This window comes from Rattus norvegicus, chromosome 2, assembly GCF_021556685.1.
Source record: "Rattus norvegicus strain SHRSP/BbbUtx chromosome 2, alternate assembly SHRSP_T2T, whole genome shotgun sequence".
In the NCBI taxonomy this organism is placed as follows: domain Eukaryota; kingdom Metazoa; phylum Chordata; class Mammalia; order Rodentia; family Muridae; genus Rattus; species Rattus norvegicus.
In genome coordinates this window covers 34,865,798-34,937,886 of record NC_141535.1, presented here as the reverse complement: position 1 = coordinate 34,937,886, position 72,089 = coordinate 34,865,798, and the positions used below count along the sequence as shown (strand labels likewise).

At 42.3% G+C, this 72,089-nt stretch overlaps 2 long non-coding RNA genes across 2 annotated transcripts in view; both read left to right on the top strand.

Moving 5' to 3' along the window:
• LOC147996034 (uncharacterized) overlaps positions 1-4,019 on the top strand; it is a 5,045-nt gene extending 1,026 nt beyond the window's left edge. Inside the window, exons 2-3 of the long non-coding RNA XR_015677732.1 lie at positions 213-309; positions 2,187-4,019. This is a non-coding gene — a long non-coding RNA (uncharacterized LOC147996034). The remainder of the gene's footprint in view (positions 1-212; positions 310-2,186) is intronic.
• Positions 4,020-16,763: 12,744 nt separating this feature from the next.
• On the top strand, positions 16,764-61,519 carry LOC147996032 (uncharacterized). Its single transcript, XR_015677720.1, has 3 exons — positions 16,764-16,883; positions 26,938-27,113; positions 60,739-61,519. It is a non-coding gene; the product is annotated as an uncharacterized LOC147996032 (long non-coding RNA).
• Positions 61,520-72,089: the final 10,570 nt, after the last annotated feature.

Sequence of the window (72,089 nt, the reverse complement as noted above, 5' to 3'; positions counted from 1 at the left end):
GAAAACAAACACATACTCCAGTCTTGGAAATGGAAAGAAAATGTAGAAAGCTTAAGCTAAAACCTTAGTATTTAGTGAAAGAAGAACGTCCTAATGAAGGAGACATGATTTGTTGAGATGAATAGTTAGCGCTTGTAGAAGGAAGAAGGGCTGGTATTAAAGGGCTAGGTCGCCTGACTCTCAGCTGCACTGCATTCCACTGTGTCCCTCAGACTGTGCAGCTCCAAGAACAATGAAGGAGCGAGTGCAAGAAAACCTGAGCCGATAGGCTTTGTGCTGCAGCGCACAGGGGATGCTGAGAAGGAGCGGGTCAGTAAGAAAGCGGTGCACACCGTGGAAGAAGTTCTCCAGCGAAGATTCATGGAAGAGCAAGAGTTGTATGGTGTGTGTGTGTGTGTGTGTGTGTGTGTGTGTGTGTGTGTGTGTGTCTGACTGACTCTGTGTGTGTATGTGTGTGTGTGTCTGACTGACTCTGTGTGTGTATGTGTGTGTGTATCTGCCTGTCTGTCTGTCTGACTAACTGACTGTGTGTGTGTGTGTGTGTGTGTGTGTGTGTGTGTGTGTGTGTGTGTGTGCATTGTGTGTATAGAAAGACTAGGAAAAGGGAGGGAAGAAGGGAGACTGAGGCAAGAACACAAAGTAAACCAAGTCACTTTAGCATCCAATCAGAAGACCCAAAACACAAACTAAACTTGAGTGCTTCATGAGAACAGAGGCTAAATCACACAGAACAAGCTGTGACGTTCACTGCACACAACTGAACACCTCTTATATACCAGCACTGGAGACAGAGCAGGCTGATGAACAAGGAACAGTGCCCTACGATCATGGCTTCCCACTCTGTCACTAGACTCAGGATTCTAAAAACTAGACAGGTAGCAACAGAAATACAAACCGTGAGGAACTTTATCTGTTCTTTATGGGAGATGACTGGAGAACATGATGAGCACATGAGTGATTTAAAACAAATAGATATTTCTTCATCTATACCAAGGGATGGAGATGTCTGAATGGCGTTCACTGAACCTGAGGATGAGTAATGGTTCCTCCGCACCTACAGTCCTCGGCTCATGGCTTGTTGCTGAAATGAACATGTTTCCTGCTCATTTTTTTTCTATTTTTAGTTCCATTAAATATCCACAAAAGGAATGATCTAGAAGATCAAACTCATTGTGGTGGTTTGAATAAGAATGGTCCCCATGTATTGGAACATTTGGTTCCCAGTTGCTGGAACTGCTTAGGAAGGATTAGGAAATATGGTCTTGCTCAAAGAGGTTCCAAAAGCCTATGCCGGGCCAGTCTTGTGCCCTCTGCCTGCTGTTTACAGATCAGGATGTGAGCTCTGAGTGACTGCTCCAGTGCCATGCCTGCCTGCCAGTCTGTTACCAAGCTCTCTGCCAAGATGCTCATGAATTCGCCCCTAGTTCTGTAAGCAAGTCTCTAGTTAAATGTTCTCTATAAGGTGACTCAGTTACTGTGTCTCTTCACAGCCATAGGAAAGTATCTAAGACACTCACATACTCATATATTTCATTTTTATGTCAGCCTATTTCCTACTTTATGATGACAGAGTAGTCTACTATAAAATTTTCATGTATGGGGCTTGTTTTTTCTTTCAAAAGGTGTGCCCAAAATATTTTACAGACAAGGACATTACCTCAGAATATATTTGGATACACTTTTATTATGCAGTCAATATGCATTCTTAGGAATAGCATCAAGGATTATGAAATTAATACTTCTTTCTTCCACACACAGAACACATGGCCTTACATGGAAGTGACAATAGGCCCAGATAGTGCACTTTTTTCTGATATATCCTCAGATGTGTAGAAGACCTGAGACAGTGGGCCACAAATCAGATATTTACTCCCATTTCCAAAAGAAAGATGTTTGGAAAAACAAGCACCATCCTTGCTAATATATATAACTTTTTAAACCTAAGCTTACATAGCATTTATATTGAACAAATATACATGTATGTGTGTGCATGTGTGTGTGTATGTGTGTATGTACATATATATGTGTGTACCTATTTTATTAGCATAAAAATACGGGAACTGAAGATTTTGGTACCTCTGATCTTCTTTCTAGCCCTAATATTTTATAAGCTATGGAACTATAAATTTCTTACACCAAACACCATATCCAATATATTATTTTTATTATGCCTTTCTTTATTGCAGGAACATTTCTTATGTGTTATGTCATTATGTAAGTCTTTAACACAATCATCAACATTTATTGAAGACCTCTGCTTGATCAGATGTCACCACATTCTACCAGGAGGGGACGTGAGGAAGTCCACATTGTGCAGATTCCGTTCGTGACTATGTGGCAATCTCAGATCACACACAGACTCTCAGTGTCTAATCATGACTTGGCCTTCTGCCACCCGGTCCACAAGGAGTTGTCTTGCTCTCTGGGGGCTGGAAGCCTATTCAGTTGGCTGGAGGGAGCCTTGTGGCACTCACAGGCATAGGCATGAGGGGAGATTCCTTTTAGGAAAGTGATAGCGCTGTGCACCATGGTGTTCAGGCCCTGACATGCCACAGATTAGCAGGCAATGCCTCTGGAACAAGGCATGTGATGAGCCTTTTAGTCTGTGTCCTGAAGCCCTGAAATCCTGTCTCATGCTGTACGAACCATTTTAACCTGAGAGCCTCACTTTAAAAAAAAAGTTTCAAGTATAACAAGTGAGAATATTTAGTGGGGGGTCTATGATTTAGTTACTTTTGAATTTCCTTTTTCTGTTATCTACAGCTTAGGGGAAAAGTTTAAGAAGATTGGAAGCTGTAATCCATGAGTGAGTCCACCACGGAGGATTCTAGAATACAGTGGATTGTTTTAGAGTGGTCTTTGATATAATATAGATATGCCTTTAGTTCTCACATCCATCATTCACTGATCGTTTGACCCATGGCATGAGAGTTAACTAAATTACCACATGTAAATTACCCAAAGAACATTTAGTACCTGTGAGCTTGACATATCTAAAAATCTGTTGTTATCACGGTGATATTTTTTAGAATTGTAAATCCAAAGAGGTCCCCCCTCCACAAATCTGCCAGTGGCAAATGTGTCTTTAAAAACTGTTGACATAATTGAGCTACAAAGCAAACACTTGAGTGCCAGGTGCCTATGGCTTGTTCTGTTCACTTCTGAGAGGCCATATTACTTACTGCCAAGTAGGCCATTGAGATGATAAACTCAAGGTACAGGTGTCGCACAGTACACCTGAGGTATGACACAATTGGCACCACACATCACAACATGTCTCCTTCCTACTAAAGACCTCACCTAGATTCCCCATAGAATCATTGTAGAATGTTCTGGACTCAGAGTTCAATTACATGTGCAGACTTGAAAATGCGATCATGGAAACTTTTTGAGAATGTCTCTATTTTATCTGTGACCTAGATTCTCTCAGGAGTCAATAACTCATGTCAAAAACATTTTTTCCTTTCTGCCTCTGTTTAGATCAAATAACATTTTAATTAGAAAGAGCTAAGGATAGGGAGCTGGGGGTAGTGGCACATGCTTTTAATTTTGGCACCCAGGAGACAGAGGCAAGCGGATCTCTGAGGCCAGCCTGATCGCCATAGTGAGTTCCAAGAGAGCCAGGGCTGTGTAGAGAGACCCTGTCTGCATTTAAAAGAAAAGAAAAAGCAGAGGAAGGAAGGAAGGAAGGAAGGAAGGAAGGAAGGAAGGAAGGAAGGAAGGAAGGAAAGAAGGAAGGAAGAAAGGAAGAAAGGAAGGAAGGAAGGAAGGTTAAGAATTGGCTGGTAAGATGACTCAGTAGGTAAACATGTTGCTGTCAAGCCTGATGACCTGAATTCGATTCCTATTACCCACAAGAGAAAACTAACTCCTGCAAGTTGTCCTCTGACCTCCATAACATGAACCAGGACATATACGTACCCAGCCGCCCCCCCCCCCAATAAATAAAGAAATGTAATGATGTTTTTAAAGAAATGTTCTGTTTTGTTTTAAGGAAAATTATTGCATGCCTTGACTAGAAAAGTTATCTGTCATTCTTTGTTCATTATTCCTCTGCCAACCTCATCTTATCAGAGATCATGTGATGAGAAAACTTGATCACAGCGTAGTGGGGAACCTACGTCATCACAGTGCTAGAACCATTTTGTGGAAGAAGGAAGGAGTCCAAAGTTGTTTGGTTTATGTGACTCATACATATCTGAGAAAAGTTATTTCCAGAGTGAGGGTTTAATGTTATCCCACCAAACTTCTCCTTGGGGGGAAAAAAGAGACAAAGATACTAAAGGGAAATGAGTCAAGAAGCAAATTGCATCATTTCTACCACTTTCTAATAAAAGCTTCTGGAAGTCATTTTGTCAACAGAATTTATAGAGGATACAGCAAATGGCCAAACTATGTGGCATATAGACCTATGTAAGAATAAGGCTGTTGGAGGTTCTCTGGGCTTCTAAGTCTTCTAAGCCTTGATGGCAACATAAACAATTAAGTGCTTAAGACTGGGTACTCTTACCACGTCTCAGAAGTACCTCAGATGACACAGACGGGAATGTTGATTGTTACATCAATATACTCCGGATCTATATATAGCCCCAGAAGTGAAGAGCTGTGTTTGGGGGAGGCACATCAACATACATAAGCAGCCAAAGCCCAGAAGCCTGGCACATCTTCAAAGATACCCAACCTTAAGCATACGTCAACAACACATGGGTCAGGTGTGTGGATTTGTCAGTTAGGATACCAGCAACCTTTAAGATCTTACACAAATGCAAATTCCCTAACCTTCCTAGTTGTTGAATTCCCCCTCACTGTATAGGCATTGGCTGCTTGGGAAATGCAAAGAAAACTTCAGTGGTATGAGCACAGTAGTTACCACAGCATCTGAAGTAGTCCATAAAGTTCCGCTTTGACATGCTGAACTCCGCCGTTGCATAGGACTTAGCAGAGGCTGGAGTTGGAGACCAGCAAAACCATAACCAGTGACCCTGCCCTTATCCCCTGCCATAGAATTAAGACACAGTGCCGTCACTGCCAGGTCCTTGCAGGGCTCCAGGGACTTAGCCCTGACTAAAGGATACAAGGGAACGAAGTTAAGACAGACACACAGACACAAGGAAATAGCTGGGGTCAGGCTTGGACTTCCTGATGAGGAGATAGCGTCAGAGGTGTAAGGTTATTGGATGCAGACAGACCAGGAGGTGGAGTTTATGGCACATTGCTGCATCAGTGAGGCCGGCTTAGCTAACTGCAGTAAAAGCAGTCTTTAGGCTGTAATAATATCAGCCTAATAAGAGAGAGAACATGATAGTGAATATTTTCTGCACAGGATGTCAGCAATTTCTCTCAGGCCAAAAGCTTCGCCATGCCTCTGAGCCTAGCCTGAGGAAAGCTTTGACCCTTTCCTATGGGTCTGAGGTTTTGGAGTTATCAACATGGCTGCGCCCATGTCAACATTTGCTCAGGACTTCCTACCCTCAGGACTTCCTCCACAAGCTAAAGTTTCTCTGTAGGGTGCGACTCTATTACCCTGTTCTATGACGTCCCATTCTACGCTTGGAAACATGAACTATCCTAAAGGACAAGAATAAATCATTCATATTTGCCCAAACTCCTGAAAACTAGTTCAAAACCAAAGCCACACAGGTTGTGGGCCTTAAAGTCCTGGGTCTCTGCACCGGAGGCGTTCGTGTCCAGAGCGGGCTCTGCCGTCTGACTTGTAGCTCTCTGTGGCTCCTCACTGGTTTAAACTGATGCTCTCTCTCCATCAATCCCTCTGCCTTCATTGACTTTAAATCCTGGAGCTAGTCACTGCTTCAAGGCCCCACTGTGGCTTCCAGTCAGAACACTTGGCAGTTCTGAGTGTCCTACCTGAGGACTGGGTTAGAACAGGCTGTGACCCAATTTCTGCCTCACGAGTGAAAAGTAGACAAACTGGTTTGTTTTTTTTTTTCATTTCCTGGTCTCTCTCTGTCCCAGTGGTGTTTGAATCTGTTCTTTGAACATTCAGTCTCCTTCTACGGAAGCACATTGACGACTCCCATTTCCTTCAAATTTGCGCACAACCACATCAGTACAGCTTGGTCACCTGTTTTTCTAGTCAAAGCCATTGAGCAGGCCAGGTGGAGTGTTCTCACCTCTCACAGCAGAAATGTCAAAGAAGACATTTAGTTGGTAGGAAGCGTGTGGTATCAGGTTTGACCAAGTTCGAGGATTCAGAATCTTCACATCTGGTTACTTATTTAAACCAAATTAAGTCCTAGTCTTTATTTCCTTCCAGATTGAGCAGAAACTCAAGAATAAATACTATTAACAATTCCATCTACCCTGCCATTCCCTCTCCCTCAAAGAATCATTTTATGTACAGAAAAATACTTGTAGTCTTTAATCCACTCCATGAACTTTGGAAATGGGAATTCGTTCCATCTGACCCAGGTTCCTATAACCAGGGTAGGCCAAGGATGTCCGCCTGCAGGCTCAGGTTGAGCAAGTATTTATGCCCACATCCCCTTCCCATCCAACAGCAACATTCAAGAGGAAAGCACAGGTCTCCTGTCTCAGGGCCTTCCTTATACTGCTGTTTGTATCTTCATAGTCTCCTTATTGCCTTGACTACCTCAGTGTGAATTCGCTTTCCGAGGAGGACGATTCTTGGGCACTACTTCCATTTCCTAATGTACATCATGTAGCTTCCTGAAAGTGAAAAGGCCAGCCTACTCCTTAATCATTCTCTTTCAATGACTCATAACACATAGGGAAGATAAGACAAGTGATCTTAGACAGGTTGCTGTCATTTCATGTAAACCCAGTGTACACTGTGTTCCGACCTTATGCTACTGTAAGTAGTAGTAATGGACATCCTACTGTGTATATCCATTTTGCCGTTTGTGATCAAAGTTTTAGGGTAAGTTCTTAGATGTGGAATGATCATGGCAGAAGATATCCACAACTAACTTATTTAATAAATAGAAATAAAAACAATCAGACATGATTGCCTAGGTTCCTGCCTCCCTATCAAACAGAATTTGACAATATTTTTAAACTTCCTCACATTTACAGGCAGCCTTGCTTTTATTTTCATTGTTTTGACTTCTAACAATTTATCCTCATAGATTAGCTATTTTGCCTAAATCTCTTTCTGATTATAACATTTTTAGTGTACTGAGGCTCATGGCCAAGTACAAATCCCTATGGAATCAATGTGTCCTCTAAAGCCACGTAAAATTAGGCAAAGTTTTATACTCTGCTGGCAGGAGAAAGTCAAAGTATTAAAGCCTCCCACCATAAAATGGTGGAAAGACAGTGCAGTGTATTAGGGTGCTTGCCACAAAGTCTGACAACCTGGCTGGCATCAATCCCCAGGACCTATTGGTGGAAGAAGAAAACTAACCCCATAGTCATTCTTGGCCTGAAACATGCACACATAATGTCACACCAGCACTCATTGATGAAGAGAACTAGGGACAAGACCCTACAAACTCAAGGGACACCGTCGGTTGTAGAGGAGTCCATTCCTGGCATCCTTTTCACTGCCCAGGGCTGGAAGAGAGAAAGATCTGAGTCATATGTGCTGACCCAAACCTTCTACAATCAGCCAAATGAGACTGGTGACTGGGGTAAGGATTCTTTCTCTGACAATTGTGTTTCCTGTGTACATAACCTTTGGACAATGTTTTTATAATACAGAAGCCTGAGGCCGGCTTTTGAACCCACAGACACACTTTCAGATAACGGTGTAAAATGGACAAAACAGAAAGGTGCATAAAAGAATCCAACTGTAATGCACTTCTCAAAATGTCTTAAAATAAAAGCAATATAAATGTCCATATAAAAATATTTATTATTTTACTTTATCTGTATGGGTGTATGCTTAGGTGTATATCACCTCCATGCAGGAGACTGCGGAAGCCAGAAGGGGGAGTTTAGGTCTTCAGAGACTGGGATTTTTGTCAGTTGTGAGCCTCCATGTGGATGCTGGGAATCAAACCTGCGCTCTCTGAAAAAGCAGCAAGTGATTAAAATGGGTGGGCCATCTCTCCAGACACAAATATTCTTATTATTTTTAAACATACCAACTAATAAGGCTAGCATGAGACTCAAATTTAAGCACAATCAGGTGTACTCAGCCCATCTACAAGGTTCATAAATGTAGAACTAGCACTGAAGGTAAATGACGTCAGCACTAACTGTGCGATGACAACACAGGAAACACTAATACCGATGTCTTTCATTGTCAAAATTCATCATTGGCAAGGGTGCTAAGTTTCAGTATAAAGTGTGAGAGCTCGAAGAAAGTAAGTCATAATTTTTCCTGTTTCAGTTGTGGATATTCAGAATTCTTAGAGTCTATTAAAGAACTTCTGCATGAGAGATGGGACTACTGGCATTAACTGAGGGAAAATGGTGATTCAAACCCTCCCTTTAGAAGCCCCAGAACACACACACACACACACACACACACACACACACACACACACACACGTACATGTACATGCACACATGCACATGTGAATACAAGATTGCTATAAAGAAGTCTGACAATAAAGAATTATTTTTTAAAAATTTAATTTTTTTTAATTATTCACTTTATATCCTGCTCATTGCCCTGTCCTTGTCACCCCCTTCCACAATCCTTCCCCCATCCTCCTTCCCCTTCTCCTCTGAGTGGGTGGAGTGCCCTTGGGTATCCCATCATCCTGGTGCATCAAGTCTCTGTGAGGCTAGACACTTCCTCTCCCACTGAGGCCAGACAAGGCAGCCCAGTTAAAAGACCATATCCCACTGACAGGCAACAGCTTTTGGGAGAGCCCTTGTTCTACTTGTTCAGAACTCACGTGAAGACCAAGCTGCACATTTGCTACATATATGCAGGGAGGCTTAGGTCCAGCCCATGTATTTTCTTTGGTTAGTGGTTCTGAGAGCCGAAAAGGTGCAAGTTAGTTGACTCTGTTGGTTTTCCTGTGGAATTGTTCTCCCCTTTGGGCTCCACAATCCTTCCTTCTATTTTCCTGTAAGACTCCCCAAACTCCATCCACTGTTTGGCTATGGGTATCTCCATCTTTCTGAGTCAGCTGCTGGGCGAAACCTCTGAGAGGACAAGGTGCTCCTGTTGTATGATTCAGGAGATTAGAAGTCTTATTTTTTATAGAGTCCTGTTTTAGCTATTGTTTTGAATTCCCCTGCTGCCTGAAATGCTAATACTTTCTTGGTAGACAGACATTTACTCCAAGAACAGTAGGAGAGATGGGATAGACACCAATCAGCTACTTGCTTGTCCACAAAGTCAACTGAGGCTTTGGAGCCTACAAGCCTGTGGTAAGTACAAGGACTGTGGAACAGGAGAGTCAAGCAAGACTGGAAAATGTATAAATGGGTCCTGGTTCTTAGTGGGTTCTTTCCCAAAAAAGAACTATACAACTATTTGCCCATGAATCCTTCCAGAATTTTAGAAGATAAAATATACTTGAATTCTTCTTCTATTTGCAATTTATTTGGCTCGAAAGAATGAGAAATCTCAATTATTTTGCCAATAAATGATACTTGCTGGTGTTGTCCTTGTTAATATGAAATTTCACTCTTCTGCTAAATCCTTACACAGTATTTGTTTCTGCATTCCCTCTTCAGTTTGATAACTTATTTACTCCACAAAGTCTAGTTACTTGATTTTATAAATCATACAAAATTTGCTTCCTCTGACTACATGGGAATAGAACAATCACTTTTGACAATACTAGGGAAAAGAGGGAAGCAGTGCGTACCCCTGTGATAGGACATCCTTTTGCATTTGTGCAACTCAACATCTTCAAAGACTTTGTCCTTCTACATTGGCTGGAATCCCTTCTGACTTCCTTGAACTACCTCTTCAACCCCTTACCTTTTATTTCTTACCTTTCATGCTTTGATTATCCTAAGACAACTGGTTCTAAACCTTATGACTGTGCAACTAGTTTTCTAAGTAAAATATGGTCTAGTTATGATCATATAAAAGCAAGTATATATTGTATCTAATACTTCTAAGGAGATTTTATTGGCACATGCTTTTCATGAACTCAATGTAGTTAGAATAATGGTAATCTCTACCTCGCATTTCTGAAAGTATTCACAACCCCAGACCCTTTCTGCCACCTCTGCCATCATTTTACTATTTCTAATGTCACCTTAAATGCCACTTAGTGAGTACATAGATATGAGCTTATAAGTGCTCCTCGTGCATAATAATTCTAATTATATGAATTGCTTTTTAATTATCTTGATGATATCTCTCTCCATAATCTAGGTTCCACGATCACAGTGTTCGTGTTTGCTTCAATATCCTCAGTTCCTAATTCAGAACCTAAACCCAACACATAATATGATTTCTGTTAATTTCATAACACCAATTCTTATTATCTACAAGAGTGGGATAGCATTGCAACAAGTTATAATCTTGTTTTGAGGTCAGCATGCTTGGGTACAAATCTGTCTGTACCTTTTATTAGCTATCAGATCTTAGGCATATTACTAATCCTGTCAGCACCTCATTTTCCGTGTCTGTCAAGTAAGGACAGCAGCCTGTGTGGGGAAAGGCGTTCTGAAGACAAAGCATGTGGCAGAGCCGAGTCAGCTACTCTCATCATGCTCACTCTGGGGGAGGAGTCTGTTTGGAGGAAAATAAAGATTAGGCATGGAAAACTTTAAAATATCTCACTTCACATCAAATCCTTTCCTAGGGTTTTTTTTTTCAACTGAGTATAATACAAAGAAATCCTCCCCCAAAAGAAAGATTACTTCAAATGAGTCATGATTGGTACAGATTGCTACAAGTGTAAACTCTCCAGTAGATAATAAAAGCTAGGCGTACATTCTTCCTTTTGAAGCATACAAGCTCATTCTTTTAGAGAAGAGGAAGAGGAGGAGGAAGAGGAGGAGGAGGAGGAAGAGGAGAACAAAGATGACAACAAGGAGGAGGACCAGGAGGATGAGGACGATGAGGAGGACAAAGAAGGAGAAGGAAGGGAGGAGGAGGAGGGGGGAGGAGGGGATTTTTAAAAAAAAAATTGGGTAGAGGAGTTTGAATCTAGTAACATAGCTACTCTGTTCACATCCAAAGACCATCTAGGTTTTGATAATCTGGCTAAAATGCAGATATGGCATACACCTTTAATCCCTCTGGCTGAAATACGGACGGACACATGTTTAGTACACACCTTTAATCCCAAACAATGATGTCTAATTAAAAGATAGACAAAGTGATGAATCAGAGAAAGATTTGACAGGATAGGATTACACCCTATTCTCACAAGAACAGCACAAGAAAGAAAAGCCATTTAATAGCAGCACAGAGTAAATCAGTTCAGTTCTGTGCAGAGCAATTTAGTCAGTTGGGAGTCAGTGCAAGGAGTGAGTTCACTTTATTGCAATTTGGTGCGGTTCAGTTGAATGCAGTTGATTGAGTTCAGTTAAGTTTATGCAGTTCTGTTCAGTTCCTATAGTCAGTAAAGTCAGTAAAGTTCAGCTTGTGGAATTCAGAGGAAGTTTTTCCAAGCAGAGCAATTCAGTGAGAAGCCAAGAGAAGTCAGATTAAATCAGTCAGCTTGGAGAGGGGTTTGAGTTAGGCCAGCTATGTTGAACCAGCCAACCAGAGCTCAGAAAGAACTAGAAAGGGTGAACTTATTCAGCAGTAAGCCCCCAAGACAATAATTACATCAGGCAAATAAAAGTAACTTTTATAAGTTGCCTGGCCACAAAAGAATTTCTAACAGTGCCTGAAATTTTTCTGACATAGAAGGTCATCTCTGGCAGTATCCTAATTAAGATGCTGGAGAGTGTAGGGAATGATGGTTGTAATTTGCATTTGCATCCAAATCATTGACCTGCAATGTCAATCAACTCTGAAATCCATGCCAACTGGTAAGTACTGAAATCATCTTTATCTCCAAGGGCACATCTTTATTACTTATATTTAATCACAATGAAGCACTTGCTGTTTAACTTCATGAAGGGTTTAATATTTCTTGGCCTATGAATATATTTGTGGGCCTAGCCCAGCAACATTTTATAAGAAATAAAAAATAGATACATCAACTCTTCAATGCTAAAGGGGGAAAAAAAAACTTCAGCAACTTATGACCATGAGAATAAATTATTCATGAAAATGAGCCTATAAGTTTAATTCAAATAAGTTCCTTATTTTGCACCTTTCCTTTATATCAATATCTTTCAAAAAACACAAGTTTAAAACCCCACACTTTATGTTAAAGAGGTTCCCTTCTCTATAATAAAATGGTGACACAGGTCCAATCTCATGCAGGTCTTGTAAAGATAACCTCAGCAACAGTGAGTTTATGAGTGCCGTGATTATGTCATGCCCAGAAGATGTCTTCTTGTTCCTCATCCTTGTGTATTCTTTCTGCTCCTTTTTCATGGCATTTCCTGTGGTTGTTATCATTTAATATTTGAATGCTTAATCACCGAAAAATGGAATTGTTTGAAAGGATTAAAATGATGATTAGGAGGTGGGTCCTTGTTGGAGAAAGTGTGTCACTGGGAATGGGCATTGATGTTTCAAATACCCACAACAGGCCTAGATTCATATTCTCTCTCTCTCTCTCTCTCTCTCTCTCTCTCTCTCTCTCTCTCTCTCTCCACACACACACACACACACACTGGTCAAACACATGCCTGCATTCTGAAGTGTTCCCTGCCAGATGATAATGGTCTAAGTCTTTGAAAATATAAGCAAGTTTCCAGTTAAACGCTTTTTTTTTATAAGCATTGCCTTGGTCATAATGTCCCTTCTCAGCAATAAAACAGTGACTAGGACAATTCCTGAGTCTTGAATGAGGCAATAAATACAGTTGGTCCATTTAAGGTAGAGCAATCTACTATCACTTATTTAACACATTGGCCAGTAAATAGCTTTCTGCATTAACTGCCCAAGCTGTAGCAAGAAGTTTCTTGAATGAAGGCGAGGCATAAATCAATGTATGGGTGTAAAAATGTAGAAGGCATGTGACAACATGACCATATAGCAAAACAATAATAGTAGGTTCCCCATAGGGCATAAGACCTCACTACCTCCGGACTCTTTACTAGGTTTACAGAATCAGCCATGAGTTCCCTCCTGTGGGAGTGGACCTCAGGTCTAAGCAGAAAGTAGTTGGTTACCTCATCAAGCATTATCCTCCCCACCAATGGCCTGCCACTTCTGAAGATACAAAATCAGAACCCCTCTTAAGGTTACATCTCACTTATTTGGTGGGAAAGAAAGCTTAACAGAAGGAAATGAGATGCAGGAGCATGACTTCCTTATTATGGGAATGTTTGAATGGCTAGCCGGTATCCATGATGCCCTCCAACTGCTTCATTGTGGAAAGTGCAAGTTTGTTTTTCTTTAATTTTATCTGAGCAACTTGGAAGTCTAATGATTTCTTCCTAAACCTATTTCTACATTTGGCATTGACTTTATGTAGGAGTGATAACAGCTTTGAATGAGTGGGGTTTACATTTTTCCCTTTTTCATTATGACACAGTATTGCTAGCAATAAACAGACTCTTTTCTATTTCAATGGACTAGTGTTCATGTCTAAAGCTGGATGTGAAGCCTCAAGCTTATAATCCCAGAATTCAAAAGACTAGAGCAGAAGAGTCTCAAGTTTAAAGCCACCCTGGTCTACGTAGCAAGACCCTGTCTCAGACTTAGAAACTAACACAGTCAAACAGAGGAAGAAACTTAAATGCAAAACCTTAAAAAATAAAGGAGAGTGGTGGAAAAGAACAGAGGAAGAAATAGTAGAAGAGAAGGTAGTAGGCAAAAGAGACCAAGGAAGACCAGGAAGGGAAGGGGCATGTTTGAGAGGAAAGCGACGAGGACAAATGAAGAACAAATGTTGTTGAGAAGAGGTTGGATCTCCCAGGTGAAACAGGACCAAGAGACAATTAAAGGACAAAGCATGTGTTGGTGTGGATTTATTCCTGGAGGCCACAAGCATTACAACGAGCATACCTCTGGTTCTCTTGGCAGAAGAGTTGTTATAAGCCAGAGCTTGGTGTTCGGGAAAGAGAGAGAGAGAGAGACATAGACAGAGACAGAGAAGAAAGTACTCACTCTCCCAAGCCAGACCCAAGCATAACAGGACCAGTCAAGATGGTGACATCTAGCAAAGAAGAATCACTTGCTACCCCCGCTCCCCATCACTCACTAAATGCTTAAGAATCTAGATACTGGAATCACTAAAAATATCTAGCTGTTTCTCTTCAAATTTGGGCTGAGTCTCCTTTCGCAATACGAACTATGATCCTGCCAATTTCAAAGTTTACAGCTCCAGCTGTTGGGGAGTTATGTAAGAGCAAAAGTGATCAAAGGGCCTCAAGAATGCTCTTGGTCCCCTCCCCCTTGCTTGCATAACTGCTCAAATGGAATGGAAAGGCAGAAATGCAATAGAAGCATCCTCTGCCCAGCCTCTGCCTCTTACAGCCTCCTCTCTAAGGAGACAGGGGTACAGGGTACGAATAACTTTGGTGGGAAATTTTAAATGAGAAATTGTACTGGATTCAAACATAGTGCAAACATTCTCTCTCTCTCTCTCTCTCTCTCTCTCTCTCTCTCTCTCAGATAGATAGGTAGGTAGATAGATAGATAGATAGATAGATAGATAGATAGATAGATAGACAGACAGACAAAATATATATTTGCAAAAAGGGGAACAAAAGGATTTAAAGATCCAAAAGAATGGGGAGTTAGTTAACGTTAGTTATTAATGTTTAATATACACATTAAAGTGAATAGGGAAAGCCCACCCGTCCTAAACCCTACAAAACGACAGACAGTTAACTAAGAAATGCTGAGAGTGAGAAAAGTTGTCTTCTCCAGGGAAGAGCACACCAATTAATTGTCCAATCTCAAATGGTCAGCCCTGAAAGCAAACATCCAAGTAACATTGAACAGACTGAGCAGGTAGTATTTATGTATTCAGGAATGTACATGCATATACATATGCAATTGTGTGTGACAATTAATGAAAAAAGAGGTTAAAAGTTTGAAAGGGAACAAGAGTGGGTTTGTGGGAGGGTTGGGAGGGAGGAAAGGGAAAGGGAAACAATGTAAGCATATTGTAATCTCAAAAATAAAAGAAGTAATTAAAAATAAAAAGAAGTTAGAGCGAGTGAGATTTGACTTGCTACTTTAGATCGGCCCTCCTAACCTTACAGAAGATGCTCTGAGTTACTATATGCAGCCTCGTCTTCTTCTGTTCACTTCATCAGGTGTATTTGGACTTCCATTTTTCTGGTCTTTATCATTTAGCAAACTGAGGAAAGGAGAATTAATATAATGGGAAGACGTCTCCACACGCTGGATATCCCAGCTTTCTCACTGGCCTCCATGCACACCTTTCCTCCTACAGCCTTTCCAATTCTGTAGAAACGTCAGGCTGTTTTCACTCTCTTACAGACCCACTCCAAGCTTAACATATAAAAGTCAATCTAGCCTGGCTTTCTTGTTGCTTCTGTGGTCTAGTACTTCCACTTTTCTCTTATCTGCCCCCTTTCCTGGAAACAGCATCCCCTTCTGAATCATGGCCATCTTTTCATACCTACGTCTAGTACCTACTTTTCCTAGGACATAGCATTGTCTCAGTTCTCTGAAATCTTTGTATTACGTGGTTTAAAAGGAGGCATGCATGCACTCTGCTTTCTAGTTCTTTCTTGAACCATTGGTCAGCTGCTGGTTTGTAATCTTACAGCATCTTCTTGAAGAACTTGGATCCCAGTGGCTCTAAGAAGACTGACGTAAGTGAGATCCCACATGTCAGCATTTAGCTGCTTCCTGGCTCTATGGTTAGGAAAGGGATTTTCCGTCGTGTAGAGAAATGGTAGATACACTCTGAAGCAACAGGAACCAGGCATGTGGAACTTTGGGCTGTTTTAACTATGTGCTCAGTATCACAATTCTATGACTTAGAAGAACAGACGGTTTGATCACACATAGAGGAAAGGTTTGGCTGACTCTTAGATATGTTTTGCCCTATGTAATTAACTCTATTGACAAGAACTGTTTTTTTTATTAGATATAAAAGGTTTGCTTCTAATAGAGGATCAGTAGGTCAGAATGTCTGGAAGACATGAAATTTCTGTAGTATTTTTTAAAGTTAAGAAATTTTAGGGTTGGGGATTTAGCTCAGTGGTAGAGTGCTTGCCTAGGAAGCGCAAGGCCCTGGGTTTGGTCCCCAGGTCCGAAAAAAAAAGAAAAAAGAAAAAAAAAAACAAAGAAAAAAGAAAATTTAAAAGGACAACTTACAACATCTTAAATATTATCTATAGCAATATGGAAGAAAAAAATAGCCATGAAGTGTAGAACTTAAATGAGCATCAAATTTAAATGTGGCCTCATCTGTAGTATTTCACATATGTAACCTATGAGTAATAAGATGTTCTTAACATATGAAGTTAATGTGTAACAGAAAAAATAGACAATTTAAACTAAGTTTATTTCAACAGAAACCAAATTTGACATAGGAAACAGCAGTGAGAAATAAAAACCTGATATGGGAGCCCTTTGAAAGGGTCACTGGTATCCTGCCTATCTATCATATATTACACTTTGATTCATAACAGTAGCAAAATTACAGGCATGAAGTAGCAACAGAAATAATTTTATGGTTGGGGTCACCACAACATGAACTTCATTAAAAGGTCTCTGCATTTCGAAGGTTGAGATGGCTTCTTTAGAGCCTGGAGTGCACACGGTGAGAAAGGCGGTCTGGGCACTGGCAGCCGTGCGTCCTTTCACTGCTGTCTGCTCTTGACTGTGGATGGAGTATGAGTAGTTCTCTCAAGCTCCCCCGTTCTGTGACTTCCTTACCATGAGGAACTGAAACCTGGGACCGTGATCCGAATAAACCCTCCTCCCTGTAAGTGGCTTTTATCTGAGTTTGTTTTTTTTTTTTTAAATCACAGTAGCAAGAAAAAACTAACAGGGAGGGATTAGTGGCAAAGACTGTATGGCGGCCACCTTTCCAGGGTCTCGGGTGGGAGGAGGCAGCAGTGAGGTGCTTGGCTAGCAGCTGAATTTGACTAAACTGTGGCCTCTTTTATTCAACTCGCCTTAGGCCTGTTTGGTACGTAGATCTTCTCCTAACCACCAAAGTGAAACTAATAAATAAGTAAGTAAGTAAGAAAGAAAGAAGGAAAGAAAGAGAGAAAGAAAGAAAGAAAGAAAGAAAGAAAGAAAGAAAGAAAGAAAGAAGGGAAGGAAGGAAGAAGGAAAGAAAGAAAGAGAAGCACAAAGGATGTAGCGAGGTAATAAAAGGGGCAGTTTTTGCTGGACTTGGAATAGAGTCCCACTTCAGAAACCGTGTAAATGGCACACTGCGGCATCCTCCAGAACAAAACATAGCCCTGATCCAGTGAACCTCTGTCAGGAAGTCAAGCTGTCCGCCTCTCGATTCTTCTAAAACACAGGAACTCGTGAGCTGAGAAAACACAGAATTGCCTGGATTGGCTAGGCAGCCCTCTAGCTTGTGGATAAACCACAATAGGACATAATATTCTTTCTTGCTAAGCTCCTGTATAATTCTGGTTTGAATATGTCCATACTTGTGGTTTCTATTTCTGCCCTAGTTTTGTTTCCTAAATTTCAAAAATTTAGTGATTCTCTCTCTCTCTCTCTCTCTCTCTCTCTCTCTCTCTCTCTGTCGTGAAAATTAAGAATTGCAGAAATAGAAGCCTCAGACATCTGATCAGTTAGCCAGGGCCTTTTAAGGAAAACATGATAAAATTTTATGTGTAGGCTTGTCAGTATAGTCATGCAAGAGACCAGACTGACCCTAGGGATGAAAAGAAGAATGCTTATAGCAGGAGTTGTGGAAAGAAAGTACACTGATTGACAGGAGGCACTAAGTTCCATCTAGATGACAAGTGCCCTCCTCTGTGCTGTGAGCGATCCTTCCAGCAAGCCCACTGTAGGCTAGGAAAGTGTTGGCAGGCCTGGTGGTGCAGGGCTCTGGTTCTAGCTACTTAGGAAAACTGAAGAAGGAAAACTAAAAGTTCCAAGGCAGCCTGGGTTGCATAACAAGTTCAAAGCAAGCCTGGACAAACTAGGGAGACCCTGTCTTAAAATAAAAAATAAAGAAAGAAGGCTGGGAAATAAGTCAAAAGTAGGACAATTGCCTAGCATATATGAAGCCATAAGTTCATATGGAGCCAGAGGTTCAACTCCCCATACTCCCCAACACACATTCACAGGCACACACACACACACACACACACACACACACACACACACACACACATACACGCATGTACACACATACACATATGCATGCACACTTGCAAACACACTGACAATAGACACACATGCACACATGCATACACATATGCACACATATACACAGACAACTCTTTGTTTAAGATACAGCTACTATCCAACAGGGACAGAATTTGAACCTAGATACTTGGGCCACCAATGTCATGGTTTTAACCACTGTGCTTCACTGCTGGAACCTTATTTACTTTCCCACCACAACCTAAACTTCCCAATGTCTTTTGTTGTTCTTTTCTCTGTGCTTTCTTTTCCCTCTCTGCCTCACTGTACATTTATTCCCACAAAAAAAGAACTGCTTGCTGTGCATGGTCTGTCATTGACATTTTCTGCTCTTCATTTGTTTAGCAGTCTGAGGATACTTCGTTTGGTTAATACTTGAAAAAAAGGAATCAGGCTTGCTTACTTAAAACACACACAGCAAATAAACATTTCGACATTCGTGTATCTATTCAAAGAATAATCTTCAGTGAGTTGGAGAAGAGGAACAATAGTCAAAACCAAATCCCTGTCTTCTGCTCTTACTTTCTGGGCTGGAACAAGCCAAATCTTGCCTCTCCTGGTCTAGACACTTGAGTCTAGACAACACAGGCTGTCCGTGTCAATGCTACAGCCAGGACCCTGTCTATAACCTGCCTACCCATCTCCTAGGCTACTTGAGGCCATTGCTACTTCCTCGTAACCTTCAAGACAAGAGGGCCATCTCTGAACACTTGCAGATCACTGTGGTACAGACTCCAACTTCATTGTTCCTGCTTTGATTTCACTTTGCAGATTCTAATTTGAGTTTCCCGTCAGACCAAACGCAGATCTTGTAGCTTTCAATTCAGCGTGTTCTATTCCTACAAGGAGGAGGTCAACAGTTACCTAGGTGAGGCTGCTTTTCATTCACCGAAGTATCTGTTTCTCAGAAGTGAGAATGTAGTGTAAGACATTGGCTTGGTTTGGCTATCAAAACCTGGCTGGTGGTTAGCAACATCTAATTTAAATGTATGAAAATGACTATATGAATGCTGCTCATCTCCTATCTCCCACTCTGAAGTCACTCACTCGTATCCAATTTGCTCAAGAATCCTTTCCCATGTATGTTGTGTTACGAAATAGAATCTTAGACTAAGGACACATGAGTGACACAGCTTCTATTTTTTTTTTTTTTTAGTTTTTGAACTTATAAATACATCATTCTCCTGCTTTCCTCCCTCCAATACCTTCTATCTATCCCCCTCCTCTCTCCCAAATTCATGACCTCTTTTCCTTTAATGTTATTGCTTAGAGACGTGTGTGTGTGTGTGTGTGTGTGTGTGTGTGAGAGAGAGAGAGAGAGAGAGAGAGAGAGAGATGTATGTACATACACACATATAATCTTAACCACATAAATGCAAATATTCAGCCTATCAATGTTACCTGTGTGCATATGATAGCAGGACTGCCCCCTTTGCATTAAATAACCAATTGGAGGGGAGTTCTTTCCTAGGGCAAGTAGAGAAGGCTAAGAGCAAGTGATCCGGCTTCTTTATACTTTAAGATGTCCTTAGACGAGATATTCAACAGACAGATCCATCCAGGTTGTTGCCAGCTGCTGAAGCTTAGGGACGGTGCATGGAAATGAATGTATTGTTGTCTAAATCTTTGTGATTGGAAATTTCAGTGACTTCTCTTTTTACATATGCCTACTACAGATTACTCATGTTAGTAAGATAATGGTGATATTAAAGAACTGGGAAGTACCTAAATTCTAGCCAGATATTCCTGATATAATTGTGGGAGAAGATATTTGTATCATTGTCACGTGTTTGGGTACTGGCTTAAAATCAGTTTATTTGGGAAGCGCGTGAAAGCATTCTAGTCCAAGGCTAAATAAATGGCTTCCTTGGAAATAATATTTATGCTTAGTCTTCCTGTGGAGGAGACTCTGTCTTCCCACAGTGTGCTCTTACAGCCTCAGTCACCCGTGCAATCTAGATTATAACGCTGCAATTTCCTAGGAACTGGGATAAGAAATGGTACTTGTGTAAAGTTAACTGGAAACTTCAGACATGCCATATGTGGAGGTGTGTTTAGACAAAAATTCTTCTTCCTCTTAAGAGAAAAAGCAAAATGTTGGCTTTATAATTTTTGAAAGATCAGAATTGTCAAAAAAAGCTAAGTCTTGTCTCTTTATGCAATTGGACTTTTCTACTATGAAATCGGGTTAATTAAATAAAGGCATGGAGATATCCTTAGTCATAAGTAGTCATTGACTACTGTGTGCATTGAACATTGTTAATGTCATAATTTGCACAGGGAAGAGAAACACACCAAACTAGAATTATTGTTTATAACTTTTAGAAGTTAAAGATTCAAGTGAATGCATTGGTTAGGATCTGTGAAGTAAATATGCACCCCATGCACCCCATGATACTGCTTGACACATTTCTGAGCTTTCCAATATCTCCATTTCCTGCTGGATTTAATGGGCAGAGGTCATTCTGCTTAGACTTGAAATGTTTCAGTGTTGGAATGCAAAGACTGCTCTCATTCACTTGGTAGCCTTTTCCCAGAATGCTGAAGAACTGGTTCCCATATGTATGGCATCAACAGCACCAGGCTTCTGCTTGAAACGTGGTGACTTCTGTCCTGTTTAAGAAAAAAAGAAAGTGCAACTTGTGTTTGCCAGCTCAGTAATGTGGTAGTGGTGAGAGTGCTAAAGATGCCCCTGAAGTCTATCATAGCTGTGTGCGTGTCAGCTTCTTAAACACGACAACAGTAGTGTCCAAGATGAGAAGGTACCTGCAAATCGATTGTGTGGGTGGTAGGAATTGGGCTATTATCTAACCCTGAAACCAAGACCTAGGTCCTAATGGAAGGTAAAACATGTTGTGGTCACGGTCATCAAACAGACAAACACCAAAACAAAACTACATAATACTTAATGCAATGCCCCCAACTAACCAGTAAGCCCCACCTGCTCTGGAGCCAAAGAACTTCCTGGAATGCTGAGAGCTGTAGTTCTTGGGAAATAGCAAAGCCTTATGTTAAAGTATAGGGGTGGAGTGGAGTGCTACAGGTTTGTCCTTACATGCCCTTGCAACACTTGGCTCAAGGACATTCCAACTGGGAAATTTGGGGGAATGGTCCTGACCAAAGTCCCTCCCTTGTTCAGTGTTCAATATTTAATAAATCTTGCTTTGAATTTAGCCCAAAATGGTAGAGTTGGTTTTTCTAGAGAATCTTGGGATTAACACTAACTTTCAGCAGAATACACAGTTAGCAAAGTGTTAGCCTACACATCCATTAGGACGAAAAGGTTGTTTTTGAACACAGAACACATCTCATTTGGTTTGAATTGGCTTGGTGTGGTTTTCCTCCAGAAGAGGTTAAAAGCTGTACAAATATTAAAGCGATCTGGTTTCTCACTGAGTGGACCAGGCCCAATTAATTTTGGTCAGTATGATCCTAACAAGCTAGACTGTTGCAGATGGAACATTCCGAGTTCTGCTGACCCACTTCAAATGAAAGGATACGAAATTGAGGCCCATGCGTGACTGGATGGGCCTAATTAGAATTGTTTGTTTTAATATTTTCACTGTATGTCTCCACATCAGGCATATGCCTGGCTGTTCTCGGTCAACTGGTCTGAGGCTAAAATATGTTAGCGTACATCACTCAACTGTTAGTTGCTGGAGGAGGGCAAGCTTTGATCACAAATCCCTTTGGCCACTCACTCTATGTTACCAGATCAAGAATGTGGGTATTTATTTAATTTGGCATGAATTGGGAAATTAAATTGACACATCACCAAACACAAGTCCTCCCTCCAGAAGATGTGGCTCAGGCAAGGATCTGAGTGCCGTCCCAGAGGAACAATTTCTATGGCACATAAAGTTTTTATGATACATAAACTCTACATTTATTTTTAAATTTTTTCAAGGCTGTCAGTGAAAGGGTGGCTGGCATATAGCAAACTGCAGATTGTAAAAAATCTTTCCACAATGAGGCAACTGCATTTTCCGTGGTGACTGTGGTCCAGGTTCTCACAGCCGTGTTCTTACCGCACTGGACGATGGCCAGGCACCTTGGAGGTCAGACAAATAGAGCTAGCAAAGGAAACCCTAGATGATGGCCCTGTCACAGTGTCCTTTCCCATACCCCTCCCAGTTACCAAGCCACTAGCTTCCTTGCCACAGGACCAAGGCAATGTCCTTCTCTCCTGCCCAAGTTTCCACACCATGGCTAACATTCCTCATTGTTCTTGGCCCAGAGACTGGCCCTTGCTCCCAGAGCTTTGGAATCCATCTAGAAATGAGGCTCTTCTAAACCCAACTTCCTGTGCAGACTTCAAACATACACAGGGACCAGAAACAGCTCTCATGGACTGAGAAAACAACACAAAATACACAAACCTGAGCCTCAAGCCTGCCAACAACACACTAATAAATCTTCCCTTGTTGCCCTGGGTGGAAGAAACACTTCTGAGATCACTTCTGCTCTACTTGGGGGATAAAAAAAACTCTCCAAGCCCCAAAAATGTAGCCTAGATTCTTTGTCGACAGTCTACAGTGAGTTCCAAATGGCTTGTGAAATAAAAGATTACTTTTTGAAGATCAAAGAAAGATTGTCCTTTATTTTTCTTTTTTTTTTTTAATTAACTTGAGTATTTCTTATATACATTTCGAGTGTTATTCCCTTTCCTGGTTTCCAGGCAAACTTCCCCCTAATCCCTCCCCCTCCCCTTCTATATGGGTGTTCCCCTCCCCATCCTCCCCCCATTGCCGCCCTCCCCCCAACAATCTAGTTCACTGGGGGTTCAGTCTTAGCAGGACCCAGGGCTTCCCCTTCCACTGGTGCTCTTACTAGGCTATTCATTGCTACCTATGAGGTCAGAGTCCAGGGTCAGTCCATGTATAGTCTTTAGGTAGTGGCTTAGTCCCTGGAAGCTCTGGTTGCTTGGCATTGTTGTACATATGGGGTCTCGAGCCCCTTCAAGCTCTTCCAGTTCTTTCTCTGATTCCTTCAACGGGGGTCCTATTCTCAGTTCAGTGGTTTGCTGCTGGCATTCGCCTCTGTATTTGCTGAATTCTGGCTGTGTCTCTCAGGAGCGATCTACATCTGGCTCCTGTCGGCCTGCACTTCTTTGCTTCATCCATCTTGTCTAATTGGATGGCTGTATATGTATGGGCCATATGTGGGGCGGGCTCTGAATGGGTGGTCCTTCTGTCTCTGTTTTAATCTTTGCCTCTCTCTTCCCTGCCAAGGGTATTCTTGTTCCCCTTTTAAAGAAGGAGTGAAGCATTCACATTTTGATCATCCATCTTGAGTTTCATTTGAGTTCTAGGCATCTAGGGTAATTCAAGCATTTGGGCTAATAGCCACTTATCAATGAGTGCATACCATGTGTGTTTTTCTGTGATTGGGTTACCTCACTCAGGATGATATTTTCCAGTTCTGACCATTTGCCTACGAATTTCATAAAGTCATTGTTTTTGACAGCTGAGTAATATTCCATTGTGTAGATGTACCACATTTTCTGTATCCATTCCTCTGTTGAAGGGCATCTGGGTTCTTTCCAGCTTCTGGCTATTATAAATAAGGCTGCGATGAACATAGTGGAGCACGTGTCTTTTTTATATGTTGGGGCATCTTTTGGGTATATGCCCAAGAGAGGTATAGCTGGATCCTCAGGCAGTTCAATGTCCAAATTTCTGAGGAACCTCCAAACTGATTTCCAGAACGGTTGTACCAGTCTGCAATCCCACCAACAATGGAGGAGTGTGCCTCTTTCTCCTCATCCTCGCCAGCATCTGCTGTCACCTGAGTTTTTGATCTTAGCCATTCTCACTGGTGTGCTGTCAAGCTGCTGACATATGCTCTTTCCTGTTTCTTTCTGTAGGCACTCAGCGCTATGAGTTTTCCTCTTAGCACAGCTTTCATTGTGCCCCATAAGTTTGGGTATGTTGTACCTTCATTTTCATTAAATTCTAAAAAGTCTTTAATTTCTTTATTTCTTCCTTGACCAGGTTATCATTGAGTAGAGCATTGTTCAGTTTCTACGTATATGTGGGCATTCTTCCCTTATTGTTATTGAAGACCAGTTTTAGGCTGTGGTGTGGTGGTCCAATAGCACGCATGGGATTATTTCTATCTTTCTGTACCTGTTGAGGCCCGTTTTTTGACCAATTATATGTCAATTTTGGAGAAAGTACCATGAGGAGCTGAGAAGAAGGTATATCCTTTTGCTTTAGGACAGAATGCTCTATAAATAACTGTTAAGTCCATTTGGCTCATGACTTCTTTTAGTCTGTCTACGTCTCTGTTTAATTTCTGTTTCCATGATCTGTCCATTGATGAGAGTGGGGTGTTGAAATCTCCCACTATTATTGTGTGAGGTGCAATGTGTGTTTTGAGCTTTAGTAAGGTTTCTTTTACGTATGTAGGTGCCCTTGTATTTGGGGCATAGATATTTAGGATTGAGAGTTCCTCTTGGTGGATTTTTCCTTTGATGAATATGAAGTGTCCTTCCTTATCTTTTTTGATGACTTTTAGTTGAAAATTGATTTTATTTGATATTAGAATGGCTACTCCAGCTTGCTTCTTCTGACCATTTGCTTGGAAAGTTGTTTTCCAGCCTTTCACTCTGAGGTAGTGTCTGTCTTTGTCTCTGAGGTGTGTTTCCTGTAGGCAGCAGAATACAGGGTCCGCGTTGAGTATCCAGTTTGTTAATCTATGTCTTTTTATTGGGGAGTTGAGGCCATTGATGTTGAGAGATATTAAGGAATAGTGATTATTGCTTCCTGTTATATTCATATTTGGATGTGATGTTATGTTTGTGTGCTTTTCTTCTCATTGTTTTGTTGCCAAGACGATTAGTTTCTTGCTTCTTCTAGGGTATAGCTTGCCTCCTTATGTTGGGCTTTACCATTTATTATCCTTTGTAGTGCTGGATTTGTAGGAAGATAATGTATAAATTTGGTTTTGTCATGGAATATCTTGGTTTCTCCATCTATGTTAATTGAGAGTTTTGCAGGATACAGTAACCTGGGCTGGCATTTGTGTTCTCTTAGGGTCTGTATGACATCTGTCCAGGATCTTCAGGCTTTTATAGTTTCTGGCGAAAAGTCTGGTGTAATTCTGATAGGTCTGCCTTTATATGTTACTTGACCTTTTTCCCTTATGCTTTTAATATTCTTTCTTTAGTTTGTGCATTTGGTGTTTTGACTATTATATGACGGGAGGTGTTTCTTTTCTGGTCCAATCTATTTGGGGTTCTGTAGGCTTCTTGTATGCCTATGGGTATCTCTTTTTTTAGGTTAGGGAAGTTTTCTTCTATGATTTTGTTGAAGACATTTACTGGTCCTTTGAGCTGGGAGTCTTCACTCTCTTCTATACCTATTTTCCTTAGGTTTGATCTTCTCATTGAGTCCTGGATTTCCTGTATGTTTTGGACCAGTAGCTTTTTCCGCTTTACATTATCTTTGACAGTTGAGTCAATGATTTCTATGGAATCTTCTGCTACTGAGATTCTCTCTTCCATCTCTTGTATTCTGTTGGTGAAGCTCGTATCTACAGCTCCTTGTCTCTTCTTTTGGTTTTCTATATCCAGGGTTATTTCCATGTGTTCTTTCTTGATTGCTTCTATTTCCATTTTTAATTCCTTCAACTGTTTGATTGAGTTTTCCTGGAATTCTTTCAGGGATTTTTGTGACTCCTCTCTATGGGCTTCTACTTGTTTATTTATGATTTCCTGGAATTCTTTCAGGGATTTTTGGGATTCCTCTCTGTAGGCTTCTACCTGTTCTCTAAGGGAGTTCTTCACGTCTTTCTTGAAGTCCTCCAGCATCATGATCAAATATGATTTTGAAACAAATATGATCTTGCTTTTCTGGTGTGTTTGGATATTCCCTGTTTGCTTTGGTGGGAGAATTGGGCTCTGATGGTGCCATGTAGTCTTGGTTTCTGTTGCTTGGGTTCCTGCGCTTGCCTCTCGCCATCAGATTATCTCTAGTGTTACTTTGTTCTGCTGTTTCTGACAGTGGCTAGACTGTCCTATAAGCCTGTGTGTCAGGAGTGCTGTAGACCTGTTTTCCTGTTTACTTTCAGCCAGTTATGGGGACAGAGTGTTCTGCTTTCGGGCGTGTAGTTTTTCCTATCTACAGGTCTTTAGCTGTTCCTGTGGGCCTGTGTCTGGTGTTCGCCAGGCAGTTCACTTGCATCAGACAAGTTGGTCTTACCTGTGGTCCCGAGGCTCTAGTTCGCTCGCGGGGTGCTGCCTACGAGCTCTCCATGGCGGCAGCAACCAGGAAGATCTGCGCCGGTGTTTCCGGGAGCCTCCGTGCACCAGGGTTCCAGATGGCGTTTGGTGTTTCCCTCTGGCGTCAGAGATGTGTGCAGAGTGCCGTCTCTTCTGGTTTCCCAGGCGTGTCTGCCTCTCTGAAGGTTTAGCTCTCCCTCCCACAAGATTTGGGTCCCTTTTTTTTTCTTTTAGGCATTCAATTTTATCTCTCCCCAAACATTGTTCTTTGCAAAATATAGCATTCTTAAAAAGAAAATGGATCTAGTCACACAAGCATAGCACCCGTCCTCTTTGCATAACAAAAGGAATCTGTAGAGTAGAAGTCCCTTCTTAGCAAAGACTTTTCAACAATTGCAATTAAGTTTTCTGTTCACAGGATAGAAAGTCTTCCTTGAAGAAGTGAGATTTGAATTTATGGATTCGAACCTGACAGCTACCTCCATGAATCTTTTTAAGATATAAGTATGAATGTGGCCAAAACTGCAGCCATTTGTACCAGAACGTCAGCCAGATGGAAGAAGGGATGGTTGTGGATGCAGCCACCTATTCAAGGTAAGTGCTTCAGTGACCACCACAGGGCTGCATCCACTCATTTGTCTTGCAACCCCCACACTCCCCCCTCCCAACCCCACCCCTGCAGTGACTTCAAGATGCATGGTGGCAGTTCTGCTCCTTAGCTCTAGTCTACAATATTCAAACAATAGTTTTCATTTGACTCCGGGATATCTGTGGCTTCCATTGGGGGGGGGCTGGGGGGTGGGAGTGGGGACTGGAATGGAAGTCAGTGAAAGTGTTTTTCTGCTTTTCCCATCCCCGGGATCAGTAGGTCCTCTTAGTTATTGGGGAAGGAGTGCTCTAACAAAACTGGAAAAGTACGCAAACATTCAGTCCATTCTGAACCTGTCTTCTGGCTATTAGAATGTACTTTCTCTTTTCCTAGAACCGAACTTTGCGTTTATTCTATGGCAAAAAATAAACATGGTTTCTATTTATGGACCCAGGGCAGAAAAACCATTAGAATCCAAGTACTCTCAGGCAAACTAAGACAGTCTCAGCAGGACCTCAACAGGACACAGAGCAGTCAACACTCTGAGTCACACTTTCCATCAATAAAAGTTCTTAAAACTCCATCGGCTAGTAATTGGACAAGAGGTCACACGGCTGCAGGCAACAGGAAGAGCTCAGCCTCTAAGGATAACTGAAAGAAAATGTGAGTGCACATTTTGATCAAACCTCTGCGTGTGTAAGCACGGTAGAATGGCCCAGGATCCCATGGTCGCGTGGTCACATGGTCAGCAACCTGTCCCTTGAGGGACATACAGAGCCAGCCAGTAAGGTCTTACTCAACATCAGAGACCTGTGAAACTTAGTGCACTTTAGAGGGAACTGATACAAAGTCTGTGAGTTCTTCTACCTAGAAGAATAAAAGCCATGCCAATAATAAACACTCATCGTTTGGAAATAGAACTCTGCTTACTTACTTTACTCCCACTTTCTCCCTCTTCCTCCCTACCTGACACCTCCGTATATGTACATATGTAATCTAAGTAGCTCTGGAAAGTGGTATGGTTATAAAACACAAGCAGTTGAAATGATAAAACAATAACCTCCCTAGATGGCTAAGTAAGATATAAAATGTAGGGAACGTTTTATTTTGCTGTATCATAGAAGCGCTCATCAGATGAAAAACTAGGATCTTGTATAATATTTTAAGAAGAACTTTGGTGGGGCTGGAGAGATGGCTCAGTGCTTAAGAGCACTGACTATTCTTCCAGAGGTCCTGAGTTCAAATCCCAGCACCCACATGGTGGCTCACAACCATCTGTAATGAGATCTGGTGCCCTTTTCTGGTGTGTCTGAAGACAGCTACACTGTACTTATATAATAAATAAATCTATTTAAAAATAAATTTTAAAAAAAAGAACAACTTTGGTTAACCAAGATTCCAGCTCTCAATTATAAATCTCCAGTGATAAGATGTCTCCACACTCCAGTGTGAAACTGTCAGTCACCTCAGTCACACTCAGTCAGTGGCCTTGCTAAGACTGCTTTCCAGTCCACATCACAAAAGCCCAAGTCATTGTCATTGTTAGAAGTTATTAGGAAGATGAATGAGACAATACTGTGGTCTGAGAAGTGCTAAGCAAATGCAGTTACTGGCTCATTGTTCAACGGAGCATGACATTAACTGAGCACCACCATCTACTTTCCACTGGGTCCACCTCATCTCCCTAAGGTGGAGGCAGGAAACACCTCCCCTTCTCAGAATCCCCTCTTCCCTAACCTCACTCAAATCACTGATAGCCTGGTAGATATTTCACATGAACCCATCACACGAAAGATCAGCAAAATGCACATTACGAGCCTTGCTTTCTTTTACCTAAGGTTTTTTTCCCCCTAAAGGACAGTAAAATAAAAACAAGTGGCTTTTCAGGCAATATACCTACTTAGTAAGGAGGAATGCTAGCCCCCGGATTACCAATAAGAGCAGACAATAGAAACTTACACACATCCATGAGTTCTATGCTACTCCATGTTACCCAGAACAGAAGCCAAGTGGTACCAATGCCAATATTGTATCCTTCATGATAGCACCAACACATGTAGGGTAACTGACCCCTTGATTCCCAACTAGGTGTTGAGTCCAACAAAAGCATGGCACCTTCAGGATATTCCATGATTACCATGACTCTGGTCATAGCAGGGAGTTCCTTTAAAACCAACTTTCCCAAAATATACAAAGAACTATTAACACCCAATGATAAAAAACAAACAGACCTGTTTAAATATAGGCAAATATTAGACTATTCAATTAAAACTCCATTTGAAAGAATCACCTATTCTTGTCTGGATCCTGAGTGTCCGTGAAATATATTTCCATATATTCATTTGCTAAGAGTATTGTTGTACTTGAAAGGTACAAGTATGAATGGTTTCCCCTAGCTGTGGCAGTACTAGGAGGTACTGAAACCTTTAATAGTGGGGACTAACGGGAAAAGTTACCATTAGGGAGGGTGTGGCTTGAAGGGGACGTTAGCATTGCAACCCTTCCTGTCCTCTTCGCTCTGTCTTTGCCCTCTGACTCCTCCGAGGTAAACAGCTCTTCCACTGTGCACATCCACCATGATGGACTGTGATGACAAAGACCCAAGGCATATAGGGCCAAGCAATCCTGACTGAAACCTCCCTGCATCAACCTTCCCTCCTGTTAGATTGACTATTTCAAATATCTTTGTTACAGCAACAGCAAACGAACACATTAATAATACAGATAGCAAATGAATATGTGAAAAACTACCCAGTATCAGTCAGAATTAAAGAAATACAAATTAAAACAATAACCAAGAGTCTCTATCCATCTACTAGAATAGCCATAATTCAATACATTGACCCATCCAAGGCTGGTGAGTATGGGAAGTAACAGGAGCTCTCTTTCATCACTGGTGAGAAAATGGTACAGTCACTATAGAAGAGACTGGCATTTCCTTATAAACCCAAACATTTCCTTACCATATAAAGCAGACATGCTCCTTGATATTTACTCAAATAAATTAGAAACTTATTTTCAAACAAACTCACTAGTGTTTAGAGTGGCTTAATCCAAAACTAGGAAGTAAGCAAGATATTTTCTATTAGGTATAGAGCAGTGGTTCCCAACCCATGGGTCGCAACCCCAAAGGGATGGAAAGACACTTTCACAAGGTTGCTTAAGACCTTTGGAAGACACAGAGATTTACCTTAAGATTTATAATAGCAGCAAAGGGATCAAATGACTCTATCATAGGGGTCATAAGACCATCTGCATATCAGATAATTAGAGTACAATTCATAACAGTAGCAAAATCACAGCTAAAAAGTAGCAATAAAAATAATTTCGTGGTTGGGGATCACCACGACATGAGGAAGTGTATTAAAGGGTTGCAGCATTAGGAAAATTGAAAACCACTGGTACAAATTGAACACATTCATGCAATGGAACATTATTCAAGTAACAAAAGAAATGAGCTATCAAGCCATACAAAACCTAGGGAAGCTTAGACACATCCTACTAAATGAACGAGTCCCACTGAAGGCTGTATACTGTGTTTCCAATTATGTCATTTGAGAAAAGGGAACTCTGCTGAGCCAGTTAAGTGCTCAGTAGATGCCAGGCTCCTGTGGCAAAGAGAAAGGGATCTCAGGGGAGTCATAGGTAATGAAACTCCTGTGTGTGTGTGTGTGTGTGTGTGTGTGTGTGTGTGTGTGTGTGTGTGTGTGTGTGTGTTACATAGTCCTCTGCATGTGTAATGCTATGCTGACAAATGGGTGATGCTGCATATTTATCAAAACCCACACAGGGTTGAGTGGCCCCGAGTACGAATCTGGGAGCATGAATGCACCATTAAAAAATGGTGTCAAGGGGCTGGGGATTTAGCTCAGTGGTAGAGCGCTTACCTAGGAAGCGCAAGGCCCTGGGTTCGGTCCCCAGCTCCGAAAAAAAGAACCAAAAAAAAAAAAATGGTGTCAATTAATAGTGAGAACAAGAGGCAGGAAAGAAAGCACACTTTCCGCCCACTTTTCTATAAGCCTACAATTGCTCTAAGAAGTGAAGCTTTTAACTCTTCATCTATTCAAACCTCTCCTGATGGGTGGGTTTCACTGAAGAGCAAGGGAGGCGGCTCCTCTCCGGATCTGGCTACATTCTCTGAACAGGAAATGCTACTGAAATGTCTTTGATAAAAAATTTGAACTGTGACAACTCTTTGCCTTGAATACTAAGCACAAAGGCGATGTGGAATCTGAACTCGTGCGGCTGCCTGCCAAGAGGGCCTCCTTCTTCAGAGCCTTGATCTCTTCTGAAATGAAATCCGCCAGAACTTCACAGACAAGGAAGCAAAATGGCTCCTCCCCACAGGCCCCTGAGGGCAATGACCTGTGCCCTTGAGCATAAACACAACTGGGGAAAACAGCAGAGGTGTACCTCTGGATTTTCTGGGAGGCTTGAACTTGTATGGGGTTCTAAGTACCTTCCCAGACAGCTAAAAAAGCCACCTATAGGGTATAGGCTAGTAAGTCAAGGGTGTATTGATTCATTTATGCTAATAAACTTTGAACTGTCATCAAATTAGGTATGTATTACTTGGACCTATGATGGGAGCTGGCAAAAGATTACTTTAGGTTTATGTGGTGTCACCTAGATAAGGAATAAATGAAGGAAGGAGGGAGGGAGAAAGGAAGATGGTACTGAAGGGCTTGGTGAATCATAGAGCACGGTGTTTACATACAGGCACCATGTCTTGAACGCTGAGCTTATACATATGTTGGAGAAGGAGTAAGTTCTGTGTTTCAGGGAGAGGAAGGCCTGTGGGGGAAAACAATGTTTCCCCACCTCCTCCCATACACACTCATATTCTTGCCCTTCTGTCTGTAGAAATCCCACAAGCTAGCATTTCTAACTTTTGACAGTGACCTCTGTAGAGAGCGAATTAAGAGCCACCTTCTTTCCTGCAACCTTTTTCTTGGAACTCATCTTTTTCACCAACATTTTGTTAGTACAAAGAATGGACTCCTTCGAAGTATCTAAGCTGTGTGGTTGTGGAGGTTGGACAGCTAAATAAAACCACAAATCAGAAGCAAATATGAACATCAAAACTGAAGTGCATGTAATTATCTTGGAAAATGGTTTCTTTAGTTTTAACAATACATATATAGAAACCGGGTTGTGAAAGGGCTCAGTTGCTTCCTTGGGGTCCCACGTGCTGAATCTAGGAATAAAGCTTCCCTTTTGTAGACTCCCTTTTATCTTTTCTATATACCAGCATCCTTCAATCTGAATGCAACTTTTGTCGTAACACCTTGTTTACGTTTTTTCTTAAACATCATATTTAATTAAAAAGTACCATTTACTAACTGATTAATTCATTCACTCTGGGAATGCACATGAAGGCATTGTCTGCTACAATCCTGCCAGCACGTACAGTGCAGAGGTTGGCAAGGCAAACATGAGTTAGAACTACCTAGAGCATGTCATCACTGGGGGGAAAAAACTAAAAGATGGATAAGAACATAAACTTCACTTCGAACTAGTTCTTGTGGAATTTAGGGTCAACCAGAGAGTTCAGGATTTAGAGTCAATCAGAGAGTACATGAAAGGAAGAAAGAAATGGAATTCAAGATCAGAAAAGAGAAGAGACACTGAAATTAATCAATTCACAAGAGTAGGCTTTTCCCTGTCCACAGAAATGAGTCACTGGGACATCTTACACAAAGACCCTGTGGACTGAGACGTGTGTTTGGGAGAAATCACTATAGGGAAGAAAGGATAGTGCCTGCCCATGGCAGGGGACATTGTGCTTTCTGTTAGTGGCTTCAGAGCTGGCTGATTTTACAGAGGAAGGTTTGGGGGCTCCTGTTCCAAACCTCTCTGAACCAAATGCTCATTCCCGCTGCCATTCCAGAAAAGAGGAGTCTTTGGGCCAAGTCATTTAAAATTCCTCAGCTACCAGCAAGACAGTGTACATCAGAATGCAGACCAAGTAGCCGCGCTTATTGAAAACCAGGGTCAACTCTCACATCTCTCCCGAGCCTGCAAGAAGCAAGATGCTTCCAAACTCTTCTCAGACTCATAGGGAGAATGGAGCCAGATGAATGCTAATTAGGAGGACCCGTTTTGATTTTCTACGGCAGAGGTTGGCAAACTTTCTGTAAATATTTTATGCTTTGAGGGCCACACAGTCTCATTGCGACCATTCAGTTCTGTTGCTATGGACAAAATGTAAATGAGTCAATGTGGCTGTGTTCCAATAAAACTCCAGTTACCAAACAGGCAATGGGCCAGATGTAACCGTCCAGGCAGAGTGGCCCCCACCTCCTGTCCAGTGGGAATCTGTGGTCTCCACAATTTTCACACAGAATATATTTGCTTTGCATTGGCCACTCACGCTCAAGACTCTACATGTTAAAGACAGCATTTCAGTACAGTGTCTTATCTTTAGTTTTCTGTTCCTTGCTTCCTTTTATGTGTGTGAAGTTGGCCATCATTCCTGAGAAAGTAAACGTTAAATTTGATTTCATATTAAGCATCCCTGAGTGCTGACAGATAATAGCAAATCAGAGTTTTGGAACAGAAAATGGGGTTAATGGTGTCCTCATCTGATCACTTCCTTGGCATGACCACCTAAAGCGAAAGGGACAAAGTGATTTGTCCACTGTCAAACAACCAATAGTAAAGGGTGATGCCCCCTCCCTTACCCCCATGCCAAGTTCTTTCTTCTATGCAACTACATTTTTCTTTCATTTATTTAAATTTAGGAAACAAACATAATCCTTGTTCAAGGCACCAAAAAAGCATATCCCCTCAGCAGGCCACTGCTGCTGGCAAACTGTCCAGTTGGAGGGTCATGGTGAAAGAGATGCCACTTGTCAGGCAGATGTACATGTGTGGGCCTGTCCCTCAGGTTCCTGTTGTGGCAGGATAGTAGCCAACACAGGAGGCACAGAGCTGCAATGCATGCTCTGGACCAGTCAGTCTTCTTTCCAGATTCACAAGAGCTAACGTGGCTATTACTTTATGAACTTATCTCTTGGGTTTGTGTAACCTATCTGTTATCTAGGGATCTGTGAAACTCACTGACATCTTTTAGATGGGGTACAAACCAAACACTAGAGAAGTTTTTAGAACAAGACTCTTCGTTTTGACACCATTGCCTTCCTTCTCCTTTTGCCTTCTTCCCAGGATTCCACATGGACAGCAAGGCCCAGGTGGGAACACAGAGGATTTTATACACGAGTGTGCATTTTTCTGTGAAGATAGAACATTTAGTCCTGTACTGAGCATTTCCATCGAATGGAAGTCATAAAAATAAACTACAGGATGCCCACCACCGAGTTACTCTACAATGGATGAACTGCATTCATTCTCTTAACTATGTCCTAGCTCTTACATCATGACTGGTTGGCGTCTCATATTAGAAGTATTCTGAAATCTTTTCCATCATCCCTTTTATCACAGGAAAGGATCGAAAACTCTTTGTTAATTTGCTATTGTTGTTTATCTCTGTCTCCCAATGTATCTTCTTTGTGCAACCTTTACTATAACTAATTCAGTCACCCAGCTAGTTTGCATTAGTATTCACTGACCCAGACAACTGAAGCAATTCAGAGTGGTGAGCTCTTTTCTGGTATGAGTTGGATGGACACCAATACATTCAAACTCAATAAGGTCCCTGGGTTTTCGTTTCTAATGTTGCTTGCAGCATGTCAGGCTTTGTGTGAATAATTACATTTAATCACCTGGGAACCTCCTTAAAAAGAATCACATACCCAGACCTATTTCACAGAGAGGTACACTGAGGCTTCGAAAGGTTAAACAAACCTTGGAATTTTGCAAAGCTAAGAAGTGAAGAACAGGTTTTCTAACCATTTATCAAACAGCATTGTGTGTGTGTGTATGTGTGTGTGTGTGTGTATGTGAGAGAGAGAGAGAGAGAGAGAGAGAGAGAGAGACTGAGAGAGAGAGGGAGGGGGGGGAAAGGGGGAGAGAGAGAGAGAGAGAGAGAGAGAGAGAGAGAGAGAGAGAGAGAGAGAGAGACCACATGCATATCTGGATCCTAAGGAGGTCTATAGTGGTGAGTTTATGCTACACCAATTTGCGCTCCCGGAGGATTACACTCACACACCTACCCAGGAGCTATCTTTGGACTCATGAATGAAACAAACACACACACACACACACACACACACACACACACACACACACACACACACGCATGCACACACGCACATATGCACTCACACACTCATTTATTTTTAAAATGCCTTGGCTACCTTGAAGTCTGGGAACTCCTAAAATTACCCTAGACCCAGTGAGAGAAGTAGCCAGTAGCCACTTATCTGAAGTCTCACATGGCTGATTGGTCTTTCTCCTGTCACTACTGCATCTCATCCTTCTTTCCTGAGTCATGGTGATTCTTTTCCTTCTGTTTAATTTCTATCTGGGTCCTAGCCTGAGCAACCCTAAGGGTCCTGTCCCATGCCCTGCCATTGGCTGTTGGCATCTTTATTGAGCAATCAAAAACCAACTGGAGACAAGGACTTTTAGTGTTTTGGACACACAAATTCCCAATTGATTCAAAGCATTAAAACCAACTCCAACAGTGGGGCTAGGAGATTGAATCAAATAACCTGCAACTAGAATTACAGATACTTGTGAGTCACAGTGTGAGTGCTGGTAAATGAACCCAAGTCCTCTGGAAACACCAAGTTCCAGAACTAAACCCAAGTACTCTTCACCACCAAGCCACCTCTCTAGACCTAGAGCTCATATCCTTAAAAATCCACTAACACCCATAAAACTTGTCAAAGGAGGACAGAGTAGCTCCACACTACAATGCAGATCAAACCATACTACTCTTCTTCTAAGAAAACCTTCATTAGTTTTTTGTATCCCCTGGACTTTATTCAAAATGTATTTTCAATAAAGTAGCATTGAAAGGCTATGCTCTCGCCTTCCAGATCGGACCTCATTTTCTCCCCCATTTTTCTCCTGGTTTGCACCCCATGAACCAAACAGGCCTCTAAGTCTGATGGACACTTTAACTCTTCCAGCTTTGCTCACATTGTGTTTCTGCCTGGAGATCTTTCTCCCAGTCTCTCTGGAGCATACACACTTATTAGTCAGTTTTCGTTTCATAGACATCTTCTTTTCAAGACTTATGTGCTATATACCATATGTAATATATTACATATGCTCATGTTTTGTTAGCTTCCTTGCAGATAAGAAAGGTACTGTGGCTCAGTTACAGAAGTTAACTTATGTAAATTGTCTTAGAACACAAAGCAAGAGATGGTAGAAAGAACCGGTGTACTGGGCATGTAGTACAGAGGTAGAGCACTTGTCTGCCATGAGCAAGGCTTTATCACCAGAGAGAGAGAGACAGAGACAGAGACAGAGACAGAGAGACAGAAGAGAGAGACAGAGACAGAGAGACAGAGACAGAGAGAGAGTGACAGAGAGAGAGACAGAGACAGACACAGAGAGAGAGACAGAGAGAGAGAGACAGAGAGACAGACAGACAGACAGACAGACAGACAGACAGACAGACAGACAGAGACAGAGGCAGAGACAGAGACAGAGGAGGGAAAGAAGAAAGAAGCAGTGGTACTCAGAACTAGAAACTAAGGGGTAGAGGCAAGAGCAAGGTACATTATCTCAAATAAACTTAACGAATCCAAGGACATATTCTGTATCAAATCAATTTCTTACACTGCTCCCATCTAAAGAGCTGCAGTACTTTTGCAAGTGAGGACAGTAGAACTTGAAATTTTTCCTCTCAGAAGCTAAATTGGAAACATTTGGAGAGGGAGAAATTCAGACCAAGCTTGACTGCAGGCAGCCCCAGAATCACTAATAGTCACACACAAATGGAAAAGCCAACAAAAGAGACTGCAGGTCTCAGATGGGCAGATGGCTCAGTCAATAAAATGCTTGATGGCAAGCATCAAGGATTTTAGTTGGGATTCCTAGCACCCAGGTAAAAGCTGGGCATGGTGGTATGTGCTTATAATCCCAGCTCGGGAAAGCAGAGCCACGCAGCTTCTGAGTGAGCTAGTCCAGCTGAATTGGTGAAATATAGACTCTGTCTTAATAGCTAACTTGGAGAGTGGTACAGCAAGACACTCAACTGCTTGGCTCCATGGTATTTGCAAGCACATATAAATACACACACACACAAAGAGAGAGAGAGAGAGAGAGAGAGAGAGAGAGAGAGAGAACAATAACTGCAGTTCTGAATCAACCCTCTCCCCTTCAACACATGAAAACTGAAAGCCTTCATAGTAAGCTAGAACAGAATGTATGTTCTTGCAGGTGGTGGCACACAAATTTAATCCGAGCACTTGGAAGACAGAGGCAGGCAAATCTCTGAGTTTGAGGCTAGCCTGATCTACAGTGCTAATTCCAGAACAGCCACAGCCACAAAAAGAAACTCTTGTCATGTAGAATTAAAAAAAGAAAAAAAGAAAACATGTTTTTTTATGCATAAAAAGAAAACCATGGTTTCAACACGGTGAAGACCCCACCCATTCTCTCCAAGAGAAAATGCCTAATAATAAAAATATAAGAAGGACCAGTTCAATGTGCACTGTGGAAGACTATTCCATAGCTACTGGATTTAGAGCAATTTCCAAGAATTTTAAGAAGTCTGAAAAGAATTTGGGGGAGATGGGAATTTGGCAAGTCTACCTGGAAATATCCACCAGTGATCTGAAGAACAGCTTGTCAATGTACTGTGCAATTCAATATACTCCCACGTTATCTGAAAGATCCCCCTCTAGTCAGGGGTCCTACCAGAGGTGCGGAAGGAGATGCACCAAATTTGTAACAGCATCGTTTATTATGATTAAAAATCGAAATCACCTACATAGAAATAGTCAAGCATAAATCACTGTGGAATTCTCTATGGCAGTTAAAATGAACCAACTATAACATGGGCACTGGAGTGTCAGTTTGGATAAGCATCAAACTTAGAGAAATGTAAGGGAGAAGGCAAGCCACAGGCCTTATACATAGACTGATGTGATTTATATAATATCAAAAGATATGGGAGGCAATTTCCTAATGGAGACATCTGCAGATATTTAACTCACAGCAAGTACCTCCTCACTGCCAGGAGAAGATTCATCTAAGGGAGGAAATAGAAAAGCTATGTACGTTGGGGATTTAGCTCAGTGGTAGAGCGCTTGCCTAGGAAGCGCAAGGCCCTGGGTTCGGTCCCCAGCTCCGAAAAAAAAAGAACCAAAAAAAAAAAAAAAGAAAAAAAAAGAAAAGCTGTGTACATTGGTCCACATCTGTAATACCAGTGCTTGGGAGAGGGAAACAGGAGGACCAGAACTTTACGGTCATCCTGGACTACCTAGTAAGTATGAGGCCAGTCTGGGCTACATAAGACCCTGCCTCTCAGGAACAAAATAAAACCAAACAAAAAATCTGAAACAAATACTGAAAAGTATTAATTCTTGTTAATTGGGTATGAAATGATCCAAAGGCTTCTTTATTGTTACTTTAATATTTGCTGTGTTCAACAGACTTGAAAATTTCAAAGGAATGCAACTTTTTTAAGTGAAGCCATGCACCAATCCCTAAAGGGAATCATATTTAGATATGTGTCATAAGGGGCATAAAGTGCAGTCGTTGTATAATAAATGTGTCAGACGCACCCCAAAGTAACTGATAAGTAATACAGAATTACCATTGGGTTATCCATCTGACCACACAGCTTGTTGGTGAGCAAACAAAGGGTCAGATGATCCTATGGTCCTCCTCACAGTCACATGACAGAGGAAATATTTACTGCTTATGTTGACAGTACCTAGCATGTTGTTCTTTTCCCCTCGTGGTGACCTCCGAAGCAAAATGATCTTATTACTATTTATTTTGCAATATATGAAGCAAATAAAAACTAAGGAATGAGTACTGAAATCATCGTTCTTAGAATCCCGAAAATGAGAAAAGAAAGCATTCTTTTGCAGAAAGCATTTTCTTAACCAAATGGCAAACCCTAAATCATCTAAGCCTTTGAGAGCCTTGCTTGCTGACCTCAGAGATCCCCTGTGTTCTCTAATGAACTTAACTTCACATACAAATATGAAATGGCAAATGGCTTCATCCTCTGAGTCGAGAGGAACCATGGCAGCAGTAAAAGCAGAAGCCTGACACACTTAGCTGGTGCCATTGCCACTTCACTGTAGCTCACTGACTCTGGAAAGGGCAAGTACACAGGGAACTTCCTCAGTGGAAAAGCTGTACTAAGAGTCATATCAAGAGGTGAGGGAGGTTGTCACGGGCAACTTGGGCAGAGATGGAGAGGAAGGACAGAGGATCTATTTGACCTTAGGGACTATTTGACATTTATCTGCGAAGGCCAGTGAAACCATTGCTAAAACTCTGGGGATCCCCTGACATTGAACCACGTTACCTTTCTTCGTGGAAGGAACCCACATTTCAATAGGTTCTCAAGATTTATAAGCTAATAATTCCGAAACATTATTTTACCTCACCTACAAAGTTCCTGGTGTTATTCATGAAGAGGGAACCATCCTTTCTAACAGACCTCTGCTAGCTACTTGTAGCAAGTAGTTAAGACTCTGTTAATTATAGAAGTTGGCTTTTAATTGTGCCAAGGAAAATAGCACTCTTTGGGACTACGGCGGAGCTTAATAACTGGGCTCAAGACACTGAACTCATTGCTTTTGCTATGCGTGGGCTGGTTTCCTCTCTCCAAATAATGGAATGTGTTCTCTCCATCAGAGGCAAAGGTCCGGGCCTGGTGGTACCAACCTCACAAGTATTGTCAGACCCAAAGGAAACACCATTCATTGCTCACTTTGCTCTCAAAACAGCCTTCTCCTTAATTTGTGTTTTCAAGTGTTTCCATGAGTTCCATGAGAGAATCAGTCTGGTAGCTGGGTCCCTTAGCTCCGCCTTTGCTGATCCTCACCACAGCAGATAATGAAGAACAGGACAGCGAGCTACATGAAAGGAAGTTAGCTAATCAGGACAAGAAGCATGGGCAAGCATTGTTCTTTTTACCTCCATCATCTCTGAAGGAATTCTCTACCCAGTTTACACTGATGAATGCTCACACCAGGTAGAGCATTCCACACACATAGCAGAGCCACACTGAATTAAGACATTCTAAAAGCTAGAGCCCGTTTACTTTACAAAAAAAAACATCCTGCTAATTGAGTCAGAGTCAGAGCTGAAGAAGATTCTTCAGTAGTTATCGTTTGCTGAGAAGGAATCGAAGAACAAACCATGATCCCATTAATATGCCCAAGAACAGGATCACATAAAAATATCCCTGTTTTAGTGGGAAATGTATAGACCCTAAGAAAGTGTAGAAAATGTTAACGATAACTAGAGATAATCTAAACAAATTTCGTCAGCTATTATATGCATCATCTATGGACTCTTACACATCACAGGGAGGAAATGTGACTCAAAGGATGCAGTCTGTTGTCACCGGCCACATCATGCTGGGTCACCTTTGCCATGGATATAATGATACTAACCCTTGCTTAGAAACCAACTTTGCATCGTGCATTCTTTATATGTTGTATTATGCCGGACTCAGTCTTACACTAAATATTTATCAACGTTATTTCACCCTTGGCCCTCTCATTGACAACATCTGCAAAAATAAAGTGAAGTGTCCATGTTCAAACCAGCACTTAAGTAAACAACCGTACAGTGGAGAGAGAAATTCTGTGGGTAGTTTGCACTTCAACACTCCTTAATTTCCCCTGCCATCTGTAGTGACAATGCTTGAAGAGCAGGGCACTGAAAGAAGCCCTGTTAATATAATTGCTACATGTAGTTACTGTGAAGGGGTGACCTTTCTCATATTGAGAATGCTTTGTGTGAGGTGTGTGTGTGTGTGTGTGTGTGTGTGTGTGTGTGTGTGTGTGTGTGTGTGTATCTGCTAAGTTCCTCTCCACTAAACTAATTAAAACAAAGTAAATTGTGTGTGTGTGTGTGTGTGTGTGTGTGTATCTGCTAAGTTCCTCTCCACTAAACTAATTAAAGCAAAGTAAATTGTGTGTGTGTGTGTGTGTGTGTGTGTGTGTGTGTGTGTGTGTGGCTTGTTTTTAATTTATATTTTATCTTAATACTTTCAGGTTATTTTTTTAAATTTTTCATACAAATGTTTTGATCATGTTCTTTCCAATCCCACAGGTCCTCCCAGAGCCTCCCCATCCCCCTACCCGACTTCATGGGTCTTTTTTTTCTCTCTCTCTCTTTCTCTCAAAAGGGAATAAAGAGCCTAAAAAACAAACCAGCAAAAAAAAAAAAATAGAGAAAATAAAGCAAAAACCTAAAAGACAAAAAACGCCCAACAATAACAAAAGGCACATAAGGAATGTGGAATATGCTTGGTGTTGGCCAGCTATTCCTGAGCAGGACACGGTTTGCCCAGTGTGGTTGATACAGCTAGTATCAAGACATCTGGAGAAACCTGATTTCCCCTCCCCCAGCAGGTATCAAATGCAAATAGCTTCTTGGTTAAGCATAGGACTTTGTGCCCACTTCTCCTTCTCCAAGATGGGATTTTCCACCCCACCCCCTGGCTTGTGCATGTCTTATGCAGGCTGTCACCATTCATAGCAACCCTGTTGTGTCTGATGTTCCCTTGGAGTCACTCACCCCTTCTGGCTGTTCAAATCTTTCAGGCTCAACTTCTGCATAGATTCCTGAGCCTTGAAGGGAAGGATTTGCTACAGAGATCCCATTTCAGGATGAGCTTTCCAAGGCCTCTCACTGTCTGCTTGTTGTCCAGTTGTGGGTCCCTGTGTTAATTACAATCTACGACAAGAAGCTTCTCTGATGAGGATTAGACAATATAGTGTTCTAGGGGTATAGCAATATGTCGTTCGCCGCCATTTTATGTCTATGCTCACCTAGCAGAATAGTAACAGGTTTTCTTTTAGGGCCTATGGCCTATCTAGCCTCAGGCTTTTGGACTTATTAATAGTGTCATGTGTGGGTTCTATCCCATGAAGAGAGCCTTAAATTCAATAAAAAAAACATAGGTGGTTATTCTTGTAACATTTGGACCACCATTGTTGCTTCATATATCTGATAGGTTGATCACTGTTACAGGTTTTGTAGATGGATGAGACTGATGTCTTTTCTCTTCTAGCACCTTCCAGCACTATGAATACTAGCTCTTAGGGAGGAAGGTTCTAGCTGGGTACCACCTCCATTTCTCCATGTTCAGTAACATATATTAGTGGTACCTACAGTAGCAGGGTCTTACCACCATATCGTGGAGGATAATAATAGCATTGGTGACTGTCGATCCTGTTTGTGGGGAATATGGGAGCCCTTTGGCCAATGACTCAACAAGATGTACCTATTCCTAGAGTACATGCTGTCTAGTTGGGGCATTGCCTCCTTCATTACATGGTAACTCCATTTGACTTCCTTTTATACATTTCAGCAAACTTCTAGTGTAGTTTGTTTCCACTTGCCTTTCACTGTGCCCTTAGTATTGGTTCTGCCTCCTCACATCACCCTCTCTGTCGATTCCATCCCCCACTTTACTTCCCCTATTCCAGTGTCCCCTTCATCCTTTTACAACGCTGTATTCTATAGATCCTTTCTTGGAAGATCTCCTCACCCCTGCTTTCTCTGCCTGACCTCTGTGGATATCCTAAATGGAGCGAATGTATCTGAAGCTTAAAAACTAACATCCACACATAAAACAAACTGCAAAATTTTCCTATTTCTGAGTTCGGGTAACCTCAATCTAGATGATTATTTCTAACGCCCCCTCATTCATGTTTACATTTCATAATTTTGTTTTTTAACAGCCGAATAATATTACATTGTGTAAACATTCCAGTTTCCATTATCCACTCATCAGCTGGTGTGCAACCAGGCTGATTACAGCTTCTGTCTATTATAAATACAGCAGCGGTGAGCATAGATAAGCAAATATCTCTGTAGTAGGATGTAGAATCCTTTGGGAATATACCCAGACAGAACTATTTTCATCTTTTTTTTGAGGAACCTGAATACTTATTTTCATAGCGACTGAACAACTTTGCAGTCCCATCGGCAATGAATAGATGTCCGCCTTTCCTCACATCTTCACATCCTCACCAGCGTGTGCAGTCATTTGTCTTAGTGATCTCAGCCCTTCTGACAGGCATAATATGAACGCTCGGAGTAGTTTGAATTTTCACTTCCCTGATAGCTAAGGGAGTTGAACACTTTTTAAAAGTGTTTCTCGGACATTGGGGTGGTACCTTTGGATAACTCTGTTTAGTTCTAGACCCCATTTTTAAAGGCAGGGTTATTTGTTCCTTAATGGTCAGCTTTTTCAGTTCTCTGCATATTCTAGATACTCACCCTCTCTCAGATACATAGTTGATAAAGTATTTTCCCCATTCTGTAGGTTATCTCTTTGGGGCTCTTTTGCTGTCCGGAAGCTTCTAGGATTTTAAGCTTCCATATACTTGTTAATGACCTTAGTGCTTGTGTTACTGGCATCCTGTTGAAAGTTCACTCCTAACACAATGAGTTACAGTCTCTCTTATACTCTTTCTTCTATCCCACTCAGGATATCTGGTATTACGTTAAGGTCCTTCATCCACTGGGAGATGAGCTTTGGACAGGGTGAGAGAGATCTATGTTTATTCTTTTGCATGCAGCTAACCAATGTGATCAACACCATTTGTTGAAGAGTCTGACTTTTCTCCTATGTGTATTTTGTACTTCTTTGTTAAAAATCAGGAGTGTGTGTGTGTGTGTGTGTGTGTGTGTGTGTGTGTGAGTGTAGAATTAAGCCCAGCTCTCTAATTCCATTTCATTGACCTGTGTGTCTGTTTCTATGCCAGTATCATACTGCTTTAATTATTATGGTTTTGTAATACAAATTGAAATCTGGGATGGGGGTACCTCCAGTAGCTCTTGTGCTTAGTCTGGTAAAATATGTAATTGTTGGCTAGTCTTGATCATCAATTCGACTGCACCTGGAATTAACCAGAACTCCAGCAGTTAGGCCAATCGCTGTGTGATTTGTTTTTTTCTTGGTTGGACCATTTGAGGCCAGAAGACTCACCCAAAATCTGGTTAGACCTTCTGGTGGCAGCCTACATAAAAGGATATGGAAAAAGTTAACTATTGCTTTTTGTCTGCTTGATCTAACTCTTAATAGCAAGTTTATTCATCTTGAGCCATTTCTTTGCTGGTGTGGGTACCTACTTCTTTGGGAATTCCAATGTGGGGTGAAAACTGCCAGTTCTCTAAGGCCCCCTGGGACTCCCACAGTCAGTCGGAACTGATAAGACATCGAGTCCCATGGACTGAATAACTACCAGATTCTTGGTCTTCCTGTCAGGAGAAAGCCATTGCTATACTCCTGGACTACAACCTATGTTACTTTAATAAATCCCATGTATATGTGTATATGTTTATGTGTGTATATCTGTATGTGTGTATATGTGCATGTGTGTGTATGCATGTATATGTGTATATGAGCATGTGTGTATATGTGTATATATGTATGGGATTTATTGACATACACATAAGCATACACACACACACACACACACACAAACATGCTGTTCTGTTACTTTAGAGAGGCCTGACTAATGTACCCACTATCACTTCTTCAATACAAGGTTTAGATGCAATGTTGTTTCTTTAACGCAGTTGGTTGCTCTAATGTAAGCTGCATACATGTTTACAATTGTAATAGTCTCTTAGTAGATTTTTTTCTTTAATGAATGTGTAGTATCCTTTTCTATTTATTGGTTAGTTTGAATTTGAAGTCTGTTTTGTCAAATATCAAAATAATTACATCTAATAGTCTCTTGAATCCATTTGTTTAGAATACTTTTTTTCATCCTTTTACTCTAGAGCAGTAGTTCTCAACCTTCCTAATGCTGTGACCCTTTAATACAGTTCCTCATGTTGTGGTGAACTCCAACCATAAGATTATTTCACTGCTACTTCATAACTGTAATTTTCCTACTGTTGTGAATCATAATGTAAATATCTTATAGGCAGGATATCTGATATGCAACCCCTATAGGGTTCAAAACCCAAATGAAGTGGAAACTTCTGGTTTCCTTAATAACTCGGTCGTGTCACGTGATGTTTTTCTGGAAGCTGTCTTTGTGAGAGGGGATATAATATTTTGCTGAAACAGGCACTTGAGAGGGCCCATGATGTTTAGAAAGAATATAAATGGAACCCTACAGTAAAAGGACATGCAGTGGTTTCCTGACCTTATCTGTCTTCATTGGTCTTCATTGGTCTTCCCTTTGTAGAGGGAAACATACGAAAGTACTTCGCATGGTATTCCAGTTGATTCTGAACACTGTTGCTGACTCATGCCAGTTCGGCAGAGCCTTGCTCTTTCTGCTGGGTCGTGTTGTTGCTACTGATTTGTGTTTAGTGTTTGAACTGTGTTTGTGCTATTGAACTCGATGGCTGGTAGCCTAACAACAAAAAGTGAAATCACCCTAGGAACTACTTCTACACAGGTCCACAAACACCCTTTTCTTATTACTCACTTTCCCTTACCTCTGGTCAGTGGGTTAGAAGTATTTAAGAACCCTAAATAAAATAAGTTTTGAAAAAAATCTAAGCTTACATTGACAGGCTGAGAGTCGTTGCTGTAAGGTGTTTTCTGAGCTTCCTTGATGGTAAGGTATTTCTTGGATGCAACAGAAAGATGTGTTCTACTTTCTAATTTGTCAGTCTTTGTCTTTTTGCTAGGGAATTAAGACCATTTATACTTTGGGTTATTATTTAGCAGTTTATTAATTCTCATTTTTTCATTGTTGTGTTTTTGTTTCTTCTCTTGTTGAACTGTTCTGGAATTACTTATTCCTTGTGTCCTCTTTGGTCTTCAGACTAAAGTTTTCTTTCTAGTACCTTCTTTAAAGCTGGGTTGGTGGACAGAGATTGCTTAAATTGATTTTTATCATGTTTTTCTTCTTTCTTTGATTGATAGTTTTGCTGGGTATATTAATCTAGGCTAGCATTTGTGGTCTTCCAAGCCTTGTAGAACACCCATAAAGGCCCTTTTGACTTTAAAGCGGTGCATGCTTGAAACTGGACACTTGTTATGTTCTTACAAAATGTGAATATAAGATAGACATTCTTATTACAAAACTGATAAGCTGGGCACTGAGGTAGCCAAACCTAGCAAGGTAAATTCTATTAACTCTTAATGCTCTGAATAATCACTTCTACCCAGATCTCTGACTTTCATCATCCCCATGGCACTATCTGGCAGAACCATACTATCAGCTCTATGTAGCTCTATGTAGCAGTCAAATCCCTGCAGAATGAGAAGCATCGTCCTGGAACATCAGTCTCTTAATGTAGCCAGGATCTTTGCCAGTTTATAACAGGGATTTTTATTCCCTTGGTGCTCTAATTTGTTTTCTACCCAATTTAACTTCTCTCTGAATCTAAAGTGACCATTAATGTCCATATTTCTACCATTGTTCTTCCTGTGATTATTTTTGCCCTTCATGTGGTGCTTTGGTTAGTTTTTTCTTGACACAAATTAGAATCAACTGAGAAGTGGGAAATTAAATTAGGAAAAATACCTCCACATCAGGTTGTCTGTATGCAACTCTGTGACCATATTCTTGATTAACGATTGATGTGGGAGAGTCCAGCCTACTGGGAGTAGTGCCATTCCTGGTTAGGTAGTACTGGGTTATATAAAAATACAAGCTGAGAGAACCATGAATAATAAGATAGTAGGCAGCACTCCTTCATAGTTTCTGCTTCAGCTTTGCCTCTAGGTTCTTCCTTTAAATTCTTTCCCTGACTTCCCTTCATAAAGGAGTATAAGCTTGGGACTGAAATAAACTCTGTCCTCCTCACATTGCTTCTGGTCCAAGTATTTATCCCATAAATAAAAGACAGGGGCATGAGTCTTTCTCCTCCTAGATATACACCAGTTTTATTGCATTAGAGCCTACATTATGGCCTCATTTAGCTTTCCAGCAAAACCATGGCTCCAGTACACAATGGACATTGGGGCTTCAACATTCGAAATTGGTAGCCACACAATTCAGTTCACATCAGAACCCAAGCAATTCAAGTATAAGATTTGCCTATGTACACAGCGAGCCAGAAGGAGTAGCTCCTAAACTTAGAGGAACCAACATTTAAGAGTTAGGTCTTACTATTTAGCTACAGAAATAAAATGTCCAAAGAGCCTAGAAGGGATAGTGTTCTACTTCCTTTTTAGTATTCCTGGATATGGAAAGTCTACAGTTCCATTAGGCAGCCTTCTAAAGTCAAAGTTTAAGTGATGCTGAACACAGCTTTCCTCTTTTCAAACCATAGGAACCATTGAGATTGGTCAGCACATTACATATATAACAGAAATGATGTCACTTAGTTCAACAGTGGAAAATTACTTCACCTAGAAAGCCTTGCTCCTGCCCCGAAGAAAGTAAAGCTATAATTGGGAGAATAAGAAAGGTCCTGAAGGTTCATTCAGAGGTGCATTAAGGTCATCAAATCACCTCACCTCATGGTCTTAGGAGAAATTGCATCAGACTAGAGATTGCAAGACCTGGAGTCTGGTCTCACCTGGCTTCCTAATTCATCATGTATGTAAGTTCATTTTAAATTCTTCATGTTTCCACTTCTACCAGGAGCATAGTGACTATCATGTCTGACTACAGATCAGAAGATAGAGATAGCAGGAACAAGTGTTGTTTGTAAAATGCAGAAAAAAAGAAATCTGAATCCCTTCAATTCCTCATGAACTTCAAGTATCCAAAATTGTCAACTTCATGCATCTTTTAAAAACACCAGTGATGCAATCTGACAGGGTCCACATATCAATTTTTTGTGTGTCTCATGTTTTTCATATAATGCAATGCCCAAAATCTGAGGTACATTTTAATAAAGCTTTGGCAAATGTTGGATGTAGCAAAAGAATTATTCCTAGCTTTGGATATTATTCTGATTTTATGATTTCTCAGAATCATGTCTCTTTTTTCCCCTACAATGGAAGTTTGGCTGGGAATTTCAGAACCCAAAAGAAGGTTGAACTTGATATGCAATAAAAGGTTGAAGACGCCAGTGGAGGCCTCATAAGGTTTGTGGCCAGTCCAAAACTAAAAATATTTATATTCACATGAAGCATATTCCCTGCATGAACCTGTCTTTTATTTCCTATGAGGGAAATTTTTCACCTAAAAAGAATTAGATACATCAGTGTATTAAGAGGAAAATATGAGGCCATGGTGTAAATTTGGGGGCATGATACCCACTGGCTTTCTGTTTCAGGCCCAGCACAAGTCAGGAGGCCTGTCACTTAGTATGTAATCTTTCAAAGTGACTTGTGCATTCCTGCATGTATGAGGTCAAATCTGTTCAACAGCATGACACCTTAACCTCTAGTGTCTTGAAATTTGATTCCAAAAGTTTGCACACTAAGTAATGTTATCTTTTAAGGTGGGGATTGTCTTTACTTAAAAATAGCAGTTCTCTGTTTGAAAGCAACATGGATGATGTAATTGCCATATATTGCCCTGCAATTTAAAGAGATCAGGTTCAGGTCTCAGATTCTCAGACACTGTGTAAGGAGACACTAAGAATGTCACTGAAATGGTAAGCTCAGTCTCCAGGCGACAGAATTTGTTCATCTTGCTTTCAGCACCTTTTGTTGGTGGGTCTTATCCTTTAAATATGAGAGTCTAGAAAAAAAAAATCTGCGTACTTGTCAAGGACTGGGTGGAGTGAAGGAAACCCAAACTATTTAGAAGCGATATGAGCTGAGGTATAAATGTGGCCGATTAATTCATTTTGAGGAGTGACATGCATTGTTCTGTTTTCAACAGATGCATGCTGGGAGAGCTAGGTGACGTGAGGCAAGGACTCAAAGTGCTTGAAGTCCTGGGGACTTGCACGCTAGCCGCAGCTTAACAGCATAGAATACAAATTGGTTGGGAAGACCAAGTGGCGCACAGACAGGAGACAGGAGTCCTGAGAAGCTTGACAGGGAAAGCTACCCAGTTCTTATTTTTATCCTCTGGAACCAGAACTCCTCATAGGGGCTCTACATTCCTCGGGCTCAGACATGATTAAACACCATACCTTTTTAAATGTTTTACTATTCCAAGCTGAGGGATACATAAATAAGGCTTTCCAGTTACCACTCCTCAGCCTGGAATTTCAGCCAAGTGTTTTCTGGCCTTCAATCAAAGTAGACCAGACTCTAAACGAGAGGGGAAAAAAATAAAGAATGAGAAAGCTTCCTCAGTAGATAACCCGAGACACGGGTTGGAGAACTGTACTGTGAGGGTGATGGGCTGGAGCACACAGCCACATGGAATCCATGTTTCTCCCACTGGACTGTTGTAAGGCAACAATAAAGTTGTCCTCACCCAGAGACCTGATGAACCGAAAGAATTTGGACCTGCTGAGATATAGATTTTGAAAGACAGCGGGCAGATTACATAGTACATTAGTCTAGATGTAGCCTGTCCAAGGGGCACCTGTATCAAGTCCTGTCTGGGTAGAGAGGGCTGGTACCTGTGTTGCTACTCTAGCCCTGACCTCCCTCTCTTTGCTCTCCCTCTCTGACCCCGTTCAGGTGCCAGGCAGAGGTGTCTTCAGTCATTCCCAGCACAAACATCCTGCTTACATCACAAAGACCCCTTTACCTCTGCCTTCCCTTCTCACCCCCAATCCTTCTTCTCTTCACTCCTCCCACACCCCCTTCTACTCCTCGTTCTAATAGTCCTTGCTTTCAACTCACAGTTCAAATCTCCTTCTCTCCTAAGACAATTCCACGCGAGTCACAGGACAATAGTTTTCAGTCTTCGAACCATTTGTCTCAGAAGGAAATGTCAATTTTTTAAACCCCCAAACCAGACACACAGGGCAAGCATCCTCCTGAGGGGAAAGTCTGGGGCTTGCATTTTAAGAAGTCCACAGGTGACTTCAGTGCTCACTAAAGAAGCTCCCGCCCTCTTCCCTTGTAGTAGAGAAAACTCAACTGGGCAGCAGTATCTTTTTTTCAGAGTCTCAGGTGTCCCACCATGCTTGTCACCTGTGGTTTCAGCTCCCTGAAAGGCCTTTGTACACTTACCAATTCACCTCAGTGTTCTGGTGTAGAGGAAAATAAACCAAAACCAGACATAAACCACCTTACATGAAGAGTTATGCAACTCAAGTTAAATGAGCGGCTCTTTTAATGGAAGTAACTGGATGCATTTTGTTGTGTTTATAATATGATAAGGAGAGAAGGAATGAATGTGTTTGGTGGACGTGCAGTCGGGTATAGCGGGAAGGAGGTACCTCGGTGGGTCCATGCTGAGGCATCCCTTCCCCTCGAGGGACCAGCCACACAGTGGTATAGGACAGAATAGAGTTTATTCGGGGCATGGGGAGGAGAGTTGAGAGGGTAGTAGAGACAGAAAAAGGCAGAGAGAAAGACAGTAGAGTGGAGGAGTAGAGGCCGGCCATAAGCGTATGTGTGTTGTGGGGCGGGGGCGGAGGATGGGGAGGGGGAAGGGGTGAGAAGACAGAGCCAGATCCAGAAGGCCAGAGCAAGAGAGAGGGGAGGGGCAAGCAGCCTTTTTTATAGTGAGTCAGGCATACCTGGCTGTTGCCTGGTAACTGTGGGGCAAAGCCTAGACAAAATGCAAACAAGTTTAGAGTTTAGAAAAAGGAAAACTTCCAAAACTGGTTAATTAGCCACACTATTGTCTCCTACATCACATACACATTGAAATGAAAGTTCAAGACACATAAGCAGAGTCACGCTAAACTCAATTAACAGGTCGAAATACTAGGCTGTTAGCCACCATTAGGAAAGGTCAATCAAAACTAGATAGTATGAACCACGGAGAAAGCATGTGCAGAAACTCTTTTTATAAGAAAAGTTATGTTAGATTTGAACTAGGCTATTCACCCAATTCATTCTCTCTCTCTCTCTCTCTCTCTCTCTCTCTCTCTCTCTCTCTCTCTCTCTCTCTTCATCTCATTAACTTGTAAAGAAAATGCCAAGTACTTTCTGAGGGTCTGCTTGAGTCTCTGACATTTTCTTTCCCAAAAGTAGCTTCCAGAAACCTTAACAAGGAGGGAGGGGAGGTCACATTTCACTTGATGGAGGCCACATCATAACCCATTGATTTGCCACTGCTGCGGAAGCCAGACTCTGCAACTTCCTCCTCTCCCCCTCCCCTCCCCCTCCCCTCCCCCTTTTCTTCTCTAGTAGGAGATTAAATATAGCTCATCTAACACCCTAACAAAGTTGGTGTGCTAACAGAAGACATGGCTTTAGGCACACAAAATACTTAGCACGGAGCAAGGCTATTGTAATGCCAAGTTTTTCACTACCCCAAGGACGGATGACGATTTTAACAAAATGGGGAAGCTGCAGAAAAGCTCAGAGGAAGATGGAAAAAAAGACTCCTTGTCTTTTATCCCTAAAGGCAGAAAAGGAAAAGGAAACTCCCAAAGGCAACTTGACGTGAAATCGTCAGTTACGACAGAAGATCAGTTGCTTATCTGTAACTATGCCTGTTGGGCTTCTTAGTCCAGTGAATGGTGACGCTATGTCTAATTTGACAACTTTGGGGAAGTTAGTTTTATTGCAGACTAAGGCTGACAAAAGACAAATGTAAATTCTAAAGGAAATCCGTCTCCGGGGGCAAGAGTGTTGCAAATGCAAAGCAAACCAACCCACGCTAGGCTCGCCCATTCACTCAGCTCTCACATTTATTCACTGGCAAACTAAAGTTTCTTCACCTGGTGCTCCGATTCCTGCAGACCTCCTACTTTAAATATGTTAATAGAGAAGCGGGTCTTGGGTCCCCCAGAAGGAGCTCCCTGGAGAGTCAGAGCAAATCGCCACCCTTTCAGGAATTTTCTCTGGAGAACAAAGTACTCATCTAGCATCAGATGTCACCTGCCAGTTTGAATATGGGGGCTGCCTATGGACTCCAGTTTTCCAGGCTGGGACTAGAAAAAAACTGCCTCCTCCACCAAAGACCCTGGCCCAATTTCCTTATTTGGGTTGCTGGACCTGAAGGCACCAAGGAAAAAAAAATTACTTTCCTAACCCCACCCCCACCCTGGAAACTAAATGGTCCTAACTTTCCTTCACAGCCTTGTTCTCAAGTTCCCACATCAAAGAGACTAAAAGACACACTAGGAACAAATTTAGATACTAAATTGCATTCATCACAACACCGAGTAAAGTTTCTTAGTAACTATTTCGAAGCAAAGGTAGCGGTCTCAATATCAACGCACCATTTAAATGAACCCAGGCAGGCGTACCTCTGTACACAGGTGAAGGGGAGTCTTGAGTTAATCTTTTATTTTTACACTTGAAGATGGTCTAGCAAAGGCAGTTCGAGTATTTTGAGCGGTTATTATGCTTAGCTATTTTAGGTTATTCCCGCTAAATTTTGTAATCAGGTTATTTTTTTCCTCAACCCAAGTATCCATTCTAAGCATTTGAAGCCGCCCGGACCCAAATCTTTTTAAGGGGTAAGTTGTAAATTAACATTTCAATCAATTTGACACGAAACCTGCCAGAGGTGAAGTGTAAAAGCCTGTTTGGTTGGGTTGAGGTGGAAGCTGAGAAAACTCACTTCAGAGACAGAAGCTTAAAAATGAAAGCGTTCTATTCTGTGAGCACAGGGAGACAGCCAGGCTGGGATCGGAACTGCAGAAGGGAGGTCATACAACATTTTTTTTAGGACGGGAACACAAAGCAAGGGGGGTTGGGATGAGCTGTTACATTGATCAATCATCACTAGGGGTTAAGCAAGGAAATTAACATTGGTGACTGGGCCTTATCCTGAGTCCCCTGATTTCAGGATCCTTGACTCAGCTTTTGCAGTCAGGTCCCCTCCTGGACTCTGCCCCAGAATTTAGAAAGATAAGGAAAGAAAGGAGTGGTCAAGCTGCGCACAGTAATTAAGTCAAGAAGCAACACATTTATAACTAAACACAGAAAAGAAGAGGGACAAGGATCGAGCAAACCGGTCAAATCCATCTCCAAGGTCCCGGAGTGACAGCCAAGTCTAAAACAGGGTCAAGGATGGATATGCACATCTAAGCAGCCCGACCAAGGTGCGGTCGCTCCCAGTATTGTTCATCCTTATCTGTGTTATGAAATATAATATGCATGGGGGTACCTGGTGGGCCCATGCCAAGGAAGGCCCCTGAGGAATTCCACCAAGCAACAGATCTGCTATAAAGAGAATTTATTGGAGGAAGGGAGGAGTGAGACCTGGGAGGGGGTCGAGGCAGACAAGTGGACATGAAGACAGGCAGACAGATCTGAGCAGAGCCATGAGGGATGAGAAGGGGGATGGGGGGTGCAGAGAAGGACACAGAAGGAGGGAGAGAAAGACCAGCTGGAACATGTGGGAACAGAGAGAGGAAGAGGGAGGGGGAGGGGGAGGGGCAATCCTTTTATATGCAGCCCACTCCTGGCACACATAGCAACTGTAGTTGCGGGTAATGACTTAAGCCTTTGCTAGATCCGTGGGAGGAACCTCCTGTAACAGCCTATGCGCTAACAGTCTGGGCTCCAGTCTCATCTTGTAAGGTGGTCTGACACATTGTTAGAACTGTGTGAAGTCTCTTTCTGGGAAACAAATTCCCTCATAGCCCTTTCCTTCTCCCGGTACCAGATTCATGGGAAATTCCCGTGCCCTTGTTTTAATAGCCTGCTAGACTGAGACGCGTGTGTTTCCTCACTGTATCTTCACTTCTGCTGGACCTTTACGGACCACTTACAGTGTCACTACCTTTCACTGTCTCCTACTAGCTGGTTGATATGAAACAGATGATCGATTTTTATTGAAATGAAATAAATCGATTTTAGGAAATGACGGGTCTGGATAGAAAGAGCATAAATCAGGGTAGGCAACTGGCAATTTTATCAAAATCTTAACTTCATGTACCCTATAAGCTAACACCATCTTTTAGAATTTATCCTACAGAAGCAAACTGCTTAACGCTATTGCTTTACAAAGATGCTCCTTATATCGCCCTTGAGGGAAAAGGCTGCAAGCAAATTAAGTCTCTAACAAAGAAAATCTAGTTAGGAACCTAGTCACATCGGTTCATATGGTTATTTTTCAACTGCAAACTGGAAAATCCCCAACCCCCACCAAGACAGCGTCTCTCTGGATAGCCTTGGCTGTCCTGGAACTTGCTCTGTAGACCAGGCTGGCCTCGAACTCATATACATCACCATCCACAGCCTCTGCTTCCCAAGTGCTGGTATTAAAAGTGTGTGGCACCATTGTTGGTATTCTGTCTAAGCTCCTCCCCCACAGCTACTGGCAACAGCCAGGTATGCTCCACCCCACAGTTGCCTGGCAACAGCCAGCTGTTCCTGACACTATATAAGGGGCTGCTTGCCCCCTCCTCATTCTCTTTGCTCTTCTCTTCTCTGCCCTCTTCCCCTCTGTCATGTCCCTTCTCTCGCCCTCCCCGCTCCCTCCTCGTGCCCATGGCCGTGTCCCCTGTGTTCCTCCCTTCTTCTACTCTAATCTCATTAAACCTCTCCACGTGGAACCATGTTGGCTTGGTGTGTTCTGTCCGGGCGCGGGCGGAGATTTAAACCCTAACAACCACTTTTGGCAAATTTAAACTTCACAATGTTGTAGGGCTTGACTGAATTATCAATAGGCCAAAAAACAAAACAAACAAGAACAAACCAAAACCCTGTCCCCTAATGAGATCAGTTGCAAACGCCTGAGACCCTGCAATGTCACCTTTTGTAGAAACCTTTGTCTGCCGGTGTGACTGAGTAAAGGATTTTGAAGTGGGAAGAAAGTTCCTCGATTATCTAAAAGTGCTTGCTAAACGCCCTCACCTGTGTCTTCCTGAGAGGGAACTTGGACCTGCACATGACAGAGGGGACGACGTGAAGCCTTGTCATGGAGAACTTGAAGACTCTGCCTTGAAGTTTGCTGGGCTTTCAAGTGCGCTTTTGTTTGTGGCCCCAGCACTTGGGATGAGGAATGAAGATCCTGTTGGTGCCTGGGACAGGTAGCAAGTTCAAGACCGGTCAGGGATCCTTAGGCTGGCTTATCGAGATACTATTACAAAGGAAGGAGGAAGAAAGGACAGGGAGCCAGAGAGAAAAGAAGGGAGAAAGGGAAGGAGAAATGGAGCTTTATATGCCCAGGATTTGGAAAGGATACGCAACTCACTGGTCCTGAGTATTTCTGGGGTGGTTCTGGTGATACCTGCCCCCACCTCTGTTTGGGCCTGTTTCTAGTGAGTTCAGACTGGAGGTCCTCTAGAACAATGAGAAAAGAAACTTCTGCTATTTGAAGCCAGTAATTTGTGATAATTTGTTTCTGCAGACACAGAAAATTAACAGTGCTCCCCTGACTGCCATAAAAGTGTCTTTAGGGTCATTACTCTAGAAATGAGAGAATACACATGAGTAGGGGGACAGATCCTGGGACACAGCTGCCAGCTGTGGTATTTGTGGTAAAGATGTAGCAACCCTTTAGTATTGCAAAGTGGCAGTATAAGCCGCAAAGTCCACTTCAGAGCCATGTTATCAAAGGCTGGAAGGTGGGAGGCGGGGAGGCGGGGAGGCGGGATCCGTCTCTTCGTCTCTTCGGTGGTCTAGCAGCAGTTAAGCCAGTAACGTCTCACACCTCACACCTCACACTCGGACAAGTCACTCTGGCTCAGTGTGGCTGCTCGCACATGAAAAGAAGGCATGGGAAGTGGGGTGCTTGTTGAAAAGAATGTAGCCAGCAGAAGGGTAGACAGAATGGAGGGAAACAGGGTTGAAAATGATAGAAACTTACTACATAAATGAATGAACATGTCCAATGGTAAGAAAAGAAAATCAAGGGTTTCTTTTAAAGGCCTGTAGAGAAGGCCTTGTCCTCCTCGCAGTCCACTATCATTAATATTTTTGCTCTGTGCTATATATGGGCACATCCTTTTGCTTTACTCTGTCTTTAGCCTGTGATAAAGTACTATTATTAATACAAGGTAATTATAGTGCCTAAAGACAAAAACAATCTCATAATATTTTGAGTTTTAAGGATTTTTAAAGTTTTTTTTTATAATTTATAATTTTGTGTGTGTGTGTGTGTGTGTGTGTGTGTGTGTGGTGTACGTGGGTGAACACATGCATGCCTCATGCCACAGCTCATGTGTAGCTAGGACAGAGTCCATTTCTTCTTCCACCCTGTGGATTCTAGAGTTTGGACTCATGTTGTCAGACTTGGAGGAAAGTGCCTTTATCTATGGAGCCATATTATCAAACTACACTTACAATTTTTTAATTGTTGTTGTTGGGCTACATTCATGGCTATCCTCTGCTACATGAGACCGCTACCAACCCAGTGGTCTTCAGATTGGATGCAGCAGTAAAGGAAAGGATCTCTCTGTATGTGGGAAAATAATTACATTGGGGAAAAGTGTGCATGAGCCACCTTGAGTAAGTCACTGGAGGAACCCTTAAGCGAATACGTTTAGGACTAAGGAAGACACAATGAAGAAAGATAGTCTCTTTAGCAAAGAATGTGGGCTATCTACATATAAAAGTGAACGTTCAGCCCAACCCGGTCCCCTAGACAAAGTCAATTCCAAAGAGATTGTAGATTAAACACAATAGGTAAAACATTAATAAAACTCTTAGAGAAAAGTTCCAGAAGATCCTGTCAAGCCCTTAAAGTACACTATGCTTTCAATAACAGGTCACAAGAAGGTGGTAATCATACAAGAAATATGTCTGTAAAAGGACATCAAAGAACATGGAAAAGAAACTCGCAGAACAGAGACCTGGCAGAGGAATCAGACCTGAATCTGCACAGAATTCCTGTCACTAATAGGGAGGAGTGGGAGATTTTATAACACCCTCCACAGAGTAGACCATGTATGTTCATGCGTGAATGGCAGCCAAAGAATGCAGATTTGAACATACATATATACATATAATATACATATAATGACAGAATGGCAGAAGTGAAGGAAGTTAAAGAATGTTGGGTATATCTGAGGATAGACACAAACTTGACGCTCGTACATCTCTCATTAAAACAGTAACTGGTAAGCTGCTGTAGAAGATACCAGGACATCCCAGTATCTACTAGAGATACATATGTGCACAACTTACAACCCTACTGTTTCACTTCTGCACATGTTGCACTCAGAGCAGACCTAATTACAATAGTCACAAACTAAAAGGTACTGTGGTTACTATAAAAAGTAAATAAACGATGGTATATCCACATAATGGAGTATTAGAAACCGGTGATAACAAGTTAACTACCATTACGCTACGTAAACTTCTATATTTTATGTTATGTTTTGTAGCACTGAACTTTTTTTTGTTGTTGTTGTTTTACCATATCCTTCATTTTTTAATCACAAATTTTGATTTAAAACAAACCACAGACTGTCTGTATGGTGTCTGAAGATTGAGCAGTAGGCATCCTACCAAGAGTGAGTTGCTTGAAAGAGTGTGGCCCTCACACTCAAGGGAAGCCTATGATGTCTGTATCTTTATGCTTGTAGCTGTGTTTATGGTGTGCAGACTCACACTTCCTAATTTGGTATGCATGAGACATTAAATTAAATTTTTTTTTAAAGCTCAAAGTTCTGTTTTAAAACAAACATGAAGCAGACATTGGTATGAAAGAACACAGGTATGCATTTCCCCCTACCAAGACGTCATGTATACACAGAACACCACCCTCTGGTCCTGAGAACTCAACCAACCTCACAAGTGTATTTGAGAACTGAGTGCTGGCCTCCTGTGTCCCCAGTGCTGATGTGGCCCTTTCCCATGACTTTACGTGAAGCCCTACCAAGGTTGGTACGGTAGTACGTTAGCATGCTTCTGTTCTCTTAGTGAAAGACAGGAAACATCACCGGAAGACTGAGTAGCGTGGGAATAGCTCTGCAAATAGTTCCTGCTCACCTTTTTGATCCTCCTGGACCTACCTGGAGCACCTGGGGTTTTAGATTGCTGTGCACTGAGAGATGACAAGCCAGGCCTCTGTCTACCTCCCCCACCCCACCCCACCCCACCCCACCCCCGTTTGTGAAACAAATCAAGGTCAGTTGTGAATTTGCTTTTCAACTGTCCCCCTAGGAATTTGAGGTCCGGAATGAGCCTGGTGTTTGCAATGGAACGTTTAAACTCAAAATAATGGCCAGCTAGTTTTAAACCAAGATAGAGAATAAGAAATGAGCTATGAAATCCTCACCTTCAAGTCAATTGACCAAAACACATTTCTAAATCATGTGCGTGCATGCGCATGCACGTGCACACAAAGACACACACACACACACACACACACACACACACACACACACACCCCTGAACACACCAATTAGATATTCAGCAAAACAATGAAGTGCCCAGCTTTTACAGGTCTATAACCTGTGTCTAAGGGTGGATCCTCAAAGCACCAGCTTCCGCATGCCTTGGGGACTCCTAGCTACGCAAAACTCAGGACCACTTTAAACCTGAATCAAGAGCCCTTGGCCTGGGATGGGCAGATGCTCACTAATGATTTCTCCAGATAATCAAGTAGCATGTTAAGTTTGAGAACTATTACCATAATAAAATGTTCCTTTCGAAGAGTTACAAAATAACCAGTGTACTGCATGAGGGAGATACATTCCCCACACATGTGAAGGAGGGTAATAGAAAACTGCACTTGTGTTAGTCTCCTCCTTGATGTGCACATAGTTAGAAACAGCACATGCCTACCCATGCCTTTATACACAGAGGGCAAGAATGTGAACAATGAGGAAACTGAACGTGTATGCCTGGATATAAGGATGGGTGTGGCTGGGACTGTGTTTGTGCACGTAAGACTGTTTAGGTATCTCAAAACTCTATTGCCATGTAGAGACACCATGACCAAGGCAACTCCTATAATGGGAAAAACTTAATTGGGGCTGGCTTACAGTTTCAGAGGTTTAGTCTGTTATCACCATGGCAAGAAGCATGGCAGCGTGCAGGCCGACATGGTGCTGGGAATGGAGCAGAGAGTTGTAAATCTTGATCTGCAGGCAGCAAGGAAAGACTTTATATCACACTGGGCATAGTTTAAGCACATATGAGACCTCAAAGCCCACCTCCGCAGTGATACAGTTTCTCCAATGGGCAACACCTACTCCAACAAGGCCATACCTCCTAATACTGCAACTCCCTATGGGCTGGGCATTCACACGTGTGAGTCTATGGAAACCAAACCTATTCAAACTACCACAGTAGGATTTTCTGTGTGAGAGCATGTGTAAATAGTGTGTACTTATGTGTGTGTATGAGTATGTATGTCAGTGGAAGTGTTTGTATGTTTGTGTGTAAGTATGTTTGTGTGTGTGTGTGTGTGTGTGTGTGAGAGAGAGAGAGAGAGAATGTATGTGAGTATGTGGGAAGGAGTGTATTCTAGTGTGTAGTGTGTGAGAATGAGTGTGTATGTGTAAGTGTGATTGTAAGTATATAAGTGTGCAGGTGAGTGTGTATGACTTAGTGTATATGTGCATGTATGAGCATTTCTAACACAGAGTTTGTGTGTGTATGAGTATTAGTGTGTGTGTGTGTGTGTGCCTGGGAGGTAGTATACATATGAATGTGTATGCGTGTGTGAATGTGTGTAACAGTATGAGTGTGCATGAGAACATGTGATTGTGCACATGGGTGAATTTGTGTGAGTATGGGTGTGCTTGTGTGTAAACTGCAAGTGTATACAAATTTGTGTGTGAGAGTGCACATTTGAATGTGTACATGGGTATGTGTGGATGTGGGGATGTGTCAGAGTATATGTGAGTATGAGAGTGTGTATGAATCAGTACATGTGTCTGTGCGAATGTGTATAACTATATTGTGTGACTGAGCATTCATGTATATGTGTAATTGTGTCACTGTGTGTGGAGTGTATGGAAGTATGTTTGTGTGGGGGTCATAGTATGTGAATGTGTACATGAATGAGAGAGAGAGAGAGAGAGAGAGAGAGAGAGAGGCACTTGCATTAGCCCCAGGAATCTGTTCTTGTTCATACTCTTTTGCTAAAATTCCTTCTCATGGGGATGCTTGAGAAACCCTTTCTCCTATGAACCCAAGGAAAAACTGAGGCTCAGTTCTGTTCTGGGGATGTAGGGCCCTCCTCCCACAACAGACCACACCCGAAAAACCTGTACCCCATAGGGAAGAGGACTTCCCTTAGCCGCACAGATGGAGTCCCACTCCTCTTGTCCTCCCTTGGGCTCTATGCTCCATCCCCTCCCCCAGACTGCATGCCATTAAGGCAGATGCATACAACTGGTGGTAGCCAGCAGCTGGATGCACAGGTAAGTGTCCCATGACCCTCCACACGGGTCCATGACTGGTTGTAAACTGTCTTTTTTGCAGGCAGGTAGAGCTAAATGCCCCAAGATAGTAGTTATTTTACTCAGAGGGCAGTTGCTCACAGCACTACTGTTCACAGCAATCTGCTGTGGTCTAAAACTTTCTTCACTTTTAAAGCCCTGCCTGTCATGTCACTTATGGACTTGTGAAAGCACCTAAAATAAATCTACAAGCCCACAAGCTGTCACGGCAAACTTAAGCCAGCAGGTGAAGGCCTAAGGTTTGTTTGGAATTTTATTTTATGTTTTCCTGTTTGTTTACTTTTTTCTCTCCGGTAGAAATTACGAACGCTAGGAAAGCTTCCCAGATGAGGTATGGAAAGGACTCAGCGGAACGCCACTCAAGAAAACCAGCTTGAGCTGAAGGGAACGAACCTTTGGCCTCAGCTCCCAGTGGAAAACGTGCATCAGTCAGATTTGAATGGAAGCATTCACCAAGCCGCCAGTACAGGATCCACTGAGCTCCACACAACTCGAAGCTCAGGGGCTTCCAGGGAAGACATCCTTCCTGCTGTAAATATAATCTGCCCTCCTAACAGGAGGGCTTCCGGGGCACAGGACACAATGGTACGTGGGATTAATTAAGTGCTAAGGTAAGAAAAGTAGAGAGAATAGAAAAGGAAGCATTGGGGGTTTTTGTTTGTTTGTGTTTGTGTTTGTTTGGTTTTTTTTTTAGCCCAACAAACTTTGGGAAGATCAAGGTTTTGAATTTGCATGATAAAACTTTACAGCCATCGACTCAAACTCCTTACTCTCCCCCTCATTTCTCTCTTTCCACACTCCCCTTTTCCAGCCTCCACTGGAGTGTCATTCACACATACACATCATTGCCCCCTTAAAATGTGCAGTGCAGTGTCTTTACTGTGTTCCCAGAGGGCATGTCCACTGTAATAAGCCTTAGAATATTTGCATCATCCCAATAATGAGAGGCTATCGCTCTTACACGGCAGCCCCTGCCCACCGTTGCCTGGCCTCCACCACTAGGGAAACAGGAACCTGCATTCAGTCTCAATGATTTGCATTTTCAGTGTTTCATATTAATAAAGTCATTTGCATGTGCTCTGTTGTCACTGGCTTATTGCACTTAGCCATGTCTTTAAGGTCCATCCTCGTCATAGTGTGTGACAGCTGTTAGTTCCTTTTATAGGACACTTTACATATCCATCCAGGAAGATGGCAGAAATTTGAGTTGTTTCTGCTTTGGGGCCATTATGAAAGAAGTAGTAATGTTTCTATGGTTGCAAAAGTTTATGTAATTTTGTCCTGTCTTATTTTGTTATATTAGAGATCAAAACCTGAGTGTTACACATGCTAAGCCTATTACTGAGCTACACACACATACACACACACATACACACACAACACACACACACACACACACACATACACACACGACCACACATACATGCACAAGTAGCAGCATTTCTGAAACCACGTTGTCCAGGCCATTGCCTGTCTGTGTCTATTCCAGGGGCAGAAGGTAGAGGTTTTAGACAGAGAGATGACAATTAGTGCAGCTTGACCTCCTGTGTCTCCCGAAGCCCATGTGTTGAAAGTTTGATCCCTGAGCATCAGTATCAGGTGTTGTAAAGCTTAAGAGATGGGGCCTAGTGAGAGGTCTTGGGTTACTGAAGGCATGCCTTCAGAGGGCACAGTAGGATGTTTCCCTCTCCTTTTCTTTTTTGGCTACAAAGAGGTGAGTGGCTCACTCTGGTATGTGTTCTGGGTCATCCTATGCTCTCCAATGGATCTCTGATGGAAAAATCTCCAAATCTGTCGGTCAAATAAATATTTCCTCTTATAAGTTGATTATGTCTGACATTTTGTTATAGTTATAGAAAGCTGGCGTATGACTAGTGAACCAGTGAATAGCCAGTAAACACCCAGGGTTAGGGAGATGGAGGTCTCTACGAGGCAGCCAGTCCTCTTTCGATCCTTGCTGAGATATGTCCAAAACCAGCCAGTTGGCACAAGACACGGATGCTGACTCCAGCTCTACTTGTCTAGCCTAGCTCTTCTCATCATCTCCATGGATGAACTTCAGGCATATGGAATTCATAAACTGCCAGTTCTATACAGTCCTCCGAAAAGGCGCTGGAATCCTCCACAGACGACTAATGTGAGGTAGGTCCAGATTTAAAAGCAGAAAGGTGCATAAAAAGAGGAGAGCTCCTACAGGCCATCCATCTGCCGATTGCTACTTTATCGTCCATGAGTGACGACCAGGTGGCATGATATGAGTAATCACAATCACAAGGTCCCGAATGACTGGAGACTGAACACTATCCCTGAGCCTCTATTTTGTTTTCTTGGTCTTTCTTCTGAACCTCTAACTCCTGGTGGCCTGTGAGTGGACAGGCTTGTTACTCTGTGCCCTGGGGTTACATACCTGTGGATTTGTTCCACTGTCAATCATCAAAGTTTGCTCTGTCCTGTGCCATCACCATGTAGCAAGCCCTTCAAGGCTAGGATTTGGACCAATGACGGAGAACAAAGAACTCTTAAATCTGGAACCAATCCATTCTAGAGAACCACGCAAAGGTTACCAGACACAAAGAGATGTCTTTTGCGCTCAACAAAGGTAAAGGCTGAACCCAGGAGGGATTGCAGGAAGGGTGAATCAATCCTCCCTTACCCTCACTCCATTTCGCAGCAGCTTGACTTTCCCTAAGGATCTATCATTGTTCCCTCCCCAATTGCTCTAAAAAATTATTCCCTTTAAGACCCCTTTCATTTTAGACAAAACCCTTAATACAGCTGAGGCAAATAAGCTGGCAAATATTATGGAAAATCTCAAGAAAACTAATGTAGCATTGTCTCTAGTGCTCATCATGTTATTACTGACTGTGGGACTCTGGAAGAGTACATTGTCTTACAGCACTTTTTCTAGGAGAACAAAGGTTACTCTTCTTACAGGCTTATGCTGAGGGTTGAATAAAATCATTCACTTGACAAGTATATAGATTATCTAGTGGTATCACGTAACATTTTAGATACAACAGGGCAAAGTGTACACATTGATGGGTGGTGCTTACATCCTAGTAAGGAAAGACAGATATGAGAACTTGAGTAAGTAGAAGATATAGGGATATTATATGATGAGAAAATACTTGTGTCTCAGTACACTTTTCTCTGGATGGCATATAAAATTCTCGCAATCGTGAAGCGTAAGAAGCCCAGAATCCAGGCTCCATCATCCAGTGATCCTACACATCACATCCCTACATGGCAGAATGGTGAGCAGAGAGCAAATGCTGTGCCCTCACACCCCAGAAGATCAAAAGACAATGAGCTGTCCCCCAACAAACCCTTTGGGAGTGTGAAAACCCACATGAGGGCAGCTACCTCATAGACCAGTCCCTCTCTTTTGACTCCAAGCACCTGCTGTCCCAAGAGTTTGTATGCACAGATGTGCATAGCCACATCAACAAGAGTAAAAAGAAACACCAATTACCATCTGCATGCTAATTGCAACTTGTACCCATTGCTTTAAAATGCACTTTCAGTAAAAATCTACTAATATGTACAAATGTGTCCTAAAACTATAATAATGGGAATAATGTACTTTGGGCACAAGTTAGCTCTTTTGGCTGAGAAAAAGATTTTGGAGTAGAATTTAGATCTGAAGGAAAAGGCCAAATCCCATTGTGCAGTAATAACATTCTGAAGAATGAAGAGATGGAGTTGAGGATGTTAATTAATGCAAGACTCACTGGGAACATTGAGTCATACAAGGCCAGAGCTGGTGAAGCCAGATATGAAAGATGTGGGCTGGCCCTATCCAGGGTACTGGATGAAGCCACCAACAGCTGGCCTCCTGAGAAGATGGAAACATGGTTTCAGGAGTAAGAATGCCTGATATGGTCTGGGTTCTCCATCTGAACATTGTAGTCATCTTGTTAGTCTCAACCTATTTGATTTTTAATATTTAATTCTTTTGGACCATTAGCTCTGTGAGTTCATCTGTGTCCTCTAAGAACCCAGTGATATATCCCTCATCTCTGTAGCCAGCTGCTTCCCATTCTTTATCTCTCTAACTTCTCCTGGGCCAACACTTGGGATCCTCCTGCAGCAGGAAGGACTTCTGATCTTCTCAGAGTGCTCTTTCTTGGTCCCCTTGGTCTTGTGTTCATGTTCCTGCCATCACAGGATCACGTGTTCTTTCTCCCTCCACCTCTGCTCCTTCTCTCTCTTCATAGTTTCTCTTTCCTTCTCTCCTTCTAACTGTCGTCACTCATCAGCTGAACCACAGTGGTGCCTGGCTTCCCATGGTTCTTGTGTAACTCACAGTTCTGTATGCAGCACTGCAGGGCCCACCTGTTCACTCTCAGGCTGAGAACAAAGTCAAGTGTCTTCTTGTCCATGGGTTCAAAGACATGTTTTTATGTCATCGAAAGGGATATTCCCGATTTCACTCCAAGAGATGCTGATCTTTGGTGTCTCTCTCATGAATATTTAGTCCCAGGTTGTCAACCTCAAGCCAAAAGTCTGTTCTTTTCTTATTTTTTAATCTCAGAAAGAGTGGATTCTATACATTTCCAAGTCCTGGGCAATTTTCACATACTCCGGTGTAGCTGACTTTGAGCATCCAGCAATGGCCTGCATGCTACACCTGGATCTTGTGCTCCCATTGGTCCTTAATGAGCTTGTACTGGTCTACGACCCAGTGAGGGACTAACCTCTCCAAACTGAGGTGCCCATATTTATTTATTTCCTTATTGCAGGCAGTGTCTGAACCTGGTCTGCAAAGTGTGTGATCCCAAGAGTACGGCCATCACAAGAGGGCAGTAGATTTCCCGGCTATGAGTCCCCTTTGGTCTAGTGAAAAGAGTAGCTTCTGTGTTTTCCTCAACCTCCCCAGATACACCCTCAGGGTGGAGTATAGCCAGGAAATAGAGCTGGACAGGGTTCTCCTTCCTAGCCTCCTAGACAGACACTTTTTATCAAGTTTCAAGAAGGTAGTAAATCTTTCATTATCTACCCACTGGAGGTCTAAGTACCACACTTCCCAAGGCCGATAGTCGTTAGCACCTGGTCCTAAGTTGTTTCCTGGTTGAGTTTGACTCAATGGTGAGCTTTAGCTATGCATCCATGGATGTCACCCAGAGGTTGGTTTGCCTGGGCATTTTCGATGGCTAGTGGCTGTATGCATCCTTGTAAACTCAGCCCTGCACGGTGACTGAGACCATTAGAATCCACCGGCAAAGCAAAGCCCTTCTCAACCTCGATCTGTTTCTAAGCTTTCATTGGACTTGAAGTCAATGTTAGCTATGCCACCTGTTTTCTGGAATAAGGAGGGTCCCAGTTCACACTACCCCTTGCTCCTGACATACGACAGATCCCATCCTCGTCTATGTTAGAGAAGACCTGGTGTCCTAATGGCCTTGTTTTCATTCTCATTAAAACTCAGGGGAGGGCTGGAGAGATGGCTCAGCGGTTAAGAGCATGGACTGCTCTTCCAGAGGACCTGAGTTCAAATCCCAGCAACCACATGGTGGCTCACAACCATCTGTAATGAGAGCTGATGCCCTTTTCTGGTGTGTGTGAGCACAGCTACAGTGTACTCATATATAATAAATAAATAAATAAATCTTTAAAAAAAAAACAAAAAACCTCAGGGGAATTCTCAATGGGCATCTGTGTACATCACCCTCACAGCCTGGCCATGGTTCCTAATAGTAACCACAGATGCACACACACACACACACACACACACACACACACACACACACACACACACACCTGAAAGAAACCTATTTGATGACACGCATAGCTCCCTGCTAAACCTGATCCTCCTTGCTTGTACAGCCTGACCACATGACTTCTATCTGAAGAAAATCTAGTAGGTGCTACCCCTGAAGCTATTGCAGCCGAAACACCACTGTTAGTGCGACTTTTTTTTTTTTTTTTTTTTTGGACACAATGTGGTAATAACTTTTTTCTTCATCTAAATGTTCCTCACTGAAGTGAGGCAGAATAACTCTATTCTTTCCTCCTCAGTATTTCTTTTTTCCAGTGCCTTTGGCAGCCGATAGTTATTGTTTACTGGTAAACTTGGAGATGAGGTTTGCTTAGCATCTGCTTAGCATCATCAAGAGACGTCCGGGAAAGATCTTGTAGGCTAGGAAATATCTCCTGGGCATGTTCATTTACTTTAGAGTTCTTATTTACTTTATAGTGTTTTTCCAAGGCTGGCACTTGTGAGCAATGGAAGAGTCAGCTCTTCCTCTAAGTGACCGGAAGGAAGCCATCCTCCAGGAGAAGGAATGCATATTTGAATTTATGAGAGCTGAACTTGGCGGCGGCAGCTACATTCTTGTTCCACTTTGAGCTTGGCAGGTCACGCTAATACTTGTGCTGGGTCTACAGAGGAGAGGACTCCTCTATTTTTCTTCGTTAGTCTCATAAACCTCGAGAGTATAGTTTCCATTTGAGACTTTGATAAACTGTACAAAGACTGTGTGAACAGCCAAGTTTTGCCCAGCCTGTCAAACCAGCAAAGGGGATATATTTACAGAACGCTTGTGCTTTTGTGTCACGATACTGTAATTCTGGACAGCCACTTTGTGCATACTGAGATAGCTTTATGGTCATACCTTGACAGCAAATGATTTTTATTCTAAACTACTTATTTAGTCTGCTCAGCATGGAAGTCTGATTTTAACAGAAATACTATTTTTGAAAACATATAGCCTTACAATATAAATAGTTTAGTATAAAATCTAAAGACACTGCTTTTGCTGTGGTTGGCACAAACCCACATCCTGAGTCTGGAGCAGTACACTGGGAACTGGCACTAATCTTTCCTTCCACCCATCATGCGTCATGGTGCGCCTGCGCAGCTCTCACAAGGGGCGTGGCTAGTTTCAGGTGTGTGAGGAAGTCAGGTGCTAGTCATGAGACTTAGCTGCAGTCCCGGGCGCCATCTTGGGACTGCCGCCACACCCGCTCCCCACAACTACTGTTTCTGTAGCTTTGCTTCATTGAAGGAATAATCACTGAATAACTGGTATCTGCCAGATCCAGGCCTATCTGTGGCAATAAAGCAAAAAGCAAAGCCTTTATGGTCACAGAGCACTGCAATGGAGGTGGGGCGGGGAAGGGAAGAAACAGTTATCTCGGCATTAATGACTGCATAATGACAGAATGTATTAGAGGCTAAAGGAGAAGTTGGTACCTGTAGGGATGAAAACGGCATGAACAGACTTAGGGAATCCTCTCTAAAGTCTCCCATTGTAACCAGAGCAGGGTCTCCAATGCCATAGCCTAACTGTGGAGAAAGCGAATTCAAGCCAACTGCCTTTCACCAAAGCCTGCCCTCTGCACAGACACTGGTGTCTGGTAGATGCCCTTCTGTCAGGACAGCTTGCTGAGGCTCCAGCCTGGGCAACAAAGGCCTCACAGTGGCCATGTGCTGACTCCTCTCAGAAGGTTGAAAGAGGCAGAGGTTACGTAAGAAAGAGAAAGGTTAGAGAGGAGCATCTCGTGGGAAATGGGGAGATGAGCTAGAAGCTTCTTCTTAGGACATATAATAGACATTTCCTACCCAAATCACAGAGTTTCTTCATAGGCTGACTGAATGAATGCTTGAGCTCAAACGACATAGGGGTGGGAAAAGAGACAGAGCCGCTTTAAGGAGGTAGCTCGTTTTCCCAGATGGCCTACTGAAATCAGAAAAAGGACCTGCGGGCAGGGTAGTCACAATTTACGAATAAAGAGATGCAAGTAATAATAGCTAATTTCATCAACAGTTACTCCTGGAGGGATTCTCAGCCCACAAGCATCCAGCCTACAAGCACAGAAGCCAAGCACTGGAGAAGCAAACGGTGTCTTTGAGATCTTGTCGGCTCACAGGAGAAGAAGCCACGCGTGCCAAAGGCCAACACGGCCACATCACTCACACAGTCTCGCCTGGTACACTTTACCATAAACCCAAGCAAGAGCAGAGATTAATAAATTCTCATGAACCCTAGCGGTGGACTCTAAACGAAGCCTGACCGAAATGTAAGGATTCTCCTGAACCAGGATAGAATCCTTATGTCTTCCGTTGCCCACTTCTGATGGCATTTGCTGAGAGAGACTTAGAGAAAAATGAGGGTGAGGGTCCACTTTAGGATGTCTGACCCTGTGGAGTCAAAGAAGTTCAGAAAATCATGGGGTGACCCACAGATTCCCCACTCAGACACCAGCTCAGTGGCTTTAGAATCAACAACAACAACAACAAAAAGGGTAGGAGTCTGAGGAGTCTGACCAATTTTGGTGTTTCTGGACTGAACACAGGGTGTCCAGAAGTGCAGCGACTTCTCAGTGAGTCACCTTGAGGGACGAGGGTCTGAATGTGCTGCAACTTTAAAAGGAAAGAAATGGCACCAAGGTGGGGGGGGGGGGCTTTTGGGGATTCTCAGACATAAAACTCTGCCTCATAACAACCAAACTTTAAAACTAAGTTTAAGAAAGATTCTCAACTAGGGAAATAAATAAACAAGGCCATGCTTGTAGGCCAGTTCCCCTCATGAATGTGGAGCTATATGGCACGGTTTAATGAGTGAGCTGTCAAAGGTCTGGCCAAAGTCCCGGCACACAGATAAATGTTAGTTCCTGTTTCCAATATCAATAAGAAGTAACTGTACCCCACGTCGTTGGACGTTTTCTTAGGAAAATCCTTAGACATCCCACTTAAAAGCCTGATTCATTGTCCCCTGGAAACATGTATGTACGCATAGTGCTTGCATGTAATTTTAGGGCATCTGCCGGGGGACCCTGGAGCAACCTTTCCTTCAGGCTGTGCCAGCAAACAGGTGCGTGGGCCTCCAGAAACAAGAAGCGAATGTGCTGGGCTCAAGTCTCTCTGCTTCCCATATTCTTACAGCAGTGCCCTCTCTGAGAGAGAGAGAGAGAGAGAGAGAGAGAGAGAGAGAGAGAGAGAGAGAGAGAGAGAGAGAGAACCTGCCAAATATTCGACACCGAAAGTTGGAATTGAGTTCTTGAAATTTGGAATAAATTCTCTTTACTAATGAAGGGGAAAATGAATTGTGCTTTTCTGTCCTTCAGAGGCCTTGCTATTAGAGCTAATCTTTCCGCCCAGTATTGAGTTATCAACGGCAAGTGGAACTTCCAGTCTCCAAACCGTCGAGGCCAGTTTTCAGCTAGGACATTCAGGCCCCTAAGCCAAGACACACTAGCTGGGAGAGGAGCTTCTTCTTCACCGGAGAGCCTGAACAAAAGGATCACCATGTCCCTACTGGCAGCCAGATGTTATGGTAGCCTGTGGCACCTGGTCACATTAGGTTAATCTACAGTGCGTCAGTCTATGTCTGGACTAACTTTTGACAAATGGGCTAAAACGTGCACCAAAAATTCAGTAAGAGCTCTGACAATCATTAACTCACATTATGAAAGAGCTTTGTTAGTGTAAACACACCTTTAACAGACATTTCACTAGCCAGAAGGACTGATAAAAGGTTTGACTGGGAAGGTGGCCACAGACATGACCTGTGTGCCTTTCTAGCCGTTCATCTCTCTTCCTTCTTTTGGGGACTTTTTTTCTTTACCCCCTGCCTATTTCCTATTTATGGCCTTACCATATTTGAGTGAGATGACCAGATGACTAGAAATAGCCTAGGTCGTTTGTTCTGTGAGTAAAGTTAGCTCCTCCCTTCCCTGAAATAATCCATGACTGTACTTCTCACACTTAATAATGGGTGTGAATCGAAAATGTGATAACAGCTGAAGAAAAGAAAAATTGAAGCCTCCTTTTTCTAGATCTTATCAGCATCAAAGCTCCAGCTTTGACATTTCTGTTCGTTTCTTTTTCCTCCTCACATGCATGACAGGTCCCAGGAAGGTTTTCTTTTCTTTGCTTTCTCTCTGTTTTCTTCAGACTAAGAAGTGCAGAGAGTGCACCCTGAGCCGGAGTGCAGTGGCGGTGAACAAGCGCTGGCTTGTCTCAGTAATGCACTGCTCAGAGGTTAGCAAAGGGAGACCCAAGAACGGGAGCAGATTGTGCTAATTCCCACACTCTTTGCCTCACTCTCCTCTAGCTGAGGGTAGGGGTACGTGTGGCTAAAGTCACGTTGCAGCCTCGCCTCGAAATGAGGGAAACAATAAGCTAAAAAGCTTCCAGCATAGACTTCCCGCATTGGCCTCCGAAAGTAGAAATGACTACAAGGCAGACTTCCGATCCCTAAAGGGGTTGTTGTGTATGTGAACACACACCACATACACACCATACACACCTACCACACACCATGCATACCACACACACACACACACACACACACACACACCATACTATACCTACCACATACCACACACACCACATACACCACACACATACCACACGTACACACCACATACATATACACACACCACATACACCACACACATAAACACACACACCTCATAAACGACACACCCACCACATATACCACACATACACCACATACTCCACACACACAAACACACACACACCACATATACCACACATACCACATACACCACACACCCACCACATACACCACACACACACACCACATACACCACACACACACCACATACACCACACACACACCACATATACCACACACACACACCACATATACCACACACACAAACACACACACACCACATACACCACATACACTACATGCACACATACCACATATACACACAAACACACACACACCACACACCACACACACACAAACACACACACACCACATACACCACATACACTACATGCACACATACCACATATACACACAAACACACACACACACCACATACCACACACACACAAACACACAAACACCACATACACTACATGCACACATACCACATATACACACAAACACACACACACCACATACCACACACACACACACATATCACACATAACACACACACACACACACACACACACACACACACCATACACCACACATACACACCATCCCTAAAATAAAACTTCTACTGGATACAACTTACAACTGGGACACAGATCTGAACAGGAGACATGTTTCCTCACAACCTGGTTGCCTAGGAGTGTCTTCCTGGACCCCTCTGTACACCACTTCTGTAAATACCTTCAAGATACCCAGCACTCCTCAACACTGCCTCCTGACCCTGAGTACTACCCTGGTTACCAAAGAGTTAGATGTTCTACCTCTGTAAAGGCCACCCCTGAATAGTCTTGCTAATGTATAACTTATCTGTGGAGACAGAGATAAGAAGCCCCAATCGATAGCAGCCTGTGTATAGAACAAAGCAATGGCTTAAATACTAAAGGCCAGGAGCAGCTTGGACGAAATACAGAACTGGGCTTAGGCCAAAGTCTGGCGCTGCTGGTGGTGCAAAGATGGCAGTTATTTGTGTGGTAGATTCACGGCGTGCACTGCAGCGTAGGCCATCAGCCCTCCTGACTGCCCTTAAGAGGTTTAGACATCCCTATTTGCATTCCCCACACAGCTCTAAGAAGCATCCTGAAGCTTGGCCACAAGCCAACAAGACTTGGAACACTAGGATTCAAGATAACCGTTTTTCTTTTCCCCCTGGTTCACAGTATGTCCGTATTTTTAAATTTGAACTCTCCTTCTAAGCAAGGGGAATTTAATTTTTCAAGCAATAAATTT